The sequence below is a fragment of the Corvus cornix genome, chromosome 13 (genome assembly GCF_000738735.6).
Source record: "Corvus cornix cornix isolate S_Up_H32 chromosome 13, ASM73873v5, whole genome shotgun sequence".
Lineage (NCBI taxonomy): Eukaryota > Metazoa > Chordata > Aves > Passeriformes > Corvidae > Corvus > Corvus cornix.
Window position 1 is genome coordinate 2,943,810 of NC_046343.1, and position 63,150 is coordinate 3,006,959.

General features: G+C 43.3%; 1 protein-coding gene across 2 annotated transcripts; it reads left to right on the forward strand.

Annotated features, from left to right (window-relative positions):
- Positions 1-22,352: 22,352 nt before the first annotated feature.
- CPEB4 (cytoplasmic polyadenylation element binding protein 4) lies at positions 22,353-60,729 on the forward strand. 2 transcript variants are annotated; one of them, XM_010399643.3, is made up of 9 exons: positions 22,353-25,111; positions 33,825-33,906; positions 48,642-48,665; positions 50,503-50,676; positions 51,748-51,837; positions 52,276-52,394; positions 53,203-53,317; positions 53,502-53,683; positions 56,358-60,729. In XM_010399643.3, the coding sequence occupies exons 1-9, from the start codon at positions 23,990-23,992 to the stop codon at positions 56,583-56,585; spliced, it is 2,136 nt and encodes a 711-aa protein (XP_010397945.1). In that variant the 5' UTR covers positions 22,353-23,989; the 3' UTR covers positions 56,586-60,729. The 2 variants fall into 2 exon arrangements, with proteins under 2 accessions (XP_010397945.1, XP_010397946.1); XM_010399644.3 differs by lacking the exon at positions 48,642-48,665 and having other exon boundaries at positions 22,354-25,111.
- The last annotated feature ends 2,421 nt before the right edge of the window (positions 60,730-63,150 follow it).

Below are 63,150 nucleotides of genomic sequence, written 5' to 3' on the forward strand. Positions count from 1 at the left end.
AATCCACAGGCAAACCTTCAAGTCCAGGTGGGATGGGGCTTGGAGCAACCTGGGATAGTGGGAGGTGTCCCTGCCCATGGCAGGGGGTGGCACTGGAGCTTTAAGGTCCCTCCCAACCCAAACCATTCCACGATCCTGATTTATTGCACCATTTCCCCTCCTCCACCTGCAGCAAATGATTCTGTGATACCAAGGGAGGAATTTAAAGCTCTCATCCCCACTCTGCTCAGCTGTTGGTCTCCAGCCTCCTCCATCCCCAGCTTCCTGGGGGGAAGCAGCTCCAAACCCTGTTTCCTGGATGGCACCTGAGCCAGCGCTTCTGCTCCTTCCCCAAACTTCCCAGGCCATTATCACAGTTCAGTATCACTTCTCCCACTTGGCCCCAGGAAGCTGCAGGGAGCAGCTGAACTCCTGCACAACCAAAGGCCCCCCCAGCCTGGCCAGAGCCCCGGGCTGAGGCAGCCCCCGTGGCAGGGATGCTGCTGTGACAAACGAGGTCTGTGCAGGCAGCTCCTCATTTCTATGGTAACGCTGTTCCTCCTCCTGTTTGTGTTTGTCCCTGTGCACGCACGAGTCTGGGCTGTTTATCCCCATCCACACTGATTACACCATTCCCGGCGCTTCACCAGTTGGGCCAAGGATTTAGAAATGTCCCTTCTCTTAAAGTCCTGCAACGAAGAGGAAACAGGAACGCTCAGGGTGTGGGATTTCTCTGAATTATTAATTAACAAAGGTTTTCTTGCCAGGAGTAGGGCAAGCAGAGCATGGCTTCTCCTTGGGACTTAGCAGGAGGAAAGAAGGTGATGGCTCTGCTACAAATGGACTGGTTTAGCCAGCTTTTGATTGTTTTGGATACACTCAGGGATGCTGCAATGACTCAGACAAAATTGCTGCTTTGTCTGAGAGACACGTTTACTTCTCAGGGTAATGAGTCGATCTCCTCTCTGATTAGATTTCTCTGCAGTGCTCCTTACCAGTGGGTGTTGGCAGGCATGGGAGTGGTGGAAGGTTTAACTCAAAGGAGAGAACAGAGAGGAACCTGCTCTGCAAAGGGATATTAAAAAAAAAAATAAATTAAAAAAAAAAGGCATTAATTGCAGCGTAAGCCGATCACACATAACAGGCACCTCTTCCCACCTTGGCTCAGCTTCTTCAGCTGGAAGCAGCCTGATCTCTGTCAGCTCTGGAGATCAGCAGGAAGCAAAGGTGATTCACAGCCCAACCAACACTTTCTTCAGCTGGCAGACTCATGGATCCCAGCAGGGCAGCGGAATTCCCAGCGCAGAGGGTGCAGAGAGGCTCATTCCTGTGGAGGCGGTGTGGGGGCTGCCTCTGAGCAGGGAAGGAGCTCAGGAATGGGTCAAACTGAAGCACATCCAGCCCTGTGGAGCTCAGCCCAAGCTCCAGCTGCTGGGGAATGTCACTGCTGCGAATTCATCTTAAATATTATGATTCATTACAGTGCATGGGAGAACTTTGTCTCAGGCAAAGACGACATAAGAGTACAGCTGGGTGAATAATAGTGGTGACATTTTCTACAGCAATTAATTAGAACTGAAATTCCAGTCAGATCTGCCCCTCTTCAAAGGCCTTCTCCAGGCATTCCCACACAGCTACGTAGTCCTTGCACGGGTGGAAACACTGAGCTCACGTAGGCAAGGGCTTGCAGAGGAACAAACTTTATATGGGGAGTTTTTCACAGAGGGAAAGCTCCCCAGCAGTTTTATTTCTCATGTTACAGAGCAGGAACGAATTCCGGCCCATACCTGAATATCAAATAATAATAATTAGAGGGTGAAAAGTAAACAGTTTGTGAAATGATTTTGAATAATAGACAAAAGCACTGCTCATGCAGGGATTATTTCAAATGGAGGGAGAAAAGGGCTTCTCTTGCCCAGGTCTCTCACAGCCCATGTGTGACAGGCCAGCGACGTGGCTGGTCCCTTCAAGGCTTCTCTCTCCCTTTCCACATTCTTCCTCAAAATCCTCCTCGGCCCAGCTGTGCACTGAGAACCTCAGCAGTGCTTTGGCAGCTGCCATGTCATCTAGATACCAAGGCTTGTTTCCCTGTGATCTTTGCAGGGAGTGGGATAAGATGCTTTGCCTCCAGCCCAGTTGTTCCTTCTTGCAAGAAAATAAAATTTGGAAGGACGAGATTTTCCAAAACACCATTTTGGTTTAATTTTGACAAAGGCACAGAAATGTCCAGACCATTTCATTTGACATTTCAAACAAAACTTTTTTATTTTTTTCCCTAAATCCTTGTTTTGATTCAGGCTGACTCTTCATTTCAAAATGTTCTGGAGTTTGGTTATTACAAAGTCCAGTGGGAAACATTTTTTTGCCCAGTGACAAGCTGCCTCTTTATAACTTCTAAAATATCAAACAAAATTACTCATTCATGTTTACAGAATTGTCAGCCATCTGAAAACTCTCATGCTCCCCTGCCTGATCTGTCTGTACCCACTTGCTCCTCTCATCCATCCTTGCCACATTTTGGTTGGGAAGTGCTGATGCACCACAGCTCAACGGAGCCTCCTTCATTCCCAAGGCCCATTGGGCACTGTTTATTACAATAATAATATTCAGTGGTTTGATCCACTTCCCTGGAAAGCCAGGAGATGCCCAGCATTGCGTCTTTTTCCATTTCAAGCCACACCATTAAAGATCTGATGAATTCTCACTTTTCCCCACCTGTGCTGCCCAGTGCTCATCAGCTGCTACCTCAGAGCTGAGTCCTGGCTGGGCAGGGGCTGAGTGCCAGCCTGTCAGATGGAAATGGTTTCCAGTGACTCTCCAGAGGGTGTTTTCTGGGAGCAGGCAGTGGTGGTATACTCGTTTCAGTCTCTATCTGGTACATTACAATCCCAAATCCTATTACTGACTCCTCTGCACCAGCAGGAATTGCCTCTTCAGCATTTCAGAATACACCTAGCGAGTTCCAGCTCTGAAAAAAGAAAACAAGAAGTTCTATCAGGGTTTTGGTTTTATTTTATTTATCAGAGCTGATCCCTTTTTCTCACAAAATGCATCTGAGCCAGGGTGTTCCCCCAGGCTCATCCTGCTGGGGCTGGCTGTGTGAGCCCAGGGTGGGAGAACTGTGCCATGCCTTCAGCTGAGGGAAAGCTCCTTGTGGTAGGAAAAGTGTTTTCCTCCCTCTCCCCTTCTCCCTGCACGTTCTCCCTCTTCACTGACAAACCCAACGCCAGCAAGCTGTGTGTGAGCACAGGGGATGTGTTTGTTCTCCTGCAGGGGAACAAATCAGAGATTAATCAGGCTTCTGCTCCTTTCATTGCCCAAGGAAACCTGCAAACCTTAAGTAGCATTTGTGGTCTTGTTCTTTACATTCTAGAGGGGATTTTTACAAATTGCTGAGCTCTTTGCTTTGGTGGGCAGGTTGGTTCATGTTGCAGCATTACTGGCTGGTGCTGTTAGGGCAAAGGATCAATAGCATTTTCCACTGGGAATGTGCCTCCCCTCCTTCTTCTCCAGTCCCCTCCAGCCTTTTTGACTTTGTGGATTCTGGCTTCAAGGCAAGCAGTTCCCTTTGCTTTGGGAAGCAGCATCTTCTCCCACATAAAAAATCAGTTTAGCTTGGGATTTTCAGCGCAGCCTAAGATGTGTAGGTGCCCAAACCCCCAAATTAGATTAATCTAAATCCCAAAGCAGCTCTGAAACATCTCTGCCGAGGTTCCTTTTATCGCCACGGGACTTAAAACCAAAATAAGTTGATGATGACTTCAAGTGCCTGATTTAAGGTCTAGAATACATTAGTTGCTTGTTTTTTATGTGTTTTGGTGGAATGGATGGATGCCTCAGTAGCAAGTGGGTTCACCATTTAGTCTGCCAAGACAGCAGGGCTCAGACCTCCTCTGGTGTTTGGGCAACACCATTCTGGGGGCACTGAAGTTGACGTGAAAAAGAAACCAAGCTGGTGGAGAGCAGGCCAAGTGGATCACCTGCTTCTCTTTGGCACTGCCATGTCCACAGATGACACAGAGGTGTCAGAAGTGGACACAGACCTGCGTGGGTCAGACCTTGCCAGGATGGGGCAGAGCAGGGTGGGCTGCAGGGGTGCAAAGCAGCAGGAGAGGTTCCAAGCAAGGACTAAGGGATGAAAGCTCCGTGGGCAGGACCACAGGCAGGTGGGGGAGAGCACTGCTTTCCCTGGCAGAAGTGTTTTAACAGCTGTGGGAGCTGGGAACTGGCAGAGCAGGCAGAGCTCAGGGCTGTGGAGGAGCTTGGGGCAGGAGCAGTGGTACCTTGGCAGGGCTGAGCCAGCCCCTGCTGCCAGCAGATCTGTGTTTCACTGCCCGGAGCTTCCTCTCCAACTCCCTCTCCTCACCCTGCATCTTCCACCTGCTTTTCCATCAGTACTGCATGCAAAATGCATGGATGTGAGGGCGTCAGCAGTGGGAGGCTGTGGAGCAACAGGAGGAACGGTCGGGGTGGCTTTGAACAGGTAATTCCGGTGGCAGAAAGGAGAAGTTTGCTACAGGCAAGTCACAAGGCAGTTCGTGTTTGGGTTACTCCTCGCAGTGTGGGAATAGAGGAAAGGCTGAAATTGAACATATGGCAGGAGAAATGACGTGGCTTCAATGTAATGGTGAATCAAAGACTGAGGCAAGGAGGAAGCTGAGGCTCAGACTGGTGGAGAAGGGACATTAGTGCCTTCTGCAAAACAAAAACACACAAGGAGAGGAGGTTTGGGGGAAAGATTGAGCACATCCTTGGATTCTTAGCCTCTGAGGACAGTTGTCCCACATGCTGTGACTGTTACCCAGTGAGTGAGCCTTGGCCTGTCTCAGGGTAGGAATTACCTGTATTGAGGTGGGTAAAACCCACCCATCCGAATAAAAGACAGAGACAAAACCAGAACCTCCCCACTGAGCCATCTCCTAACGCAGTCACTCACAAAACACTTTGTGAGTAGCTCAGAAAGTTATTCCCAGAGGCAATATTCCTCAGGGGACTGTCCCAACACAATCATGAATTCACTGCATGCAATAACAGGTGAGGAATGCACAGAAGAAAGCTTTTTCTAAAGACAGCTGAGAGAAGCTGAGTTGTTTCAACGTGGATCTGCAGCTTTTTCACTCAAATCAGCAAAGCCAGCAACAGGACCTGAATCAGGACCATCCTGTTTGGAAAGCTGGGCCCTGGGAATGGGAACAGGAACAGGTACATAACCAAAGTGGAAATCATTACACTACAGGCTTGCATGTGCATGGTTTAAAGAAGGCATTCAGGTCAGTCTCCACCCAGGAGGGATCCCAGCACACTCTGTACTGGGAAGGGAAAAGTCTGAGCCAACTATGTAATCATTCTCCACCTTATCATTGCCCCAACATGACTAATGAGCCAGGTACAGACTGCAGGGAATGAGGAACACAGAAGCAGCAGCAAAAACAAAGCAGGAGTTTGCAACACCTCTTGTTCTGAACAAGTGCACTGACATCATTGCCATGCAGCAATTTTTCCTGCCAAGCGGGAGAAATGGCTCTAAATCAGGTGTTTGGGTGATTTTTAACTTGTGCCCCAAATTAACAGTTGTTTTTTTTCCCATTGGGGGAGTGTGGGGCGAGAATGGAGGAGTTGTTATTTTATACTTCAACTTCTATCTGATCTTCTTCTCTCAAGCCTTCATTTCAAACCCTTGTAGCAGACCCCAAAAGTGGAAATGAGATCAGTTTGATAACAGGAGCTGCTGGTTCTGTGCATCAGGTGCTCCCCACATCCATGAGTGGCCCTGCTGCTCATTGCTTTGAAGCCAGGTCTGAGCCAGGCAGGGCTCAGTGAGACCCTGCAGGGCAGGGCTGTGCTGCGGCTGCCAGTGCTGCTCATCTTTCTTTTCAAGTGCTGGATCCCACAGGTCAGGGGGGAAGATCCTCATCTCCAGTCATTTATAAAGGGTCTTTTGACAGAGCTGTGAGTAAGGGAGGACTTGGCTGTACTGCCAGTGACCAGAGGTATAAAAAAAGCCCTGGCTTTCAGGAGCACTAAATTAACTGCGAAATAAATAAATAAAATGAAGAGCTCGCTCTCGTTATTGTGCTGCAGGCATCATTTATTAGATGCTGCTGTACTGTGCAGTCCTTATCTCTCCCTCCAGATAGTGTAAATCAGAACTCCTGTTGCTGACACCCCGAGAGCGTTCTCATCTGTCAGAGATTTAGCTTCCCTCTTCTTGTGTGTTTTCCTGGAGAGTGATTTTTTATTTTTACTTTAACCCTCGGCGCTCTCATCATTCATGGCTTACGCTCTCAGGAAATAAAGGGCCGGGGAGGGATGCTCCAAGGTCTTTTGTTGCTGTTGATGAACGTTTCTCTCTGTGTTCAGTGAGAGCATCTCTGTCACAGGCAGATGCTTCAGCCCCGTTAAAAATGTGCTGCTTTATGCAGGGTAACCCACTGGTTTCTCCCTCTCTTCCCAAACCAGTTGCAGCCATCGGGCTTTCTCACTCCCTGCACTGTGCCTTTCAATATTATTCCTTTAATGGGCTTAATGATTTTTCCACTTCTGAAACATGAACCAAAGATACAAATTACTCCTGAAGGTACTTGGAAAAAGCTGTGGTTTTATTGAACTCTCAGTGAGAATCAGCAGCACCTCAGCCAGAGGCAGAAGGAGCAGATCCCATGTGAGGGGTGATCCATCTCACCCAAGCAGCAGATTTGGTGATTCATCACTGTTTACCACGTTTAAACACATTTTCCATTCATCCTGATGATTTCCTGTGGCAGTGGGGCCAAAAAATCTACATTGAATTAGTGGCTCTCAGACTAGCTGGACTCTAGGAAAGATGTCATCTTCTCTTCACAGTGGTAAGGGAGTTTGTGCAAAGTTATAGAGCATGGACTTTATGTGATAACTCTGCTTTGGGTGATATCATTTAAATACTTGTGTGTGTACGTATTTTTATGGCCCTTCTCACATCTCTCTGGCCGTGGGTGTCTTGGCTTTATTAGTTTTATGTCTTTCTCCAAAGTCAATCCAATTTTCCCTCCTTCAGCCATCACGCTCGTAACTTTCATAACTTAGCTGTAAAAACTGTCTACAAGGAAACAGTTGAGTTTTAAGGAAAAGAAGGGCAGTGCCTTCTCTCCCATAAGACTGTATAGAAACTATCTAGGTAAAAGTCCCCAGATTTGGACTGCAGCAAAGTTTGTGCCTTCCTTTCAGCAAAGGTCCTGAACAAACCAATTTGTGGGATCTATTTTCACCCATTTTTAATCTGTCTGTGAAACAGAGATGTCCTCAGGTTCTACTGTCCAACCAGAAGGATAGAAAGGGACTTTCTGAGGAACTCAAATTCGAAATAAGAGTAACGTGTTGGCAAACAATCTCAGTTGTGATTGAGACATTCAAAAGTGTAAATTGATGGTTTGTTTTTGGTGACCAAGGACTATGAAAGATTAGGTTGTGCTTGGCTCTGTTGGGAGTGTTCTGACAGCTAAACCACACACCTGAATGCAAAGGGAGGTTTGTTTGTATACTCTGTAAATACATTTATATACACCCATGGCTTTAATGATGATAGAAGTGTATATTGTGTGTGTGTGCTCCATACATTCTTGACTGAGATCCTCAGCTCCAATCTTAGTGCAAATAAATAGTGGAAAACCCCCTGTTTTTCATTCTTGAATCTTTCAGAGACAGATTCAAACAGTTGTTTTGTGCCCAGAAAATCCTACTCTCAGGAAATGGAGGGTCACCAAATCCAACTCCCTTTTATAGTGATTTTAATCCAGCTGTATTTAGCTCCTAAAGTTACTTAAAAATCCAAACAAAGCAACCCATCATTGGAAGAGAACTTCAGAAAGCAGCTCTGAAGCCTCCCAGCAACAACTTCTCCATCCTCTGCAGGTTGGTGTTCCTGTTTCCAGCGCTGGTAGCACAATCCATCACCAATCCCAACACCCAGTGCTGCAATTCCCAGGCCAGTTGCTGGGGCTCGGGCAGGGATGACTCTTGCGACACATTTTGCACAAAGAGCAAGAGTTTGGCTCGAAGATCTACAGAGCCTTGGATGGATTTCAGCCCACAGCCTACAATAGTAGGACAAGCCGCAGGAAAGCTGCCAGAATTAAGTCAAGGTTGCACAAGAAGTGGGTTTTTACTGGCCCAGCAGGTCAAATGTAGCACCTTTACTGTCCTGAAGAACCATTTATTAGGATCCCAAACCCTCAGTTTATTTTGGGTGCCAGCAGTTGACCTGGGGACACTTGAATTACTTTGCTACAGATTTATTGGGTGAACTGTATCCAAGTCAATTGGGTCAAGGTAGTAAAAGATGTTTAAATGCTTGAATACAGCTGATACCAAGTCAGATTAAATTCCCAGTTCCTGTTTTGGAGCTCACCTAATCTCCCTCCACTCCAGCTTGTCAGATGTGTCCTGCTTCATTTCCTTGCTCGTTTTTCATAGGGTGCCAGGGATAAAAGACTGAGAGGCACCTGCTGCAGGGGTAAACAGCCATTTAGGAGATGTGTGCACAAAAGCAGGTCTGATAGGTCTAAACTGATACAGCAGGAGATGATAAAACCACAGGTCAAATTGGGCTGGCCTGTAGCAGATTGGGATGTAGCCACTTTTCCTTACTAGCACTGCACTGTAGAATACGTTGGGTTCTTTCTTTCTTTCTTTTCTTTTTTTTTTTTTCTTTTAAACTGATACTTTTAATGCTGTGATTAAAAGATTATCATCAGGACGAAAATTAATTACATGCAGTGCACTTGGCCCAGGTATGGTGAGAACTTGGAAAACATCTCAGAAACATGCCCATGGAATAGAGAGTGTACAGGCAAAAAGCACCAGGACACCAACCCCAAGGATGATGCAAGTGCCCTTCAAGAGAGGACCTGCCTCCAATATATAAAATTGTGTTGACACTGAAGCTTAGCAAAGGTTTTTGCAAGCCTGTCAGCATGGTCTGGCTTGTAGGATTAACTACCATTCAGGGTGTCCTGCTGTCACCTCGTTACATTTACTGATAATTGTTGATTTCCATATGTTGTGGAATTCATTGTATTCTGAAATCGTGGGTAAAAGTGGAGGAATGAATCCGATGCAAAAAGTCAGCAGAGTCAGCTGTTGGAAACATAACCTGGAAACACAACATGGCTCAGAAATGGCCCCAAGGATATAGATAGCAGCTTTTATCTCCCTCAGATATAGGCCAGAGCAGCAAAGTTCAGATCTAGTTTTGGATCGCTGAACTAGTTCAATAACATCCAGCAGGAACCTGACCCCAGCAGATTCCGTGTCTGTTTTGGGAGCTTTTTGGATCTGCTTCCCTTGCACCTCCATCAGACCACACTTCACCCACAGAAAGTGTAAAAGTGGGTCCAGATCTCCCATCCACAGAACAGGAGAACCACAGAGAACATATTTGGTCTTTTTAGGAGGTGGAGTTTAGTCTGCAGCAATGGGAGACTCGGTTCTGCTGCTGGAAGATTTAATTATTGCATTTCTGCTTATTGCTAGAGGCTTTTAGGACATCAATACATTGTGGATTATGCACAAACACAGGGGAAGGAACAGTCTGGAGACAGCAGAGGGGAGAGAAGGGTTAGGATGAACTGAAAGGTCCTCCAAGCTAGAGAAGCCACCATGGTATGTAAGACGATTTGTGTAAGGCAGCAATACGTGAAACTGTGGCAGAAGACACTCGAAATCCCAAACTAAGACTGCAGATATTGGACATTTCATGTTCCTGATGGTTGTTTTTTGCTCCTCTGCCCTTGCATGGCACAACTTCCATTTATTTTGCGGAATTTCAATTGTAAGCTTCTAATTCTCCCCCTCACTCTGCCTTTCTCTTATTTACATCCCAGAGATTCTGTGCTTCTCTGAGGGCTGACATGCCCTGGCTTAAACTGGAGCTGCCCTGAGGATGATTTTATATTTAGCAGCTCCTTATGAACTGCTCTCATTTGAAGCAGCCCAGACTGCCTGATACAATATTTACTGCAGAAATCTCTCTTGCCTCTCCTGGTTGCAGTCTAATGATAAGTCTGATCTTGAGAAGGGGCCAGGGCCTTACTCAAAGCGTGCCAGGGTAGAAGAGCCTTGCAGGGCACAGTTCTTACCCCCTTTATGCCTTTAGAGTAACCCACAAGATCCATGGTAAGGGTTGAAATTCTGCCCCACAAAAAATACACAGCTATCAGCTTCTATCATTCAGATTGCACATGTAGGAGAGGCCTAACCAAGTGCAACCTCTGATATTTTCCTCTCATATGCTGATATTTTTCTGCATTTATCACAGGCTGGCCCTTTTCTAGAGTGGTGTGTATTGATTTAAAGGGTTTAAGAGAAAGATGTCTTCTGCAGCAGTGGTACAAACACAGAGTCACCTGGCTTCTCCCATCCTTTGGGTGCCAGCTTTTAACAGGGAGCTTTCAGGAATCCACATCTCAGTTTTTACACAAAGCTCCTGGTTTAAGTATCCAGGTGCTCTGATCTGACTCTCACTAAGTCCTGGTGATAGTGATGGGGTGAAGCTCTGACCTGCAGCTTTCCTCTTTCCAATGGAAAACTCGGCACTGCAGGTTCACTGTGTGGACTGTGGAAGTCCACTCAGGACTGTGAAAGACCCTCAGTTCTCCCTCCACAGATCCCCCTGGCCTCCAGGCTGCTGCAGACAGGCCAGTCCCTTCTAAAATAGTCCCTATTTTGAGCCTGTGATGCTTTTAAGCCTGAGAACGTGTGGGTGGAAGGCGATGCATCACATGGAGCACTGCCTCAGCTCCGACATCCCGAGCCTCTGGAATAAAGGAGCAGCACAACATTGCCTCTGTGGAGAGCAGCCCTTCCTGGAACAGCTGACTGGAGCAGCGAGGTGCTAGCACAGCCTGGTCTCTCCTGATTGTGTTCCTGGAAAAGCTGTTCCATTATCGATAAAGGTTGCACCGACAGCACCAAAAGCCTGTGAGGCTCTTGCTGGCCTTTAATAATTTCTTACTCAGCAGATCTTTCACTTCCAGCTCAGCAGAGTGGGCACAGCAGGCACATCAGCTGAAATACAATCTCCATGCTGGAGAGACAGGCTGCCAGGCTGTTTCATTTGCAGACTCGGAAGGAATACAGAGCTGGCACCCCGAGCACTCTGCTCCGCACAGCGCGAGCTGCCATCGTGCCCTTGGCACTGCCAGCTTCTCCTTCCTTGCTGATAATGTTTGGTCCTTGCTCATTGTTCACAACTGCTCTTGGGTTCCTCCTCCCCCACTTATCACATCTGCTGGAAAGGAGGATTTTCCCAATAAAGGTGAAGAGAAGGGACTGGTACTCATGCTCCAGATCTAACTCAATTTAACCAGCACTACTCCAGCTAGTAAATCTGCTGCTGTTGTGTGATGGTATAGTGCTGACAGACAATGCAGAGAGGAGCATTAACCTGCTCTATCCCTTGCAGGAGGTTTACTATTCCAAAAGAACTTTTCTCATTAAAGAGAAAGCTTTAAGCCTAAAAGTCTCTTTGAGACCTCAGACTGGCTTGGGTTTGTCCCTGTGAATGTGCCCTCCAGAATTAGCACCAAGTGGGAAGCAGAGTGAAGTTCTGGAGACCCTTGAGTTTGGGCCAGAGGTTGAACTGTCACCTGAAATAAATGCACATGAAGAGTTCCTTTTTTAACCTGTATTTTTCATAGACATTTCTGAGTGTCCTGGTGGCTGCCATTCACCCAGTTAATGGGATCACTGGCTGCCTGGGACATGAGGCAGCTAATGATTGAGGCTCATTAGAAAATGGGAGACTCTCGTATCAGCAGATCTGAATGTCAGGCAGGGCTTCCCATCACTTTCAAAACGTGAGACCTGAAACTTGCCTGAAATTCCAGGTGGTGCTGCAAAATCCAAACAGCACACCAGGATCATGCCTGGGGAAAGATCCCCCTGGCTGTGGGGTTTCACTTCAGCATTTTGATTTTGTCTGAGGTCTCTGCAGCCTCAGGAGCTGCAGACACTCAAACCACTGAGTGGTAGCTGGTTTCCCACTTCCCCTCAGGTCTGACAGCCAGGACTCCCTGGGTGTTTAAGGAACCTGTTTGGGGTGCACAGGTGAAGTGTCAGGTTCCAGTTCCACAGTTGCTGCTGTGTTGGAGGTAGATGCAAACACTGGGTTGCCAGCGCTGCTGCGTCACTGATGCAAACAATTTTCAGCAGGGCTAAAGCCCGGATGAAACCACCATGGCAACCAATTTTAAATAGAAACAATAGCCCAGCTCCTCTGCTGAAATAAAGGCACAGGACTCAGGGATCTGGTTCCATATTCCTACAGCAGACAACATCATTTTTGGAGCATTCATATTTTCTGGGTTTTTATTGCATCTTTACTCAGAGCATCTCAACGTGCTGTTTGCAATTTATGTGCAGCAAATACTGATGGAATGGAGCCATGCCTGTAGGGCCAGCAGCAGTCAGAGAGCAGCATGGTGGATAAAGCCAGTTCTTGCCAACTCCTTTATCTTTCCAGTTACATGATCTTTAAGTCCCCTGCAGAGAAGTCAGTCCAGTTTTGCCCTTGAAGATTTACAAAAAATAAACAACAAATCATTAATGCTGAAAAGATGAAATGCTGAATCATGCCTTCCACTCTTTAGCACCTGTGTTTCACTGAGTCTAATTACTTCACGCTTGCTACCTAAATCTTTGAGCAGTCTCTCCCAAGGATATTCACGATGAGGGTGGGAAAAGAAAAAGTTCTGATGAACAGTCTAACACGGGGACAATAGTTCTGGTCAAACTCCCTGGAAATTAATGTTGGCTTATCTCATAGGAATGGGATGTTATTTGGCCCAAACAACCTCAAGCAAACTTGAAATTGCAGTGAGGGCAGTACAGTCAATGTGCAGCTGAATGAGCAAAGAGAAACCGCCTGGAAATGTTGAATATATTTTTAATCATTTTAACCAGTGTGTTTTGAGTATCTGAAATGAAGTGAAAATACATTAAAATCCAACCAGATCTCCCTCTCTCCCTTGTTGCAGACAACACACCCTTAACAGAGTCAGTGGGTGTAGAAATAGGAAACTACATTTTGCTTTTGCCTAGGTAGTGGGGTTTTACTATTTAAAAAATCAAAATAAAAAAATGACTGACCTACAGCACATTCTGGAAGGGCACATATCGAGTATCGTCAGCTCTTAATCTAAGAAGGAACTTCAGTGCTCTGGCATTGTTCTCCCCTGTGCCATTCTTATCTGACACGTAGTATCAGCTGCCAGAAACGCTGTGGCTTTATTCTGTACTTTGTATTCTAATATAAATGGAGCTGAATAGTTGTCATAGTCCTCTGGGCAGGGCTCCTCGCTGCTGCAGAGTTTAATATTGAGGTTGGCAACACGAGGGTGGCTGATGTAATCCATTCCATTACCGATATTTACGGCACACCATGTAACAATACAAAGGTTTGGAGACCGGGAAGATGTGACAAGCCAAGAAAGCCAACCTGTTCAAAACCCAGGCTGGCTCTGCAGGGGTCGATTCCCCTCACTGGACGTTCACAGAAATGGATTTTTAATGCCTTCAGGAGCATTTGTGATGCAAAATTCAGGCATAAAGCACTGGTGGCAAAGTCCCCGTTGCACACCCCACATCTGACTGCAGGTCTGACTTCAGCATGAGCCAGTGACTCAGGATCACCAGCAAGTGTTGTCCAAAGTCACTCCTGGGTTTCACCATTCTTTGGCCAAACATCACAAGCCTTGGGGTATTGTAACACAGGGGAAGGGGCAGCACAGAGGAGGCTTTGTTCCTCTTTCCAGCAGCCTCCTTCACTCCTGCAGCAGCTCAGGAGCTGATACAGTGATCTGTGAGTTATCACGAGTCAGAAAACCACGTGCTGCTTATTTGTGCCTTCAAAGTCCAGGATATCTCCTTCTTCAATTTCTTATTTACCTCCGAGTTTCATCAAACCTGCAACTTCCTCCCAAGAGGCAGCTCCGATCTCCGCTGTGATAGTGACAGCACCCAGGGAAGGGCTGGAGCTGTGCCAAGGAGGTTTAGGTTGGATATCAGGAAAGGTTCTTCCCCCAGAGGGTGCTGGGCACTGCCCAGGCTCCCCAGGGAATGGGCACGGCCCCGAGGCTGCCAGAGCTCCAGGAGCGTTTGGACAGCGCTGCCAGGGATGCCCAGGCTGGGGTTGTTGGGGGGTCTGGGCAGGGCCAGGGGCTGCACTGGATCATCCCTGTGGGTCTCTTCCAGCTCAGGATATTCTATGACTCCACAAAACCTCCTCAAGCAGCTCTTTCAGGTTTGAAGGTGGGAGCTGAGTGACTCTCTGGAGTTTAAGAGCCCATTTCTGTCCTATAGCTCTCCTGGAGGATCTGCAGCATCTCTTTTGCAGAATCAGCACTTTTGTTGGTCTTAATGGAGCTGCTTCTTGTGGAAGACACTGGAAAGGCTTCACGTGTAACTGAGTAATTTCTATTCCAGACCACGGAGGAGAGAATACAGCCCACCCTGCCTGGTGCTTGTGATCTGATGTGAAAATAACTCTGCTGCTGTGTGTGGTATGAATGCAGTGTGGTGTTTCCCACACAGATAGACCCAACCCAAGGGCGTTTTCCCCCAAACTTCTTAAAGTTCAAAGGAGATTGGAACCAAAGTGCTTCCCTGAACAGTCCAATTTTGTGTTTTACTTGCCACGGAAGTGGCAAAATTGACTTTATCAAACAAATGCTCTTTGCCATACCATTCAGTCAGTTTCTTGCCTTTTGCAATGGCTTCCTTGTGCTGTTGGTAAAAATAATGTTGCTTTTCCAGTATGACATGTAAAGTGATTTCAGCTGTGTTTTTTCCACTCGTGACCTTGCATTTCAGACAGTTTTATACACTTATTGATTACATGAGGTACTGTTCTAATTTCTAGGAAGTAAGAACATAGCCCTTAAATCATCCAGACTCTGAAATGTTTTAATTTCCTCAAGTAAATACAGCATATTTTGCCAGGAATCTTAAATGTATGATACATGGATCTGATTCCACTTTCACACAGGTCTTGTGTAACTCCCTTCACTTCAGTGAAATTACTCCTGATTAGCATTGAGAAACACGTCCAGAATATGGGGAAGGGAGTGGGTTAATGCCATTTTTTCTGACACTGAGTGCTCTAAAAGCACTCTGAGACTGTAAACCATTACCATTTCTCAGTAAGTGCCCTCTGAGAGGACTGGGGAGGATTGAAGAGTTTTTAACCAGTAAGTCACCTCAGTTCTTTCACAAAAGAGCAGAGATTTAGCCATTTCTACTCATGGCTGTCTGGTGATTATGTAGAGTCAGAAAACTGGTAGTCTCAGTGTCATCTGCTGAGACCACAACTGCTGCCGTTGGGTTAATTCCCTTCCTGGCCCAGGTCTGGTCCTCTTCCCAGGCTTTGCAAGTTTTCCTGTCAAGCAGGAAGGGAAGACTTTTACAAAACTGCTCTACAGAGGTGTATTATTTGCCTCCTGCAGGCTCATCATGCCTCAGCGCCTCAACACGAAGGCTGTTATTCTCCAACAACGCCGTCAAACTCCCACACCTCGATGACTGCTCAAAGTTATGAGCACTCCCAAAATAGGGCTGGATTTTCACAGTGATAATTGAGAGCCATAACTTTCCGTCAGAGAGGCTCTGTAGGTGGGAGCAGCAGCACAGACAGCAGTATCAACAGAGTTGAGGCTTTTTACCAGGATGTTATCTAATTTTATTGCAGTATTTATCCCATAATCCTATCAAGGCATAGCCTTTCTTTTAGGGATGTGTCCTGTGAACAGTTTTGGACCCATCTTTTGTCATTGTGAGAAGAATCTCCTCTGGGAGCCAAAAAAAAAAAAAAAAAAAAGACTTTATGATTGTCCTAAACCCTGGTTCAGGAAACTGTTCATACTCAGGATGGGGTTTAAGCTTTATGGACATTGTTGAATAGTGCTGGCTTCAGAGAACTGATGACTAGAAAAAATCGTTCATGCAGCGTTTTGTTTTCCTTCAAAAGAACTTCCACTGCTCAGGAAACCCACTCATTAGCTCACTTCTGATGCAAATATCAGAATATTTAAATGCAAGTTAAATAACAGAGCGATATTCTCAGTCACTGGAAGCAATAATTGTTCTTCTTTTGGGGCTATGTGGCCAAAAAGGCTGAATCAAAGAACATTTATGGGTCACATTCTTAGCTGGTGCTCTGCCACCTCCATCAAATAACGCCAGTGGCACTGCAGCAGTTGCTGTTGAGATCACAATCTGCATATAGATATTGTGCCTCTCAAGTTCTAGAAGTACTGTTATATTTGAAGTCAAAGAGAAAAGAGAGAACAAATAACACAATTTACTGCCACAGATTATTTTTATGCCTGTGTGCTCCACTTAAGAGAATACTCTGTAAATGACTTATTATCAAGAAAAGTTATTTGTTTGCACTAATCAAGCCTTAAACTTGGAGGCATAATACGGAACTAATTATTTTTAACTAACTAATCAACATGTTTCATTCATAAGTTGGGATTTATCAATATAGCACATGAAAGGAGAGAACATATTATTATTTCAATTTAGATAATATGCAAAAAGCAGTGTGTTTGTAATGACCTGCTTTCACTGAATATAATCAAGCTCCAAAGCTCTATTACAGGCTGGAAATAGCAGCAGCTTACTTTAATGAGATTTCTGGCTCTGGGCCCCAGCTGTTCTACGCAAGGCTCTCCCTTTGCTCTATGACCTACCAATATGTGCTGTCACCAGTAATGAGACAGGACCTATTTCCTAACATGGGGAAAAATTGGAAAGCACGAGTTCATTCTATTCTGAGGAAACACACCCTGTTCCCCCTGCAAGGCACGAGGAGGGGAGCACTGAATATGCAACGTCCCCCCCTTCCCTTGCCAGCAGAAATATGACATGAAACCCATCAGGTAGGGAACTCAAAGGGAAAACTGAAGTCTCTCCTGAACTGGTTCCCTCAGCGCACAGAAACCCAATATTCATTAAACTCATCCAGAATGTCTTTTTCCCCTGCAAGGACCCCAGCAAAGGACTTCCCATTACCTGCAAGGCACAGGAAGGGGGAACAGTGGCAGTCATGGGCTCTGAGTCTTATGGATTTTGTGGAATTATGCTCATCTCAGGACCGCGTTGGGAATGTGCCAGGAGCCAAAGAGCTGCACTTAATTTTCCTAAAATGGAGCAGATTACCACTGCTCTCCTGTTTAATAATGGAGATGCAGCCTGGAGACTACAGATTCCAGCAAGCAATGCTCCAAAAAGAGCCAGGAGGTCCAGGTGCTGGGGTACTGGGGCTCCCAGGTGGAAAACATGACCAACCTCATTTTGGTGTCTCTGAACTGGACTCCTGATATTGTCCTTTTTGCCCTTTTTTTTTTTTTTTTTTAAATTATTATATCCCAGACTTGTCAAAAATTCTGTTCTAGAAAATGTTTGATTAGCTACCATTTGAGGGGGAAGGGAGGGTTATGCTATTTTTATGCTTAAGCTGTCACTTGGGTTCGTTAACACTTTGCACGTGAATCTGGGTTTTTTAGGACAAGAAGCCTGTGTTTTTTCCCCTGAATAACATTGTTAAGTATTTCAGGAATCTAAAATCCACAAACTATTTCTCTGCCCTGAATATAAACCTCTTTGGAAAAAGCCAATGAACATTTTAGTCAGAAAATTGGAAGGCGTGCACTTAATGCACTTTGAAATTAAATGATTTGATGCTTTTCAATTTGTCTTTTTGCCCTTCCCAAATACCCAAAGGCACTAGCCCACTTTGTAAATGAGCAGGCTATGAAATCTTACTCTGAGAAATGAAGGTGTCACCGACTTGCAGTGAAAATTATACTCGGCACCAGCATACTTTGCAAGCCCTGACTAATTGGCCCCTGACACAGACCTGCACTCCTCCATTATTAAGAGGAATTAAATAAGCAGTTATTTATTTGAGAAGTGGGGAAAGAAGTTTCTAAACCCCAAGAGACTGAGAAGCTAAGTCTCCATGGGATGAACGGCTTCCTTCCCATGGAATTCACTGGATGACCATCGCTTTCCAGGTGCCTCCGGTGGTGTCCCTGGACACACTGTCCTGGCTCATCCCCTGGGTGCTTCTCTCCTTCTACAATTTCAGAAATAAGATTACAAAGTGAGTTTTCAAATTTAAAACTCTGTGCCTGTGTGGATTTTTTTTTTGTCCAGCTCGAGGAAGCGTTATCCTTAAATGAAAATAGAAAAGCGCATTTGCAAAGGTCACATCGACGGATTTTGAAGTGCAGTGGTAAGAACACCACAGCCTTTGCAACACTACCTATTTCCTCTTCTAAATTATTTATGTATTTATTGTATTTTACATGAGCCATGGAAGCTAGAGGCATTTTTGCAGTGTCAGGTCATTCTAAAGTACATGCCATACAAAGAATAGGGCTAGAAAACAGTTGTATGTAATACTGTTCATTAATATTACATAATTACTGCACACAAAATAGTTCTCTGGGCAGTGATAAGGATTTTTTTCATAAAGACTAAAGACTCCATGGCAATGTATTCCATTAAAGGGCTGCTTAACATATGAGGGTATATCAATATACAGTACCTTCACCCAGCTGCAGCAAAATGACGAAGCCAGCTTAGTCAAATGAAGCCATTAGCATGTATAATGTGCTTTACACAAGAGTTAAAAGGTTTCTAAAATCATACTTTGATATTGCAATGACCAAGCTGAGATAGGATCTAGCAAACAGCAGTTGCAGCTGCATCAGCACAAAAATGAACTGTTGGGTTTTCTCTGCAGCCCAGAGAACCTTTTCTGCAGTCTTTGGAAATTGCTCTGGAATTAAAAAATTTTCTGTACGTGTAGGCTAATATTAGCTACTGACAGCTTGCCTGGGGTTTTTAGCTCAGCCTTCCTGGAGCAATTGTTTAGGATAAAATGTTGATGCAGCTTTTCAGGTCTGTTAGCTGCTTTTATTACCATTGAATGTGAGCAAGTCTTGTGTCTTCTGTGATACACTAGACCTAAAGGAATGTGGAGGAACACTTGAGTGACTAATAACCCCATAAATGATCCCTTTGAATTTTAATATATCCCACTGCACCCTTCCTAAAATCCCTGTTCTGTAAGTATAGGGTTAATTTTGACTTTAAATTTGATTTACTAAACTGTGTTAATATGCTGTCATGTGGACAAGATCCAGCAACAATGTTTAGTATAAAACTGGAGATGTGAACATCCTAACAGGCCTTCTGACATTCAAGAAAACATCAGTTACAGTTTTTGAGACATAAGAAATAGCTGATAATTCTGCCCTTAGAAAAGAGATTCTTATCCTCTTTCTGCTCCTTTTCTTCTAAGGCAGAAGATGACTTAAATGACACTTGAATTCTCTGTTTCCCCACCAACAGTGTGAAATAGATGCAGCAATCTGATGTTTCTGCAGCGTGAGCAGTGTCAGTGTTTGACGTTCGGGTGTTGAGTCACTGAGGGCTCACCTTTCCCTCCGGATGACACCGTGACAGCTGCAACCAGCAGATGCCTGAGAGCTGGCAGTCCTTTGATTTAAAAAAGAGAGGGTTGCTGGCAAGGCATTTTCACAAGGAGTTCCTTCTCAGCTCTGCAAGTCCTTTCACTTCTTTGCTCAATGGGACCTTGATTTGATAACACTCGGAGCATATCACAAACGGCACATCTGCTCTGCCAGGATGAGCCATGTGACTGAGCTGGAGAGGCTGCTTCCTGGGGATCCCACTTGCTTTCAGGTTCAGTCTATCTGTGAGCTTATCCTACTAAATTATCATTAGCAATTCCACCACGCAGGCACACGACCTTTTGAGTACACCTGACAAAACTGAAGATGTTCCCCTTTGCGGTGTTTCACTGGGTGTGGGGCACTGAAAGGCCGAGCAAACCACAGACCTCAGGATTGTTTCTGACTGAGCAAAAGTGAGCACACGGATTTCTCTACACCCGTTCAGCCACTCTGAGTTTTTCCTATGACCTGAGTCACGGTCAAGCACTTATTATGTGACGTTCACAGTGAGACTGTCGGAATAAAAGCAGGCTAAGAAATCTAATCCTCAGAGGAGAGCAGTATGTTCCCACTTGTGGTTTAGTCCCGCGGTGAAGAGGTTGTTAAGGGGTTTGTGATCCTGGAGATTGATGCTGGGGGGAGCCTGGGTAGAGCACAGAGCCATTGGCAGTCGTCAGCTAAAGCTGCCTAATGATGGCAGCTGGAATGGCCAGAGAAATCCTCTCCTCTAAGGAACCCAGAAGAGTTAAAGTGATTCCAGAAATTAATCCATTAGATGCTGATGGTGATTAGCGGAAGGTACCATGATGACTTAAAGTACTTCAAGTGTCATTCAGACTGAAACCTCTTTCAGGTGAAAAGTGTTGGATACATCAGGAATGAGCTGCAGGGACCAATTTGGTGGATGTGGCAGCAAATCTGGGCATGAATCTCACCCCTGTGTGTGAGCAAATCCTACTCAAAGAACTCTCCCCTTTCCTTCCCGTTTAAAAAGTCTTGAGTATTTGCTGTTGTGGTGAAGGTTTTCTAATTATTTGAATCTTATGTTTCAAATTTCATCCAGAAGTTCGATCATGGCATAAGTTATGGCAAAATCAGTGTGATAAAGGGGTTAATTTGACTCTACAGGGATTTGAGTTTATGGCTTGATTTAAAAGACTGGAGCAACCTGGTCTAGTGGAAAGTGTCCCTGCCAATGTAGGGGTTGGAATTGGATGATCTTTAAGGCTCTTACAACACAAATCATCCGTGATTCTATGGCACTGTCGAGCTTCGTATTCTTTGAGACTCTCTTTACATCATCCAGCCACCAAAGTGAGACCTTCCTCACAGGTGGTTAAATCCCCTTATTTATAGACTATACTGACTTTCTTCAGTGATTTATTCTTCTCGGTAACTAATGCCTGCAATCCCTGCATGTTGGTCAGGCGTTTTTTCTCAAAGAGGTTGAATAAACAGCCACAAATCCTGCTGGGCAGCTGAACCATCCCAGCACTGGCTGTTGAGGAACCTCCCATGGTTTCAGCAAACGATGTTTTTCAAGCAAAGTGATTAAAGTCAGATTTTAGAAATTCTGCTGGTATCACTGCATCTACCCTAATGCATTGCAAGGGTGTGCCTCAAATTAAATTAAGGCCGTCTACTCAGTCTTTCCTAAACTATTCATGGAACAGCAATCTGCTGCTGGAGCCAGATCCGTGGCGTCCGGACAGAAGTGCCTGTTAACCCTGAACCGTATGATGATGATGATGATAACAGCAGTATGACTAGAAAAATACAGAGGAAAATAATGCTCAGTATCAGATGGGCTCACTGAGGTTGCAAACAGCAAACAAAAGGGGAAACTCTAACCCCAGTAATTACATTTTCACAATGTTGTTTTCACAGTATGTAAACAAGGCCGTTTTCACACACCGAAACACAGTGTCTATGATTGCGAAGAAAAAGTTTATTTCATAAAATCCTTGGGAAATACTGGGTTTAGTAAAAGTACCATCCAAATTACAGTCATGTGTCTGAGTAGGCTGGAAAGAGTCTTGGAGCAAGTAGCGGACAGCCCTCTCCTAAGTGAAAACTTTTGAGAAAATGTTTCTGCACGTTTCCTTTTACACTTGATTTTTCTAATGGTGTATCTACATATAGCTATTTTAATTTCACTATATTTTGATATTCGTTTTTGAACTATTTTTTTTGTGCGTGGTAATCTGTACGTGTGCAAAACCAGCGTCCATCCCCAAAATGAACTATTGCATGAACCAGATCTGTACTAGACAGACTTTTTGATGCTTGCCCTTGGACTACTTAAGTTGTTGCATATACGGAAGAAATTCTTCCCTGCGAGGGTGGGGAGGGCCGGGCAGAGATTGCCCAGAGAAGCTGTGGCTGCCCCTGGATCCCTGGCGGTGTCCAAGGCCAGGATGGACGGGGCTTGGAACAACCTGGGATAGTGGCAGGTGTCCCTGCCCATGGCAGGGGTGGGATGAGAAGCTCTTTAATGCCGCTGCCAAGCGCGGCCGCTCTCCGTGACACCGGGCACTGACGGTGACAGGTGCCGCCCTGCCCTGCACAAACATGGCGGGCGCCGCGCTCCTCACTCCAAGATGGCGGCGCCGCCGGCATCCGCCTGACCTCCCGCCCACACCTAAGATGGCGGCGGCGCCGCGGGCGGTGCGCGCCCAGCCCCGGGGTGGCCGCCCCAGCCGGGGAGTCCCTGCCCGCACCAAAGATGGCGGCGCGGCGCCGGGCGGAGCCGAAGCCGGGGCCGGGGGCGGGCCGGGGGCGCGGCCGCCACCGCCCCGGAAGCGCCGCGCGGCCCCCGCCAGCTGGTTGTCATTTGGTGCGGCCGCTCGGTCCGGGCGGCACGGGCTGGGCAGCGGCCGCGCGGGGACCAGCGAGGCACCGGCTGCGGCGGCCGCCGGGGGGGTGGGGGGCGGGGAAGGCGGCAGAAAAAACACACGGAAAAAGACGCGAAACAAGGCGGCGGCAGCGAGGGCTGCGCGCCGGGGACACGTCGCCGGCTACCGAAAGCTGTCGATCGCCTCGTCCTTCCAGCTCCCCCGCAGCATCGAGCCCGCGGAGCCCCCCCCCCGGTGCGGCCGGTACATGAGGGGCACGGCCCGGCCGCAGCCCAGCCGAGCCGCCGCAGGGCAGGGAGCGCCCCGAGCCGCCGCCGCCGGACCCCCGAGCGCTGCGCCCCGAGACAGAGCCTGCCCCGACCCCGCCGGGCGACCCGGGAGAGCCGCTTAAACACCTTCCATGGGGGAGAGAGGAGCCCGGCCGGCCGCGCCTTCCCCTCCCTGCCGGAGGCTGCTGCGCTGCTGAGGTAAAACCCCTCCTGCCTTGCCCGGCTCGAGCGAGGGCGGGGGACGCGCGGGGCACCCACAGCCCGGCCCCGCTGGATGCCGAGTGCCTGAGGAGGGAGCGCGTTCGGGGGCTCGCTGGGCTGCGGGAGCCGCGATTCCCGGGGAAGGAGGCGAGCCCCGCACCACAAAACACCCTCCCGGCAGCAGAGAGCGAGAGAAAACCTCCTTCCCCTTCCTCCTGCACAACTCGCTGTCCCCTCCCTTCCCTTTCCCGAACGGTGAACGCTGATTTCTGAGATGAAAACCTTCCTCCTCGGACAGCCAGGACTCATATGAAGGACACGCAAATACTGGATGATAAATAAGAAGCGAGTCTGGCGAGCTCAGAAACCCAGCCCAGAAGGAGCAGCATCAAGAATCCACCCTTCTCCTGCACAACTCACTCCCCACCCAACACACAGAGAATACTGATTTCCTGAGATAAGATCTAACCCCTTTAAACAACCGCACACACACACGGTGTATATTATTGCTAAATATAATAGGTTAAACCCAGCAGCACGGGATAAAGCCTCTTCTGCAACTCACTCCCCCATTTCACCCTTCTGAATGCTGAGGTCCTGAGGTAAATTTTTCCCTTGTCCACAGCAAAGACTCTTTTTGAACAGGACACAAATATATATTAGATTATAGAGATGTATTAAATTATTCCAGATTTAAATCTATTTTTTGCTGCCAAGGGGTTGAGGGACCAGACGTCATTGTATTTTTTTTTTCTTCCCTCTTAACTCATTTATGGGCGAGTCAAGGCTGCTGAGGAGGAAAAAAACAGGATAGTTAGAATCTCTTTATCCTTATTGCCCAGAAGCTTATTCTCTCATTGCTGTGCATTTCCTTTAGAAAAAGGAAACCTCTTATTTTGTGAACCAAAGATTTATTTTTCCCTTCCTCCTGGCCAAAGGAAGGAAACGGACACAAATTGACACATTGAAATAGTTGGAGAGATCTGTCTTTTGCAAACAAAAAGCAAACATCTTTACCCAAATCTGAAATCGATAGCGTGGAGGGAGAAACTGGAATATCTAGCGAAAAACAGGATACTTGCTAATCTTGCCTCACAAGAGGACAAGCTAAACACTAAACATCAACTTGTTCTTACAGGGAGGATTCAAACCCTAAATATAATAAATGGGGGATTACGGGTTTGGAGTGTTAGTGCAAAACAACACTGGAAATAAGTCAGCTTTTCCAGTCAGATTTCATCCACATCTGCAGCCTCCACACCATCATCAAAATGCAACCCCCAGCCCTGCTGCTTTTATAAATAATAACACAGCTGCCAATGGCAGTAGTGCTGGGTCAGCTTGGCTCTTTCCTGCTCCAGCTGCCCATAATATTCAGGATGAGATTCTGGGGTCAGAAAAATCTAAAACTCAGCAACAGGAAAAGCAAGAGTCCCTAGAAAAACAGCAGCTTTCCCCTGGTCAAAGTCAGGAAGCAGGCATGCTCTCTGAACCTGAGAAAGCTAAAACTGAAGAAAACCAGGGCGATAATTCTTCAGAGAATGGCAATGGGAAGGAGAAAATAAGAATAGAATCGCCGGTTTTAACAGGATTTGATTACCAAGAGGCTTCGGGGCTTGGTACTTCGACACAGCCCTTGACATCCACTGCATCTTCTCTGACTGGTTTTAGTAACTGGTCTGCAGCTATTGCTCCTTCTTCTTCTACAATAATCAATGAAGATGCAAGTTTTTTCCACCAGGGAGGGGTCCCTACTGCCTCAGCTAATAATGGTGCTCTGCTGTTTCAGAATTTTCCACATCACGTCAGCCCTGGCTTTGGTGGTAGCTTTTCCCCCCAGATCGGACCCCTCTCTCAGCACCACCCTCATCACCCCCATTTCCAGCATCATCACAATCAGCATCAGCAACAGAGGAGGTCTCCTGCAAGTCCTCACCCACCTCCATTCACACATAGAAATGCTGCTTTTAATCAGTTGCCTCATTTGGCCAATAATCTTAACAAGCCACCTTCTCCGTGGAGCAGCTACCAAAGCCCATCGCCCACCCCGTCCTCCTGGAGCCCCGGCGGCGGCGGATACGGCGGGTGGGGAGGGTCCCAGGGCCGAGACCACCGCCGGGGACTGAACGGAGGGATAACCCCCTTGAACTCCATCTCGCCCTTAAAGAAGAATTTTGCAAGTAATCATATCCAGCTGCAGAAGTATGCACGACCCAGCTCAGCCTTCGCTCCCAAATCCTGGATGGACGACAGCTTGAACAGAGCTGACAACATTTTTCCTTTTCAGGTGAGCACACACTGTTGTATCCATAAGAAAAAAAAAAAACCCTCTCCCCAAAGAGCATTAAAATGCCCTGGTTGTGGGATTTCTGTGCTTGCTACTGGAAAAAAAACATATGGCTGACTTGAAATGTCATAGTAGGAATGATCCTCCAAGCTGTGATTCATGGTTTTTTTTAACAGTGATGGTCTTAAATATCTATTGCCCACCAGCCATCTGTATTGGCCACTTTGCTTCAGCTTAATACTTACACACAGACAGAAATAGCCTATGAAGAAATGCACTTACAAGTATTTCTACAAAGAGGAAAAAGGAGAAAAAAGTGCCTGGTGGAGTATGAAAAATTTGAGGCCTTTTAAAATATTCAGCATTGTACCACATCTGAGAAAAAGTATGGAGTGATTGTATTTGGTTTTACAGTATCACATGGGCTTGCAGTGCAACATAATTTTTGTAGCATTTTGGGGGGAACTTTGCTCTTTACAAATAACGGTAATCAGTGCAGTTTGCTCTCCTCAGGAATGGCAGCAAATTTTGGTTACAGGCCATTAAATCAGCACTAAAAATAGATGTGGATGAGATCAGTTGGTGGTCTCCTATATTTTCCTGTGGCCTTCTCTTGGCAGGAGGCAGGTTGTCTGGCAGCTCAGCCTCTCCTTCTGGGCTGACTTGTTATGAATTTGAAAAGAACTGTATAATGTTGACCCTAATTTACAGCAGAAATTAAACCAGAGGTCCCCTTCTTTTCATCTGACCACCAGTTAAACCCAGCTTTTATGTGTGTGTGCGCCTTTTGTAAACTCCTTTAGGGTGAATTGAAAGACCCAAGAGTTCTTTTACATTTCCAGGGTTGTTTTTCAAGCCCTTCAAATGAGGGCAAAAGTAAAATTCTCAACGTGATTGCAGTGTTTCTTGCCACACTGCAAGAACTGGGGTGACCTACTTTAATACAATTTCCAGGATACAAACTGTGCAATGTGTCTCATGATGTAAAGAAACAAATACATTTAACAGTGACTTCGTGGATTTGTGCATAGTTGGGTTCTTTGCAAACTGCAGGTTTTTGGTGGTGTGCAGGGCCTGCTGACAGCACAGCAGCTGCTGGCAATAACTTTCCTTTAGAGCCCTTTTTTTTCTGCTGCAGTGCTACTGACTGGTTCACTATCAGGTAGAGCCCTTCTAAATTTAGAATGCAGAGTAATAATTGATTTTAATGTCAGGATTTGTAATGAATATAATGAAGCTGTGTCCAGCATACCCAATTTATCCAGTGAAACCATTAGAAAAAGGGACCCAGCTGGAGCTGGTCTTTTTTCAGCCTCACTGCAGCGAGCTTTGGCTCACGGTTTGATTCACTCTGTACCCTGACACGTAGCTGATGTTGAGAGTGACAGAATGAGATCAAGTGTGTCCTTGCTGCTGTGTGTAAGCCCCAAATATATACACAGGCATAGCAATGCACTTGGATTGGCATCAAGGAAATTTCAGGAAACTGGCAAAGTCAACCTTGACTTCTGGATGGTGTTCCAGACACAGAATAGCAGACACACGTAGTTTGATCATAGTAAAGAAATCATTTTGGTGTGGCATGTTGATGTCTGTTTACATAAACACTCTGATGAAGCTGTACATGTCAAGACCAAGTCTGACACTCCTTCATGCCAAGAGAAGGAAAGTGTGAAGTGCTTTCCAGTGTGTTACTATCACTTCTGTGAGGAAAAGGGCAGGGCAGCAGGACAGGACTTCAGCACTGCAGCCCTAGAAAGATGCTGATTAATTTTGAAGCCATCTTGGACAACTGCTTATTACAACTTTTTTTCTTTTGTGTAAAGTCTTTAGCTGCTTTGGTCACTCTAGCCGAGTGTTGAAAGCACAGTGAATTTTTGCATCACTGAAAACAAATGATATAAAATTTGACCTTTGATGTCTTTTTTTCTTCTTCTTGGCTATCATGGTTCTATGCCTGACTCAAAGCAGAATTTTGCTTATTACATATTTGTGTTCATGCATCTCTCTCTCTTTCTCTTTCTCTCTCTCTCTCTCTCTCTGCCCCCAAAGTATCCTTGCTGATGCAATCATGTACTGGACAAGGCTATTTTGTTACTGGAATCTTCTTAGATTCCTGTTTAGGAAATAATTGAAAGCTGTCTTCGCTGCAGCAACATAATGGAGTAATTTGATACAACAATCCCTTTCATTTAATATTTATGTTTTGCTGCTTAAATCATTAACAAGTGGTGCTGCAATCTAGTGAAAATGAGTTTCTTTAGAAGGCAAAATGTAAACCAGCAGTTGCAAATATTTGGGGATTACTTTCTTTTTTTTCTTTTTCTCAAAGGTTGTCTCTATTCCAGAGCTTGGTGACACACAGGGTTCTGTCTGTGTTTGGATGGAAATCTTAGGATAACCAGGAGTAAGAGCTCTTTTCCTCTTTGGAGAGGATGGCGTTGCATAATTTCCCTATAAGCCACTGCTGTGAACTCCTGCTCCCTTCAAACATCCCTGCCCATGGGATGAAATGGGTGTTCTCAATGGTGCAGATGAAAGGAAAATACTGTGGTGATCAGTTTGATAACCTTGCAATTTGATGATGCCTTGCCTTGGCACTGAGAGCTGCATGCAAACCCTGTGCTCTCTGCTCTAAGTGTTTTCCATTTGGAATCCTGTCTCCTACAATTCCCAAACGAGAATGTCTGTAGGAACCTCTTGCAGGGATGGAACTGGCAGCAAGGTCGGAGAAGACTTAACCAGATCTGTTAATGAAATTAAGTTTTGATGTTGTGCTTTAGCCACTGGGCAGGCTCCCCCCTTCAAAGATCTTTTGAAAAGAGAAAAGCCATTGTTCTTTGTGTGTTCGTTTGAAAAGGAAATGGTCTCCAAATGAAAAAATGGTTCCTGAATTAAAATGAAAAAGCAAAAAACGGAGTCTTTTGGCTCTCACAGCCTTCCCTGAAAATTAATATATGAAAATGCTTTGACTGTGGCACCTTACCAAGTTAGTGATTTTTAAGAGTAATTCCTTGTACTTCTCTCCCAGCCGCACTGACAAACTCAGTGCTCAGTAACTGCGTTTCACGGCAGTGCTGCCTTCAAGATTGTTTTGGCTTTTCTTTGGCTGTGTACTTGCACTTCCTCATGAGTGGAACATCCTGCCTGTTATGCAATGCATAAATCTTGCTTTGATAGGCATTTCCAGCTTTCCAGATCTCATCTTCAGTGCATGACGATGTTTTTTAAATGGCTCTCTGAAGGCAGAAGCAAGTGAAGCAATAGTGCTCAGCTTTCTGTAAAAATGCTTAAAAAGAATTTGTGTTTCTTCCCGGAATCAGGCTCGAAAATAACTGCCCATTTCAAAGAATTTTGTACATGAGAGCAGTTCATTGTATCCACTTGTTCAAAATATTTTTTCCTTTCTTCCCCAGTGGCTGGTTTCCAGGTATATAACCCCTTCCAAATCCAGCCAGGGCCTGTGCCAGGGAGACTTGCTCTTCCCCCGGGCAGATATGGAATGTTTGAGAAAACACATTCATGATTACAAAACGTGTTTGAATTCCGAGCTCTACGTCAGCATTTGTTTGCCCATAGAAATGGCCTGATTTAATAAGTGCATTAAACAAATTCACAGGGAACTGGAATTAAAAAAATAGTCTCTTGGATGCATTTGCCAAACTTTCCTCTTGAAGGGATCTTGCAAATCAATTTCTTTACCATGCCTCTTAGTTTTAATGTTTGGGTTTGAGGAACCTTTTCATAACTCACAATGGCTGGCTGCATAAAAAGAGGTTATTTGTTTTGCAGAATTTAATTTTTATTCTAGCAACAGCAATTATTCCCAGAAATGTCAAGGTATCGTCTGAAAACAGAACAAATACTTGAAGTTGGGTTTTGAAACCTGTTTCCCCATTTTTCTGTAACTCCATCAGCTGTGTAGTAATTAGTGTTTTGTGTGCTGTTCCCCACAGCTGCTGATCTGTGGGATTAGCAGCACTCTAATGTGGTATGACATGCACAAGTTAAGTGCTGTGGAAGTTAACACTGTTCTTGTTTTATAAACTTACTACTGACGTTAATACTTGGGCTTTGGCCCTCCCGTGTGTTTTTGACCTCGGGGTTTCTGTTTAAAGAGAGCTTTTGTTAGAAGCTATTTGAATTATGTTTGTCTTTTTCCTAAGATTAAAAGGAGTACTCTTATTAAGCATTTTGCTTTGAAAGTTGCATACTTAGAAGCCCAGCAAACAGTGAGAGCACAAGGTATTGTGGAAAATAATTTCTGGAAGATACATGATAAACTTAATATGCAGCTAAAATAGAATCACATGTGTTATAAACATTTCCAGTAAAGGTTTGTCATTTCTAACACTTAAAAAGTTCAAGTTGGACTAAACTTTGTGTTTTGTGCCACTTCACTTTTCCAGCTCTTTCTTATTGTTCCCTGGTGAAGCTATAAAAGATGATCCAGGCAGAATACAGCAACATCCTTTCAGGAAAAACCTGTTTATTCAAAGCCTTTAATTCACTGGATACTGGACTGGGAGCTGGAATACTGCACTTGCAGGGTGCTGGGAAGGAGGAGAAGCTTACCCAGAAGCATAATCCAGTCCAAATTTGTGTTGCAATTAAAAGAGAAATGTGGAACTTGTATTTAGGATGATAAATATGGTGATATTGCCTCTCCTGTGCCTGAGACACGTGACTTTGGAATTGTGGGAATTGGGAACAAGGTTTCAGAAAGTTTCAGGCTTGTCATGCTATAATTAAGGTACAAATGTAGCTGTGAGGTTTTTGATTTGCACAATTACTCTGGTTTGACAAAGATTTAAATGGATAAAACAAGCCCCACTTTTACAACTACACCTAATCCATAAGTGCTGATCAATAAATTGGTTAATGCAGTGGCATCTTTTGCATTATTACTGATGGCTTGGACTTCAGATCAAGCTTATTTTAAGAGATTAGGCCCAGTCTTAGTTACCAGCAAGTGTTCATCCCTTGATTTTTTTTGTATAATTTGGGATTTAACACTGGAAGGCCCATCCTGGGAAGTGTTCTCACGTTCTGGCCTCTAAATTATTCATTTCATGGTAATGCTGTGGGTGCAGATCAAATATCATGAACTTTCCCTTTAATAGTTAAATGCACATTTTTCTGATGTGCAAGAACATTAAGGTATGGGATTTTTAAATTCAAAGTATGATCTTCCTGTGCAGGAAAAATTGATGGGGAATTTCTTTTGCGTGGGAGGATGACCCAGTGTATATCATACGTGTTATGCACCAAGTGACTTTCTCTTTGGGATGAAATGTCTTTGGACTTTGAAAAATAAAGTTGGAATAGGGGTTAGAATTTAATTTTTCTGTAGGCAGAGATGGCCAGTGCAGAGTCCCGAAGTGGTTTGTTGGATATTGTAGGACATTTACAGACTCAATAATTCATTCTTCACCAGATCTGCAGGCTGTCACCTCTTGTACACTGTGCAAACAGCACTGCTTATTCCAAATTATGTTTAATTAATGTCTTTTGAAATGTTTTTTTGGCTGAAACTTTAAACATAGTCATGTGTTAAGACTGCAGGTTGATTTCTTTCTTTTTGGTTGTTTTGTGGCTTTTGTTTGTTTAATTTGGTTTGTATTTTGTTTGTTTGGGTTTTCTTTTTAAATTTTTTTATTGTGGCCTTGTGTTTACCTGATATCTTTCTGCTTCAGTTCTGTTTCCCAAGGATAAAAGTGTGTAGCCTTTGATAAAGCAACATTTTAGATGCACTAAACAAACTTGTGTAAAGCCAAGTTCTTTTGGAACCCAGGTAAATAATATCAGGCTGTGGTTGCCACATTTTGTTACTGAATTGTACATACTCTGCTTTAGTCCAGGGTAGTCATTACCCCAATGTATTTTCTTTATAAATAAATAAGTGTACAGTAGCAATCCAGCTCCAAAGCACTGCAACTTTGAGAATTGATTCATTAAAACCATCACCATGTTGTTATTCTCTCTACATGAAGTCTTGAAGAAAACATCATTTTTTCCTAAGTTCAGTGTGGTTTATGTGCTTTATAATTCATGAGTAACATGTATATGAGAAAAGTTCGCATTTAGTTACCAGTTCATGATCAATATCTTTATTATTAGAGCTATTTTTGACTTTATAGAATGAAATGCAGAGTTATGCATTTCTTCAGGGATTTGGCCACTCCCGCTAACCTTCACCAGCCTTTATTTCTTCTTTTGTATATAATAAATGGATATATTTCAGATGTGTTTCTGCTAAAATGTCTTGGAAGTTAAGACTGATGAAATCTGAGCTACTGTTTTCAAGGCAGTTTCACTATAAAAAGGACTTTAATTTGTCTAAAAATTCTCAAAACTACCAGTGGTGACTTTCTCCAGTAGTGTGCAACCTTTCAGTGTCAGGGCAAATCAACTAAACAAATGGATTTTTTTTTTTTTTTTTTTTTAATAATAAGCATTGTGCAAACCTCTGACCCAGCTGTGCGTGGCATTTTGGCTGGCCTTTATTTAGGACTGACATCTTTTCATTGGATAGATGTACACAGGCTTCCTGACATACCAAGTTTTAGCCATTCCTCCTATTTCTGGGATTGCTGATAGGTGCAGGTGGGAATATAACCAGTTAATCTTTTGTACAAGTGTGCAGGGTCGTGTTTTAAAGTGTTTGCAGTGTGATTCACCCTAAAAAAGGGACAGCTTGTGGTTCTCTTGAAAAAGAAAATAAATTCCTCAGCACCAACAGCTTCCATTGGAGGACATGCTTCCCTGAGAGCCAACCAGTTCAATTCTATTTTTTCCCTTCAAATGTTTAAATTCTCTCAATATTAAAAAGTTAGCATTGCAGCAAGCCCTTTGTTACTACAGGTCAAGCCAACATGGCACAGATATTTTAGAGAGAAGAGGCTTCCTTCAGGCTCAGGTGCTCAGCACAATAAACTGGGAATTACCTGACCCGGGTCACTTCCTTGGTGTCTCTCAGACAACTGAAATGTGAAGTGCCACAACTCCACCAAGATTTAGAATTACTGAGGATCTGCACTTCATGAAATTAGAGTTTTGTAGCTGTTCATGGGGTGGGCTTGAGGTTAACACAGGAATTCAGGAAGGAGAAGCTGCTGAGGGACATCAGGTTTTCAGAAAATGCTCCCAGCTGTGTTTTAGGCTATTTTTGTCATTTTGGGAGGACTGCTGGAAATACAGAGATTGCCTTTTAATATCCATTCCTGAGTTACTCAACTGTTGGATCCTAATGGATCCAAAACCTGAGGGCTTGTACTCACTCCTGCTAAGGGACTTTAGTGTAACTAGAGTTTGAAATAGGCAAGAGCTAGCAATGCATAAACCAAACCAATAAATTAATTCTGCTAGGAAAAGCAGAAAACTGTAGGAAATACGTGAGAGAAAAGCACATTTAGAATTTTAGAATTTAAATGCTCCTGATAGTTTCTCTAAGGTGCCTCAATTATCTTGTAATAGAAATGACCACGGAAATAAATCCTGTGGGAACACAGGGCAGTGCTGTGCTTTTTGTAGCAAATTTGATATTTGCTAGACTTAATAAAGGAGCTGGTTCCAAACTCTGGCCTTTCTAATGCTATTTGAGACACAGCACATCCGGGTTGGAATACGTGGCCTGTTCTGTCTCAGTAATAAACTGTTCTGAAGAGAGGAGAAATACCAGGAAATTTGATTGAAAAATGGTATTTTTTAGTGATCAGAATGTAATTTACAACTTGGAAATGCATCAGGAGCTTGTGAGTTCCTGCTCTTGGAATAGTCTGAGGTATTCAAAGTCGAGAACGAGGGATCAGTGAAATCAAGAACGGCCCTTGCAACATGAAATTGCTGCTGCTTCAGCACTGAAATAAAGTACTTTATAACTCACCACTGCCTTTAAAAATATTCCAAGCTGGATCTGTGTGCTTTGGAGAAATTTCAGCTTCACAGCCAGTGTTAGGGACAAAAAACATACTCAATGCTGGAATAACAAGAGTCCTGGAGAAGGAGTTGAGAGCAAAAATGTCCTGAATTGCTCACGTTTCTCTTTCTTGTTTGAACAGAGAGTTCCCAATGCTTGGGTTCAATTCAGAGGGGATTCCTTAGAGCAGGAATGAAATAAAATCTTTAGAGCCAATGTTAGAGAGCTTCTTGGACAGAAAAAAATTAAAATCAGGGTGGATTAATGTAATTGTATAAAATTCTTTCCAAGTCCAAATGTATAAATACACAGAAAGCATGGATATGTGAATAGTATTGGGAATTAGAGTGATTTTTGCCTCCCTTTGGGACCTTTTATGACCTTTTATGATACTGTAAAGATTTCAGAGATTACAAGAAATTTCAGTAATTCTGAATTTTCCAATTAAAATAGAGAAGTGCCAGGATATTTGATGTTGTCTTTTGCTTCTATAACATCAGATTTGTATGATGTGGGATTTATTTGGTTGAGAAAGTCTGACCTGTGCATGTGTTAAATGATGGCTTTGGTTAATAGGAAGGAGAAATATTTGGTGTTAGACTTCATTGGTTATGATAAGATTATTATAGATCAGGTTAATATTTAAGAATATTATAAATTTTAATATTCCTTTATCAGACTCCCTATGGTATATGGTTTTTGCTTAATTCTGCTGTGGTTATGTAGAAGAAAAGTGTAGTTTTTGTGTTTCAGGTGCTCTTGTTTAACACTGGCTCTGTTTGTGTTTGCTTGCAGGATCGCACGAGGACTTTTGACATGCACTCACTGGAGAACTCCCTAATTGACATAATGAGGGCTGAAAATGATTCACTGAAAGGTAAATTTAGACAGAGACTGTTTCCTGCAGTAAATAACTGGGGAGAGTGGCTTACTTAGAGTAAGAGACTTCAGTTTTGGTTAGGAAAAGCGAATTGACCTTGTGCACCTGATGCCTTTTTTCAGCTGCCCGAATGAAGCTGTTACAACACAGGAGCACTTGAGGGTGTCTGTCCTTGTCCAGAGCAATGCAGAACACAACCACAGGCTGACCTGTTGTGTTGTTTGCCAGGGGTTTTGATCAACTTCAGGAATCTTGTGCAGCTCAGCAAGAATTAACTTTTTGCTTAATAGGGTTTTCTTGATGAAGTCATAGCTTCTTCTGTCTTGGGAAGGAATAAGGTTTATCCATGTCCTTTTGAGAAAAACACAGAGTTTTTCATCTTTTTTTACCTTTTTGGAACAATTAGGAAAGGAAAAGAGAGGTTGAAGTGACTTGCATTTGGGATTTATCTCTTTTTTTTTCTTTTGTTTTTTTGCCAAAGGTGATCTTGCTTTGGAAATATCTCCGCTTACAAAGTATTCAAAGTATTGTCTGCACATAAAAAATGAATAGAAACTGCTTATGGTCTACAAGTCAGAGCTGTAGTTTCATGTCCTGTAGGATGAGTAATCCATTTCAGTTCAGTGGTTACTTGTATGAGTGCAGTAGTCAAATTCTCACACACACTTCTTATCTAACCACCCACTTTTGTTACCAGTCATGAGACCACTAAAAAAAAAACAAACCTGCTCTTGTGGTTTCTGCAAGTAAATTCCTTTTGATATCAAGGCTTGTGGTGGTAATGAAATCTGACTTGTTTTAATAGTGATTCTTGCTCAGAAGACCAACCTTTGATAAACTGGCAAGAACTTGTGTTTGTTGCCTTCTCTGTGGTCTGGAAATGCAGCTTGAGTTTCCCATCCCCAGTGCTGTGCAGAAATTCAGTGTGGTGAGAAACACCATGAAATACTTCCCTATTGAAATGACAGGGAGAGCCTGATGTGGATAAAAGTGATGCCAAATGAATTAAAACCCCAAAATACCTTCCCTCCTTATGCACTGGGGAGCAGGCTTTTATTATTTCATTTGGTTTATGTTCTGTGTGGCAACATCCTATGCCCCCAGCATTGTATACAGAACCAAGAATGAGGTGCCTTTCCTTGACTGAGCACCTGGGATTTGCCCCAAAACTTTCTATCCAACCTTCAGGCAGTCCCAAACCAGGTTACAGCTCTGAAATCTGGCCCAAGGTGACATGGCCATAGAACAAATAAAATCTCCCTTTAAATCTGAATTTAACAAAGTCTGCTTCATATGTATTTATGGTCAGCTACTAAGCAAGGGTACTTCTGAAAGTGGCTTCATGTTTAGTTTAAATGCTTTGAAAAGGCTCTTTGCAGTTGAACTATTTCTTTTTGAGTGCTTAGCATGTTTTAAGAGTGATGGAATAAGCATGTCAGCAAAGAATACAAAGTTCTGACACGCATTAATTCCTGCTTTAGCCTGGGTGTTAATCCCCTCTGCAGAGTCATCTGTGGCTTCTCAAAAGTTCTGTGTGCCTTGTCTCACACTGATTGAAGCACAGGGATATCAGTGAGGTCCTGTCTGGGAATTATTGCTTAGATTCCTTGTGAATTATTCTGTTTCACAGTTGACAGTTACATAACTGTAGAGAAAAAAGCCTCAAAGCCGAGATGAGACACTTAAGTGACTCTACGTGAAATACTTTGTTGTGAAGCCTCATTTTTCAAGGATCTCCTCATCAAGAACATGAACTTTGCTTACAGTGAAGTGTGCAGTGCCTGAATTTGGCTGTGCTGCTCTGGCACAGCACTCAGTGACCAAGTTCCTGTCGTGTATTTAAGGAATGGATCTTTATTCAACCCAGCATCCGCTGTGCCGTGGTAACGCTGCAGAGATCATCCCTGAGTAGGGTGGGGTCTGGAAGGAGAGGAAATACCTTTAGTTAAACCAAGTGATACAGCTGGAAAAAAACTGTAAACTGCTGGGACAAAACATTCCACATCAGGTCTGGAGTGGGGCTCGTGATCACGAGCCCTTTGTGTTTATTTTCCGTCTGCTGTATCATTATGTCTTAACACAGATCCTGTCTCATGTTTTCTCTTTTCTTGCCCCATCTTTATTTAAACCTCAGATATAGAAATTTTTAAATAGGACAAATTATGGCTGTCAGCTCAAATCTTGTTTGCTGTTTCAAACACCTGCATTTAAATCAGCAGATCCATAAGAAGTTTTTCAGTTTGCATTTTAAATGGGTTAATCAGTGCATGCAGTGCTTTGAACTAAAGTTGGATACTCTCAGAAAGGAAAAGCTTCTGGGTTTGAGACTTTAAAAATAGCCTGGGCAAGACAGTAATAAAACATACTGTGGAGAGCAAGCTCAGAATGGCATGGAAATAATTCAGATGATCTAATAGGTCTCACTGCTATCTTGCGAGAGGTTTAATCCTGCCTCAGCATGAGTTTAGTGTGTAACACTAACAGCACCCCCTTCATATTGTCATGGACTGCCAGAGAAAGAGGTACTATGTAAAATACCCCTTCAAAGCAACTTAGAGTATGGGCATGATAATAGACATCAGTCACAGTTTGGAACCTGCTGTCTCTGGGAAATCATTTCCATCTTCAAATGATATGCTCAGAGCAGCAGGCTGGGAATTCTCTGATAAAATCATGAGTAGGAATTCTTCCAAATGTAACAAAATCCATTCACAGTGTGTTCTTCATGTCTGAGGTGATTAAGCTGTGCTAGGCTTGGATCTGTTTAGGTCAGTAATAATTACATTCTTAGGTTGTGTTGCTATATGAAATAAATAATATTTTCTGCATGAGGTTAAAAGGTGAATCTTACAGTGATTCAGTACACTCAGTATTACCTTTTAATGCTTTGAGGGGGCATTTTACCATTTTCTCCCCTTCTTTTAAGGTATATTTTTATCCCTGCTCAAATCCTCTTCCTTTGCTGAGCAGCTGCCATTTCAATATGTTATTTTTATCCAGCCCAGTGAGTGTGCTGCGTGCTGCACAGCCAATGTCAGCCTGCAGAAGCCTTTCCCTGGAGACTTAATTGCATCTTCTTTACAATGTACTTGGCCTCCCTGAGCTGAGCCTGGGATCCAGAGCCTGATTTTTGAATCTGGGTCTTCCAGATGGCAATTTGAGCATTACTGTAATAGTAGTAGATTGACTAAATATTTCCTTGTTAAGTGACACTGAAATGTCTTTAAATGCTTTATGACTGGTTTGCTACTGAAATATCCAATATTTCAGTTGAGAAGATCAGGTTATTGCCTGGAAATGATGCAAGGTGGGATGGATGAAAGCAGCAGGCCAGGACATCTGCTTCCAGCACTGCCAAGCACTCCCGTAAAATCTGGGTGTGAACAGCTCAGTGTCTGCAGGAATCCTGTGACTGTGACATAGTCTGAAAAACAAAACTTCTGAAAAAAAATGAAGGGTTTAGAAGTAGAGTAAGGTCAGACACTGAGAGGGTTGAACAGCAACCGTAAATTTTAGTTTTGAAAAGCCAGAATGCTGAGAAGTTGCACCATTCAGATTTCTCCAAGCAAACAGAGAGACTGAGCTGTATTTTAAAGCAATCACCAATCCCTTAATATTCACCTCAAAAACCATGGCAGAATTGAAGAAAATATCCTTATAAAATGTTCTTTGATGAAAGGGATCCAAATAGTTTTGAGAGCTTTTTTTGAATATTGGATAAGAATCTGAACTGGTTGTTTCTTCTCGAGCCGTATGGATTATGCAGCATGTTCTTATTAATGAAGTAGAATGGGACATTTGGGTTTCTGTGTGATCCCGAAAATTAATGAGAATCTGCTGAGAATCAGTCCCAATTCCCTTTAGGGAGGTTTAGGGTCCTTTTTATATGCACAGGACAAAATCTGACCTACTTTAAAATGTAAAGTAATAGGTTCTGAGGTTTTTCACAGCTGCTGTGGTGGTTGTACCTCAGACTTCTGGAGTGATCTCCTTGGCCAGAACCTAAGGGTTGCTCATTTGCAAGTTTTTAATGTATCCAGCTTCAAATGAAATGAACAACCCCTTCCTTTCAGGCTGCAGACAGTTCAGGTTTGCTTTCATTTTCTTTGGAAACTGTTGATGACTTACCGTGTGAATGTTTCATCCTCAGGATCTTCCTGAATTTTGCCTCCTGTGCCAGGAAAGGCTAATGGGATTTGCAGGCTTGAGTGTATATTAATTAAGAGGAAAACCAATTCTTTTACTATGTCACAATGTTGCAGAACTGGGTCTAATAGCACCAAACTACAGCCCATGCTGAGGGAGCTGGGATGGGGGAAATTCTGTGGGAATTTTATTTGAAATCAGCAGTTCCCATGCCTGTTGCAATCCACTGTTTTCAGGTGGGTTGAAGCAGGAGTAATTTTACTATTCTATATTCTAAAATATTAACAAGTAAATTGTTCAAATTTCAAGCAAATTTCTTTCCAATTCTGGCTAATATTCAAAAGTTTGGGGCAATACTCCATATTTTAATTTTTCAATTGAAGTGTTTGATGAATTATCCCTGCTTTTCCAAGATTTGGGATTCATCACAGCTGTTGTTTAGAAACAGCCAACAATCCTGTAAGAGAATGAAATCACCTGGGCAACAGGAAGGGGCTAAAATCTTCTGTTAATAAACACTAAAATCAGATTCACAGATCGGATTCTAATCTGCCATAGAAGTAATGGATACAAACCATAAATAATGTATGATTTTACACTCATTAGCTGTTACCTCATAAACTTCCAGCCATTTAAATGGACATTTGGGTTTGTGGCTTCAACGAAATTGTTTGGAAGAGATGCTGGATTTGGTGAGGATTAGAAAGGCTAAACTGGATTGGGAAGAAAAAAATCCTGTCTGAACCTTGCAAAAAAAAAAAAAAAGGAAAAAAGGGGAATTCCCTTAGGTAGTACACAGGGAAGAATGATCTCTGATGAGGAAGGACTCCAGGAGCTGAGCTTGGTCAGTCTGAAGAAGGGAAGACCGAGAGGGGATCCCATCAATCCATATAAATATCTCCAAGCAGTGTCAGAGGATGGGGCCAGACAAGAACTACTGAGCAGTTTAAACTTTCTGATAATACCTGTCTATTATAGAAATGCTGGTCTTGATAATGAACATATCAAATAATAATCAAATAACTCTGGTTTTACTTCACCCCTGCAGGGTTTTGAGGTGGGGAAACTTTGATTTATGCTCTGTCCAAAACGGAGCCATTTAGCACTGAACCAGAGGGTATTGATGTAACCACCCTTTGAGACCAGGAAATTCCTTCCCCTGCCACCTCAGAGCAGTACAAAAATCCCAGGGTTTTCTGATCTTAATCCAATTTGGGAATCAGTGTCAGGGTTCCTGTGAAATTCACTGGAGTAGACCTGGTTTTTTGTCCCGTCATTTCTCCCAGGCCCCTTGCCATGCTGTCCCATCTCCAGAGCCCGCGTGGAAAATTAAATGCCTCTCATACTTCTCAGACAAGATATTTCCTAGGAATGTATGTGCTGTAAATGATGTGGCAGTTAGAGCTCTTTAAAGCACAGCAAAACATGGAAGCACTGCTGAATATTTGCATGTCTAACTCGGTGATTTGATCTTCAGAAGTGGTACAGCCAACAAAATCGTTCTGAATGCCGTGACAGCAGCCTTGCTAATCTGATTAAAACCTTTCTAAGGTTTTCTTGCTTTCTTTTTTATATTTGTGGCTTTGTGAAATTAATTCCATCCCTTTTTTTTTTTAGAAGTGTGTTTAATCTTCTGCTTTGTTTAATATCACTGTCCACCAAGTGGGGTTTGGTTTGGTTTGGTTTGTTGTTTTTTTTTTCTTTTCTGAATTCTTGCTTTGATAATCTCTGACCATTCTGGATCATCTTCAAAGCAGCCTTTAATTTGGAGCTGTATTTCATGAGTGGTGTCTGTTCCTTGTTTTAGAAGACACTGAACTCTCCTGCTTCCCTTCCCAAACTGCTCAAAGTACCTGTCTTTTTGCTTTTTGCTCACTTTGTTCACTTTTTGCCTTGATGTTGAATCGTTTGAGTCTTTTGTTAGCCACATTTTCATGATCTCTGTCGTTGTGTTTGTGAGCCTTGAAATGGCATGAAAGAAGCAGAAAGAAAAGCCTGAAGTGCTTTTCTTAAGACTGGAGTTAAAGAAGAAATGGGTGCAATGAGAAAGGGGATGAGTTTTGAGAAAAAATAAGGAAGTGAATGCTGAGGTGTGAGTGTAAAAGGGAAAAATTTGGTCCTAAGAAAATCATAACTTCTTTAGTTGTGGGCAGTCATTGCCTATACCCAAGAGTGACTAAAATCTGAATTTTTCATCAATTATTTAAGCTATTTCAAGAAAGAATCACGATGCACATAGAATTTGTGTATTGAGTATCCACTTACTTTAATCCAGCATTAGCTGGAATGGTAACAACTATTGCTGAGGCGAGTTTGAAAATACATTTTAGAGTAGATTTATCCATCCTTGGCTTAATGCTTTGTTGGTTGGAATGCAGATTGGTCAGCTGTAAGGGCAGGTTTTTTCCACTCCAGTGTTGATGCTTGGGCTGTCAGGTGAGTGGAGCAGTGACCTGCTGCCTCCAGAGAGGCACATGTCAAATGAGGTGCAGGTATTTCAGCTTTACTGAGAAATCCCATTAGCAGGAATCCCAGCTCAGCACTCAGATTGGGTATGAGAAAAGGATGAATGTTGTGCATGGAATGTGGGGATACTGATATAAATATGTACTGATATAAATGCTGCTGGTGCCTGGTCCTGTGCAGCACCTTTTGAATCCAGGCAGTGGAAATGGTGATTCTTTTAAAGCAGTGTTTTCATTTTCTCTTCCCATTTGGATTGGGTGTGGGGAAGTGTGTAGTACAGTTTTATCACATTGCTGGGAAATTGAGTGTCCTACCTGTGCCCTTTACTGGAAAAATGAAGAATGGGGAAATGTCCCAGTACAGAGAGGTGAGTGTCCTTCATCGTAGAACCATGGAAGAGTTTGGGTTGGAAGGGACCTTGAAGCTCATCCGGTGCCACCCCCTGCCATGGGCAGGGACACCTTCCACTATCCCAGGCTGCTCCAAGCCCCGTCCAGCCTGGCCTTGGACACTGCCAGGGATCCAGGGGCAGCCCCAGCTGCTCTGGGCACCCTGTGCCAGGGCCTGCCCACCCTCACAGGGAAGGATTTCTTCCCAGTATCCCATCTGGCCCTGCCCTCGGGCAGTGTGAAGCCATTCCCCCTTGTCCTGTCACTCCATCCCTTGTAAATAGCTCCTCTCCATGTTTCTTGTTGGCTCCTTCAGGCACTGGAAGCCACAATTAGGCCACCCCAAATCCTTCTCTTTTCCAGGCTGAACAATCCCACTTTTCTCAACCTTTCCTCATGGGTTGCTGTTGACTTGCTTGTGTTCCTGTTCCCTTCTTGTTTGGGAGTGAATTAAGAGGATGGTTAAAAAAGGAACCAAGGCCTCGTGTTGCATTCCAGGCTGTCTTGTGATCATTCCTTCCACAGACAAAAATAAGTTGCTTTGAACCTATTATTGTACTTAAGGAACTCCAGGTTTAGATCTCACAGTGCAAATCCAGCTCTTGCAAGTCACATGCAGGTGATCCAGGAAAAAGCCTGGACAGAATTCCTGGTGCAGGAATTGGTGATGGGGTGGACAGATAGCAGAGCTCTTGGGGTGAAATGCTGCATATAAAGAGCCCAGGAACACAGTGATACAAACCATGACAGCAAAAAGGAGATTTGGGAAGGTTTTACACCTTTTCATAAGTTGTTCAATAAATTCTATACTGGGTTCAATAAATTATTCTTGTCACTTACAAAATAAATTTTATCTAGCAATTTTTAGCATATGACATCCTATTCCTCCCTTCCCTCCTGTCAGAAAATCTGTCATTAATGAAGTTGAAAGTCTGTCATTAATGAAGTTGCCACGTTTGAAGTAGTTTTGTGGCTGAGAAGCTGACTCCTGTAATGCTTTTCCTTCTCCCAGCTGCAAACTCTGCCTTTCATTTCTTATTTTTCAAGTGAATATAGTAACACTTGAAGTGTTCAAAAGATAAATGCTGCCAATTATTCCATATCATAAACTGGAAGATGTATTGAGGCAAAAGATACGATGTTTTTCTAACTTGGTGTCTATTCTCCAGCAGTCATACATGAATTTAAAATAAGCTCAGTGCCATGAGCAGTAGGGTGCCTGCTTTTCTGAAATACAGTATAATTCCAACTAACATCCAGTCTCCAGCTGAGGGTTGTGCTCCATGATTTGCTCTTCTGCTTTTGGTTTCTTACCTCACACCCTGTGGGGGATCCTGGAGAAGAGTTATAATCAAATACATACAATATTTAAGGCTCCCACTTAAATTGATTTGCAGTATCCCACTGGAATATAATTGGAATTAGGGAACAAATATTGATCCCTGGTAGACAAAGCTGTGGCTGTGTCTAGGATTTGTTCAGGATTTATAGCAGGTTGGCTTGGGAGACTTCTCTGTGTTCTGCTGTTTGATAGCAAAGAAAACTTCAAAGTTACCTTTGAAGCTTCTGTATGTTTTGAGATGAAGGAGGCTGAATTGGTTTTGTCACCTTTCAGGAGTAGTTAAGTGATTGTTGGAATGTAGGAAAATCCTGTCTGGAGGTTCCTTCAGTCCAGAGGCCCCGGTGGTCTGACAGAGCATCAGCAGCAAAGCAGTGACCTGGTGGTAGGTCTTAAAGCCCTCCCACAAACTGAACTCGGGGTTTTCAGAGTTAACCTTTTTCATCCCATTTCCCCATCAGACTTAGGCTTGAACTTTGGAGTGCCCATCCCTGGAGGTGTCTAAGGAAGGCCTGGATGTGACCCAGTGCTCTGGGCTGGGTGACAAAATTGGGATCAGTCACAGGTTGGACTCGATGACCTTGGAGGGTTTTTCCAAACTCAGTGATTCTGGGATTCAGTAATTGCTGGAAGCATGTCCAGAGCTTTTTGGCTCAGTTGCCCAATGCAGTAGTTACCTTGAGCTCCTGACAGAGGTGGATTTGAAGCTGTGCTGGGCTGGAGTGGCAGAGTTGGAACCAGGATGTTCCTTCCTGTCCCTGCCTGCCGCTGCAGCCTGGGAATCAGGGAATCCCAGAATGGTTGGGGTTGTTGGAAGGGAACTCTGGAGACCATCCAGTCCAACCCCTCTTCCAAGGCAGGGTCACCTGGAGCAGGTGAGTTTGGAATTCTCCAGAGAGGGAGAATCCACGGCCTCCCTGGGCAGCCTGTAGGGAATGAGGGCCATCAGTGTGGGGGGTTTCTTCCCAAGGATGATTCTTTCCTGGCTGTAACTGCCCCATCTCTCCAGTGAGGCAGCTTTGCTTTAGGCAGATTAAAGCCCTGAAAACTTGCAGCTCATTCCACACGCCTTGGAAACAGTTGCTTTCATTTTCAGTGTTCCCAGCCTCTCCTCCAGCCCTGCTTATTTGATGTCGAAAGTTGTCAATGCTCCCTGTTCGCAGTTATTATGCTGAGAATCTGCTTTGTGCATTCACTCAGGTTCTACCTTTCTACCATGTGAACTCAATTAATTCAACATAATCACAGGTAAAACAGTGTTATTTACCAAAGGATTTTGTAGGGAGATTCTCCACAGGGTTTTTGAAGGAAAGAAACCTGTTTGCTTTTTGTCTGTCAGTTTTTTTGTGACGGTGACCTGGAATTGAAAATTAAAGCTTCTAGTCAGACTTGCACTTTGAGTGCTATGGAATAACAGAAACTTCATTTTGTTCCTGTTCTTGACAGAAGGAATGGTAAATACTTGTCTTCAGGCATCTGGCTTTACTTGAAATAAAGCATAATATTTGCATCTACAAGAGTACTCCTGTGTTTCAGCATTTGTTTGGACGTTTTGGACATAAGGTAGAGCTGTATTTCTTAACAACGTGTTTTTTTAAATCTCTTTTTACATTGTGTTTCTTGAAAAGTAAATTAGGAGGAAAAATACAAGTTTTGGCAACTCTGCTGCTTAATTTTGCAGAATCAGTAATTCCAGAGGTGCTAATCCTTGGTTTTACTGTGCAGCCAAATTTAGGCTCCTTTGCTGGTTTCATGCTGACTTTGACATTGCTGAAAGTGTGTCAAATATACATTCTTCAGATGTATAAATAGAGCTGCTTAATTTTTGTAAGACTGTTTTAAGATTAATAAAATATTATTGGGATATTTTTCATTCTTTGAAGTTTGGTAGTGTTTGAAATCCACAAAAAAGGGAACCTCTCAAATTCCCTTTTCATGGCTTGGTTTGGAAAACAATTTTTAGGACAGGGACCTCATTTGACAGTGTCAGAGGTGGCTGGGACTGTAAGATGCAAAGCTCTGACATGGAATACATTCACTGTCAGTATAGTTTTGTTAATATTTTGTTCAGTTTATTCTGTATTGACAAAATTTCTCCTGGATCAGGTGTCCTGGGCTGGTGCCCTCTGCCATGTATGGGCTGTTGTTCCACAGTCAGCACATCATGTGCTTGGAATAATTTGCCTGGAATGAGATTAAGTGCCTGAGCTGGGCAATGTTTCTGCACACATGCAAATGTCTCACGTTAACACTCATGGAACTGGTGACTGATCCTTTTGTATTTTAGAACTGAAACCAAGGAATGCATAAAAAAGAGCACCTTTTTGCCTGCCTTAGAACCACAGAATCACAGAATGGTTTGGGTTGGAAGGGACTTTTAAGATAATTTAGTTTCATCTGCCTGCTGTGGGCAGGGACACCTTCCACTGTCCCAGGCTGCTCCAAGCCCCATCCAGCCTGGCCTTGGACACCTCCAGGGATCCAGGGGCAGCCACAGCTGCTCTGGGCACCCTGTGCCAGGGCCTCTCCACCCTCACAGGGAAGAATTTCTTCCCAAAATCTAATCTAAAACTTCTCTCTGTCAGTTTGAAGCCATTCCCCCTTGCCCCATCACTCCCAGTTGAAGACACACACAACTTTTTATGACATTATCTGCTTTTATGCTGAAAATGTGATCTAAGGCTTAAGTTAATCTCTATTAAATAGAAAGAAATACTTTGGTGTATAATACATGCAGGTTGGTAAGATTTCTATGTTCATTTAACAAAGTATATATATAGCTCTCTGCAAAATCCCTGCTTGGCTCTCTAATAGAAATAATTTAACCAAATGTGCATTAACCAGAGATGTTCTTTAGAATTCTCCCTTTTCTTCCCTTGGTTTGGTTAAGGAGATGTTTAGATGAGGCCAGTTTCACCAGGGAACAGAGGTGACCCTACAGAACCTCTTGTGGAATGCCCTCTTACCTGTGGCAGAAACATGTGATCCATTCCTGACATGTGGAACAAGTTGTGAAACACAAAGTGATGATAAAATCTCACTCTGGAGTTACAACCAGCCCTGCCTGGTCTCAAGGAGTAGTGGGGAGAAAGGTAGTAAAATATCAGAGTTCATGTTTTTAATGGCCTTGTGCACAGCGTTGTCAAGCTCGATATAATTGCAAAGTGAGTGTAAAAAAATGCAGGAATAAGGTTCTGCTGCTGTAATGGCTAAAGCAGATAGTGCTTCAGGTATTCTTCTATAATTTTAAACTAAAATTCAGGAAAGTCTAAATGTTTTCTCTGGTAGATTCAAGGATATACAGCTCACTTTTAGAAATAATCCTGTGGAACTTTGATACTTCTGTTGCTGTACAAGTTAAGTTATAAGTGAAACAAAAGACAGCCCAGCCCAAGACTACCTTCCCAGTTTCAGTGAAAGCCTGAAACCCTCTGATATTGGTCATATTTACTTTCCAACATAAACAACATTGGTCACCAATGTTAATAACAGAGGTTTCAATATAGAGAAAACCTTATTATACCCCTTTAAAAGGCCAGGAAATCTGGCCTCTGACACTTTTCTCCATTTATATAATATTTAACAAACAGCTGCTGAAGATATAAATACAAAATACACCTGGAATCAGCAAGAACCAGGTGCTCAACCTGGGCACACTTTGTGCAGCACAAAATTGGAGCAGGTTTGGGGTTTGAGTGATTTAGGATCCCTGCAGCATTTTTTCAGGGTTTTTCAGCAGAATGTGTTTGTGGGGTTATACCCAAGATGCTGACAGGTTTTGTGGTGCTTCCTCTAGAGGGAAGAGAGCTCAGCACATTTAACTGTAGGTATAGACACAAAATATGTGAATTTTGAAACAGAAAGGAGAAAGGAAAGGGACCAGGAGCCCATTAAGTGTCTCAAATGAGGAGAAGACACAAACATTTGAGTGGGTTGCTTGTTCCTGATGTTCCTTAAAATGAAAGACAGTAAAAGCAGCAGATTTTTGCAAACGATCATTGACTTTCTCTATGGCTTTATTTCAGACACAGAAATAAAGGGAGGGCTGAGGGGACAAAACAATTGTAGCAGCTGCTAATAGCATTTTAAATTTCAGGCTGATTTTATTGGTGAAAACATCTCTGCAGTGGTTATTAATAAGCAGTTGAACCAGTTGCACGCACACTTCGTATTTTTTAGGTTTTGTAGCAAAACTCTTGCTCAGATACCTCATGAGATAAATAAATCTTAGGCCCTTTATGCAATTATCTGAACTGAAGAAATGGGGAAGGGGAAAACAGCTTTGAGGAATCCAAACCAAGGTTGCATTTGTCTCATTTCTCAGCAAAGGATGGGCAAATGTTGTGATCTACAAATTAAACCTTTTCCTCTGGTTGGTGGCAGTTTAAGGCTTCATTTGTGCAGCAGCTTAAGCTGAGTACTCCTGTAGCAAAGCCTTCTCTTAATCTGAAATTCGGAGAGCCAGAGCTAAAGGGGGGACTCCGCTGCCTTCCTGGCCTGCCAAGAGAGCATTCCTTGCCTCAATGCTGTTTGTATTTCACAAAGTTTCACATTGTGTGGAATTAATGGCGTGTGATGAACTCTGCATTGAGGGAGCAGAGAAAGTTTGTATCTGTGCTGTGCTGGGGGAGTTTATAAACTGCGGCTCCTGAGAAATGTTTTGAAATGTCAGATGTTGGTATTTTGCGGCTTAAATGTGAAGCAAACGCAGAAAACAAGAGGCAAATTAAGAAGAGGAAGAGAAAAAATCATAGTATTTGGTTCTCCAAACCTAGTATTTGGCACTGGAAATAATTCCTAGCTGGTGGCTGAGTCTTTTTGGGGTTTTTTTGTCCTGGTAAAGGAGAAAAGTCCTCTTGTCTTGAGTGCCTCAGGTGGGGAAGCTGTGAGGAGTCCCTTGGTCTGAACTGTGGTCACACATCCACAGTGGAATCGTGTCTGTGTTTTGTTGCCAGGAGTGAGTGCACAGAGAGAAGGAGGCTGTGTGGTTTTGTCAGTAATTCAGAAACCACAAGCAGGATTTTTATGGCTTTATAGGCAGAGCTGGCTTTGAAAGTGCTTGATGTGCTCCAAAACATGCAAAGGCTGCTGGGCTCAGTCAGAGACACAGCAGGACTGCTGATGCTTTGTGATTTCCTTAAATTTCTCCTTTGAGGACTGTATCAGCATCCTGCATTTCTAAATTCAAAATCGATATGGAAAAACCATACTTGTAAGGGTCCTCAGCCCTTAAGATTCTCCCATAAAACCTTTGCCTCAAGAATATGCTCCAGTCCAAAGACCAGGGCTTTGTTATTTTGTGTTCTCGGTGTTAATTGTGAGTCTCTACCAGAGGAGTGAAATGATCTTATGGATGTTAAATAATCATGAAGTAAATTGGATTGATACAGTTTTTATTTGGAAAGAGGAAACGACTCCTGTATTGTTGTGGTTTACAAATATTTAAATGCTTAAACTAATTGTCGGCCTCAATTTTGAATGGGGAAGCAAAATCAAACACATTATGTGCTCAGAGTTTCTCACAGCACTTGCCAGGAAGAATCCAAGTTTTGAAAACACTTGGCCTGCTTTCAGAAAGAGATTTTAATGAGATTAAAAGAGAAAGAATGTGCGAGTTTGATTAGAAAGTTTGGCCGTGCTCTGACAATGGGTTCCTGCAAGCCAGCTCAGAAAATGCTGTTGTTTTTAGAGGTAGGATTGATTTGTTCTGAAACATGAAAAGTAGGAACCAGTGGGTAACTTGAATTATTCCAGCGCAGTGTCCTGGGTTAGTGTGAGAGAATCCATCCTGTTGGACACAGACTGCAGGAGTCTGGAAGGCAACTTCAGTGGCCCAGTTTTCCTCCTTGACTTTTCAGTTTTTCAGCTGGTTATTTGCCAGTCAGAATTGAACCAAGGATTTTGTGGGTTGTGCAAAGCAACCTGATTTCAAACAGAAAGTATGGCACCAATCTTTCACTTTCCTTGTGTCAGGGCTTCTCCTCCAGCTCGGGTGGAGAGCAGTGGTGGAATATTCTGGAGCTTGGCAAGGCAGAGAGAGCCTGGTGCATGAGGAAAGATCCATTTGCTTATAGGCACACCCCCAGGAATAGCTCAAATAAATAAATAAATAAATGTGCAAATTGAGGGCTAAAATTGCTTCCAAAAGTCTCTTTGATTATCCATATCCACTTGGTCAGCCTCCTGTCAACGTGTTTTATCAGTAAGTAACAGAGCTGGGCTGAGGAAGCCATGGGAGGGTGGGGTGGGGCAGCTTGTGAACACTTACTTTAAATGACCTGGATCTGCAAAGGCTTGAGAATCACTGAGTCAGTATAAAGGCAATAAAACGAGGTCTCTTGGTCCTTATAACAATGATTGAAAGGCTGTTTTCTTTCTCATTTAACATGCAGCAAGGACATATGGGAGAAGGCGAGGTAACAATATTCCTCTTTAATTTTCTAATGTTGACAATGTCTCATGGGAGAAATAACATTAAGTTTTTACTAGAGGGCAAAGTCCAAAATTTAAGCTTATAAGGGAGCAGTTTCACGTACGTTTACATAGTCTGCATGCCATAAATCAGCATTTTAACTGGATTAGGGAGTACCTGAGGCTGAAATGATCACAGTGGACATCACCTGTATGGTTTGTGACCCTGGGGGGCTGTGTTGCTGTGTTTGTGTGTGTGTGTGTTATGAATCCCAATGCTGGAGAAGTTTATTTTGGGAATTTTGGGTGCTGATGGAACATAAATACAGTGAGTGTCTGACCTGCTGGGTTCAGTGTGTGTGTGGAGTTCTCCAACAGCAGCTGAGGAGCCTGGAAAGGGGGTTTAAATTTGGGAATTGCTCCCTCCCAACAATACCTGCAGGACTGGGGTCTTAAGAGATGAAACAAATCACATGTGCAGCAGTTCCTTAGGGAAAAACAAGGTTTAAGTCAATATTACAATATTTTTATCATAGTAGGAATGAGGTTTGCCCAGCTACAGAAAGAGGCCTGATTATACTTGACTTTATTTTAATTAAAGGTGTATAAAAGATTCTTGAAATTTCAAATAAAGCAACCTGACCGAGCCTTCCATTTTTTATTCATATAAATTCTATGGGCTGTGGATTTTATTAATTTTTTTTTTCTTTCAGCTTCTTAGCTGTTTGATTTTTTTCATGGAAAATGTCTTGTGTCTTGGTCAGATTTTCTGGTTTTGAGATGTCTTCTTTTTTAAAATCAATTTCTTTCAAGGGAAGGAAGAAAGCAAGAACAGGATAAATTAACCTCACCAGTACATTTCTGTGGTAGATTGGGAGGAATCCTGAAAAAGCAGACACAGCGTATCACATCATAGGGAAAAGGAAATGTGTCCTAAAACTTGTAGCACGCCTCATTGCTCACTTTCCCTATACACATTTATTCCTAAAATGCTCCTTAAATGAGTAGAAGTCTCAATTTGTTGCGTAGCTGTCGAATAATGGAACTGAGGAGGGAATTCCTGGCAGGGAACAGCTCCTGTGCTCTATTTATGATATTATACAGTGGCATTTATCAGCAAAGAACCTTATTTAAAAGTAATGAATATTATTAAGGATTATCATAGAAGGATGCTGGACTGTGAGGGGAACATTTCTCACTTTACAACATTTTCTCTTAGAGTGAGGCCATTAACAAAACTCTGCTGGAACACTGAAGTAAAGTTGTAGGGGGGACAAAGTTTTCAGTCTTTGCAGTAAATGGGTTTTGCTGTTTTCATCAGGTTATTTTTGTTATTTACTAGTGGGTGGTTTATGACATGTTTTGATGTCAGGTAATTTAAATGTGTAATTTATTTAACTGGTAGAATTCTTGTTTTCCCATTTTCACCTTGAAATTGTATCTATTTCCTGTTCACTGGGAAATGGGATATATGGCTTCATATTGTGGGAGCCCCGGAAACAAAATTGGCCGTTCCCTTTTTATACTTCTTGAAAGAAACCTAACTGGAAACACAAAATATGATGGAAAACAGTCAGCTCGAGCACCCGTTAGAAATCCTGGTTTGTTATGAGGAGGAACCTTTCCTCTGAAATAATACATTTGAGCTGCTGGATGATACTGAAAACTAAAAGGGTGCAATGAAATCGAGAACATAACTGCTCATTCAGAGGGCAGATCACTCCCGGTTCTGCTGATGCAGCAACTGGTGCATTTTCCCCAATTATTCCAACAGTGTGTGCTTTGTTCTGTTAGTATGGTTTTTTTTCCCTGTTTCTCTTTTTTTCCAACCCCCCCCTTCAGGTCAGTCCTCGCTGTTCCCGATGGAAGACGGCTTCCTGGATGACGGCCGTGGGGATCAGACCCTGCACAGCGGGTTGGGATCTCCTCACTGCTTCTCCCACCAGAACGGGGAGCGCGTGGAACGCTATTCCCGCAAGGTCTTTGTGGGAGGGCTGCCACCGGACATCGATGAAGGTAAAAACCTCACCCAGGGGAGTTCTGCTGCCTCAGGGACAGAACTGGGCTGTGACACCTTTTGTCTGCGAGCTCAGGGATGGGTGTTTTCCAAGCTTTGATATGGAAATGAATCTTTCACGTGTCAGACGTGAGATAATTCAGATGAGTTTAGGTTGTAGTGTTGTTCTGCCACCGAAGAACAAAATCTCCTTGCCACACGTTAAACTGACTTCAGCAGGATAAAACGTACAAAAGTGTAAAATTAAACAAGCCAAGATCACCTGTGGAAACTCATGAATCCATTGCCATCATTTCACAGGCCCCAGAAGTCAGTAGTAGGAAAAGCTGCTCATAGTTTTATAAGGTCTGTGTGGGGTAGTAAGTCCTAACTCTGTGTTTGGTTGCTCCTGTGTAGTTGAGGTTGTTTCCAGCAATGATTTTTGTCCTGTGGTAGCTTCTGACATGTGCATGGTGAGAACCAGACAGGAATGAATCTGTGCAGGGCATCCTGTGGCACCAGGGAGTTGTGGTGGGCCCAGAGCACTGCAGCTGTTATTGAAATAAATCTAAAAAGTCATGTACAGGTCTTGTGAAGCTTCGTTTCACCTGAGCTCTGTGTTCTGTGTGTATGATGCTGCTGGCATAGTGGTTAGAAGAAATGCAACAATAAAGCTGAAAAGTTTCCTTTTCTTAATCACAGAATTGTTTTAATCCCCAGGTTTTTTGTGTCACTGCTGTGACACGGCAGCCTGAATGTCATGTCAGCCATGAGAGTAGTTGAAGCTGGATTATTGTAACTGTACAGATGCAGTGGCTCAGTTCTTGTGAATTAATGGGTTATGAACCTTTGTGATTATCAGTAGAAAGAAAAGCTTGAGCTTTGGCCTGTCTTGTTTTATAAGGAGTGTTCTGCCTTGTCATAAAGATTCCCCGTCAGCTACTGAGCACTGCTGTGAGCTGCTGGACATGGAGGGTCACAGAATGTTTGTTTATAGGGTGAAGCTACCTGAAGTCAGTGTCTTTCAAATGCCTTAAATTCAATTTATTTGAATTTTAAGTTCATGCCTTTTCCCTTTTCTGCTGTTCCAGATGAGATCACTGCAAGTTTTCGGCGCTTTGGACCTTTGATTGTAGACTGGCCACACAAGGCAGAGAGCAAATCTTATTTTCCTCCTAAAGGTAAACATCTAAAACCAAATCAGATTAGCATTTTAGAATATTTTTTTGTGATAAGATACAAGATTGGTCTGACAGTGACACAGTGGGGATTGTTCTAAACTGGTGAAGTCTCGAATGTGGCTTTGCAGTTATTACTCACTGAAAGAATTCTTCCTTAACTTCCTGTTTTTCCTTTTTTTCATTTTCCCTTTTCCCCCTGTTGTTGTACATGTAGTAACAGCTCTTTAAAGGCACTAAATGCCTTCCACAGCAGCTGGGAAGGATTTGTCCCTTACATGAACAACCAGAGCACTTGCGGGTTAGAAATGTGTGATGAGAGCACCTTAAATCTTTTCCCCTCCTGTGTGGCAGCGTGATGTCAAACATAATTCTGAGTTCAATTATGATCCTGTAGACAAACAGCCAGCAGCAGTGATGTTTGTGTTTTCCCTCTGCCAGGATATGCATTTTTGCTGTTCCAAGATGAAAGCTCCGTGCAGGCACTGATTGATGCATGCATTGAAGAAGATGGAAAGCTCTATCTCTGTGTTTCCAGCCCCACTATCAAAGACAAGCCGGTAGGTGGAATTGTCAGGGCCTGCACAATTCCTGGGTGATAAACACAAATTGGGTTCTTCACATGCAGTTTTTGTCTTCAGAATGTTAATGTTAAAATTTCTTTAAGGTGTCAAGTTCTTGGAAGAGAAAAGACCAAGTTACTACTTTTGAACGAGACATAGGAAGGTGTTTTAGTCTTGTTACAATGCCTATTTTTGTTAGAAAAAGATGTGTTTCCAGACAGGTATTTTATGCTTGCTAATGACAAACATGTAGAATTCATATTGTCTGAGTGTTGTATGTAACAGAGATAAATCCTAAAAACATACCACTGAACTATAAATTATTAATATACAAATAGTTTGGGGGCTGATGCAAGTCTGTCAATAGTTGGGGAGAATTCTGCTCTAGTCCTGTGCTTCAAATTTTGGCCAGCTGTAACCAAATATAAAGCAAGACAGTAAATAAACAGGCAACTCTGGAGCCTGCTGCACTGAGATAAGGCTGGGACGACAGGAGCAGTGCACATCTGTGTGACCAGGGGGGTTGGACAGCACAGCTCAGTCATGATTAAGTAAACGTGTCAGTAGAGGGTGAGGGTTTTTTCCCAGAAATTTGGGTAACAAGGAAGTGATGAAATTTAGCACCCTCAAATGGTCTGTCTTAAGAGAGCTCGTTACCATTTCGAGAAATGATTGCTGAACAAGTAGAGTTTAGAAAGTAGAGCTGTTTAAGAAGTTTGCTTCTCTGTAGGACACTGTTGTAATTTATATTACTGAGACACTTTGAATTGTGAATGGTTAAAAAAAACAGGCTTTTTGTCCATAGGTTCAGATCCGGCCTTGGAACCTTAGTGATAGTGATTTTGTTATGGATGGTTCCCAGCCTCTTGACCCAAGAAAAACCATTTTTGTTGGTGGTGTTCCTCGGCCTTTACGAGCAGGTACACACTGCAGCACTGGGCATGTTGGATGTGCAGCCTGGTTTGGGGAGCACTGGGGGAAGCGAGCCTGGCAGCGAGGGAATATCGAGTGTGGTGACAGTGGGGGACACGAGCTGGCCTGATGTGGTGCTTTTAGAGACACAACGGAGCCTAGAGCGCTGTTTGGTTTTGCTTTGTGCTCTAGTGGAGCTGGCGATGATCATGGACCGGCTCTACGGAGGGGTTTGCTACGCCGGCATCGACACCGACCCCGAGCTCAAGTACCCCAAAGGAGCAGGGCGGGTGGCATTTTCCAACCAACAGAGTTACATTGCTGCTATCAGCGCTCGCTTTGTCCAGCTGCAGCACGGAGAGATTGATAAACGGGTAAGGCCTGCGCCCCTGGGCTCCTGGGCTCCTCTGGAAACGCCCTCTCCCACCTCATGGGGTGTCCTTGGAAATGTTACACCAGATTAATCCCGTTTTTAGTGCCTCTCAGGTGCAGCACGCAATAAAATGGAGTGGTAGGGAGCTGGTGGTTCTGGCACGTGGGAGGTGACTGTGAAACAGACTTTGTCGACTTGCTGAGTGTAGTGGGAAGTGTGGCAGCTGCCTTGGCCTTTTCTAAGAATATTGCACTCCTCAGATGCTCCCCCTGCAAGGATTTGTGGTGTTCGTGTGATGCAGGGAGGGAGGTGCATGCCAAGGATGGGGCAGCTCTTAATCCTGCTCGGCATCTTTGGGGGGGCCAGGCAGAACCACCCCATGCCTTGTAAACTTGTTACTGTGCACTGCAGCCTCACATTCACCCTCCCACAGCCTGTGCAAAGGCTGTGTTTGGTTTTTTCATTCCTTTATTATTGTATTCCTCATTATTTTAAATTAGAGGAATATGGACCAGCACTTGCTTCTGCCCTCTTCATCTCTCTAAAATAGAACTGCCAGTTATGGTGATCTTCAGACCACAATTTTGGGAAACTCAGATGCTCAGATCTCCTCTTGTAATTCATCCTTTGTCTCTGGATGATGGAGACATCATGACAGTCTCTGGACTGTCACTACTGATCTGAATTTTATAGTTAATACAGCGGAAAACCTCCAAACTTGGCTGATTAGCCCATTATCATTTCACTTCTGCTTTGGCTATAAAGCTTGGGCAGAAGAATTGTAACAACAATTTGACTGTGGGCCTGTGAATTGGAATGTCTTTGTTCTAATCTTGGCTCTGAAATGAGTTCTGTACAGCTTTGAACAAATAATTTGGGCTGTCCTTGTGCAACTTGTGCTTGCATAAGCAGACACTTGGGTGAATAGGTCCATTGAAGCTGGTGGGACTACAAATTTAAGTAAGTACTTGTAAACTCTGAACAAAATTTTGCAATCTATTTCCCCTTCCTCCTCTCCTCCCACTCCTTATTTCCTCATTTTTTGTGTAGTTTTTGTGTGGGGAGATAAACGTTCAGAGAGGATTCATCATAGGAGAGTTTGGGTGCATGAGGGAGGTAAAAATACACCAACACCACTACTTTTTGTTAAGGTTCTATTTATTAATAGTTTTCTAAGACTGCTTTTCTGTTAAAAGAAAAATAAAATTAGTGAAAAACAAAGTAACAAGAAGGGATTTCCTGTAAAATTGGGCAAGAAGGTGCTGCTAAAGGGTGTGCCCTGAGATAATGCAAAGGAAGGGTTCAGTGGCTGGGGCTCCCACCCTGAGTGGGCCTGATGGAGCTGCTGTAACTCTCTGGAGCTGGGAAGTTGGCTGTGCCCAGCTCAGGGAGCAGTTGCAGCCCCTGCCACACTCCCGAGTAAATGTGGCCAGGACACCTGAGCTGCAGTTTGGCCTCTGAACATGGCTGAGCAGAGCGAAGGGAACAGAATCACCACATGAAGGAAGCCTGTGTGGCATCTTTGTCCTTTTAGCACTTGGAGAAGGCAGCACTCCTCAAAAAATCCCCAACCTCACACTACACAGCAGATGAGGGGATGGGGAATGTAGTGTTAGGAATATTTGCCTGCGTCTGCTCTTCTACAAATTGACTGAGTTGGCAGGGAGGGGTTTTGGGAAATGCAGCTTGATGGGAAGAGAGAACCAGGTCATTAAAAAGGTTGCTGTGCTGTCTCTGAGCAGTTTATGTGTCCTGTAAGCAAAAATGACATCAAACTACTGCAGTGCTGTCTGGACTGTGATAAAATTAGGTGGGTTTAAAAACCCAGGAACTTGTGAATGTCCTTATTTGCCTGAGGTGTGTCCGAGACCTGTGAGGTGCAGAGAGGAGCAGCCCCAGGCCAGATGCAGAGATAACAGCAGAGATACCAGTCACAGCCTGGGTGTTTGAAAATGTTGGTGAAAACATCACATTAAATGAGCTTCAGAGACGCTTCACAAACCCTTCTAGAACAGGAACTCGTAACCTGTATTTATTTCTGCTGTTCTGAATTCCTGCCCATCACCTGGCCCTTAATGCCAGCAGCGTAGGAGGGCATCAGTCCCATGTTAAGCCTCTCATTTGATCCCAACAAGATCAGGTGGATTTCCTTTAGCTGAGAGGACTAAGCCTTAGAAAAAGAATACAGAAATTGAGTATTTATTTAGAGAATAAATTAATTATTTTTAATGTTGGGACTTTGGACATTGAAAGTTGCAGGCCATGTGCATATTTAATCCACAGTTATGGTGCTGTATAAACAGTTTCCATTCCTGCCTGAAAGAGAAGGAACTTAATTGGTCATCAAAAATAACTCCCATAATTATCCAGGGTTTTGGTGTCAGTCTGTGTATCAACAATAGGTTGTTTGGGCCTTTCTGTAAATCAGAGACAGCAGGTGTGATCAGTGGTCAGCACTGATTTCTGGGGGTGTTTTTTAAGGATCAAGGAGAGGGGAGGAGTGTTGACGTGCCTGGAGTTTTGGGTGTTCAACAGCCACGATCAGGCGTCACGAGGGGGAAATCTTGAGTGTAGCATTCCCTACTGCATTAACTGCTGGCTGCCTGCTAGAACACGGGTGTGCAATTAAGAATTTGCAACGAAGAATGATAAATTGTCTTGTTTTGTGGCTGCAGGTGGAAGTTAAGCCATATGTCCTGGACGATCAGCTGTGTGACGAGTGTCAGGGCGCCCGCTGCGGCGGGAAGTTCGCCCCGTTCTTCTGTGCTAACGTGACGTGTCTGCAGTATTACTGTGAATATTGCTGGGCTGCTATCCATTCCCGGGCCGGCAGGGAATTCCACAAGCCCCTGGTGAAGGAGGGAGGGGACCGCCCGAGACATATTTCATTCCGCTGGAACTAAAGGATCGCTCATTTGCAGGCCTCCAATTAAGTGCACTCTTCTGTTCTCCCGACTGCCCTCCCCACCCCGTCCCTCACTCACAGCATGTCCTTTTGTAGTAGTCTGTAATTTAACAATAGTCTAACGAAAGAATGACCTATAATGGGTATTTTATAGAATCTTGTCATTGAAAACTGTATTGGGAACTCCTTTTCGTATCGATAACATGTTGCAAGCGAGTTGCATTCTCTTGTCTTTACTACCGAGAGAACACTTAATTTCCTGCAACGTTTTCTTAGAGGAGAGAAAAATATTAAGAGAAGAGAATTGAAACAATAGAGTATTTTGGTTTTTTAATTAAATTATTGTTAATAAAGAACATAATAATACTTTTATTAAATAACCGTGTAACAATAACACTATCAGTCTGTTCTGACACTTTTCCCCCAGGGAAGCCTGGTTTTGCCTCTTTTTTTTTTTTGTTTGTTTGGACTTTGGATTTTTCCAGCAACAGATGAAGTTAGCATTTACCTACCAACAGGAAAGAGCATGTTTAAAGCAACAAAAATGCATGAGCAAAGTTGAAGCAGCACTATAATAATGATTTGTTTTGTTTTGGGTTTTTTTAAATATTTTAAGGGTTTCGAGGCTGAAATTTTAGCTCGGTGTGTATCTGACCGTGCCTCTGGCTACCACCCACATCCAAATTTCTAATGAGATAGGCAGAGCTTACTATATTTTCATCAAAATGATTACATTTTAAGAATTCCTGAATGTAAAAGTTGAGTAAAGTTACTACTGAGGGGGGAGTGCACTTTTTTTTCTTTAAGAGAACTCAATTGTCTGGTTACAGCCCTAGATATCCTACCAAAGCTAGAGTAATGACAACTAGTGAACTGGCATTTCCTCTCCTGAAGGATAAATATATAGATTTTATTTTTGATGGCTATATATAACTCTATATCCTAATATACTAACATTCATCAGGGGCCAGCCTTTGCTCTCCATTTTGACGTGAAAAAGTAGAAAACCTAAAGATACCTCAAGGATATCACTGATTTTTACTGGAGTTTTGATATTCCATTGTGGCACACAAACTCAAATTGGCTGCTTATTGGTTTCCCATCTCGGCTGTAAAGTCACTTTTCAATCCCCTCAGATTTAGCTATAACAGAAGGCATGAACCCAGGAGTTTCCAAATGTTGCTTTGCACTGTGGGCTGAATTTGTGCATGGAATGGTGCAAGTGTGCAGATGCCTTTCTTATTCTTGCTGTAGAAAGAATCCCAGCTCTTCAGAACTAATTGTGGGGAGATAAAGACACGCAGGTGTTTGAAGTGCCAACATCGCTAATTAACGCCGGCTTTATTGGAACTCAGTCCTACCTTGAGAAGCATCAGCCCAGGACACGTGAACCCAACGCTGACGAGCGGGTGCAGAGGGTTTAGTTTGAAACAGATGAATGAAGGAGTAGTTCTGAAAATTTATTTTTAGTACTTTTGAACTAAATGCCCTGGCCAACTTCTCCACCAAGGATGTAGCAGTGTGCAAACAAAGTGATTCTGTGGCAATCTCTGCCCGGCCCCAGGGGCCTGGGACCACCCGAGAGTCTCCCAAACCAAAGATTTGCCCTGGCACTGCTTGGAAAACATCTGCTCCCTTCAAAGCCCCCCTCATCCCCTTCCCCCAGCCCCCATTATCTTTATGAGAAGCAGTTTTTGTGTTCAATACAGGCTTTAATGAACTGATACCTTACCAAGTTCCAAAGGTCAAAATGGAGACATTTGCTGTCTATTAGTCAAGTATAGCAAGGGAGCTGCTTTTACTGAAATCCCTGAAAATATTGACAACAGTAATGCAAATGCAGAGTGCTCTTGTGTAGATTGTCAGGGACTTTTTTTTCTCTGAAGTACATAATTATAGTTGGAATGTTCCTTTCATTTTTTTAATGCTTGTAGGTGGCTTGGGGTGTGCTATTGTGCCGATCCTACCCAGCAAACAGGTGAGGTGGGTTTCCATTACAAGAAATAACACTGTTTGAGAACTAGCTTTGAATAATAATTTTTTCCCTTTGTACATGACCTGCTGAATTTCGGTACAGTGTTTTTGTAGCTAACTTATTTTGTCATGCACATAATGTATATTTGTTATGCACTACTTTTGTATATCTTGTTTTTCCAACAGTGAGCATTTTTAGGCACACTTTTCACTGACGGGATATCTCTTTATGCAATACCTCAATTTTTCATATTGCAAAGAGTAGCTTTTTGTACTTTTATTACTGAGAGATCTTCATATACTTCATTTTTTAATATAAATAATTTTAATAAATTTTATTTTCTTATATTCTGCTTTTTATACATTTCAGTGCTCTGCATACATTTTGAATTATGGATGTTGTGCACTGGCAATGCTATTTTAGAATCTGCAGAGAAAAGAAAGCATGTTGCTTAAACATCTTAGCCCAGCACCAGGTATTTGGTGTACATATAATTTAAGAAATAGTATATGTAAAGTTGAGAATTAAAGAAGAAAAAGCATGAAAGTGACAAATGACACTTGTCTTTAGACCCATGAAATTTAAATGCATAAATATAGTGTAGAAATTTAAAAGTCAAGAACCATCAAAATTGTCTACCGCTTCTTACTGAGTTTTTAAAAATTATACACAAATGCAGACGTTTTTGGTGAATGTTTAGCCATTTTTATTATTACTAAAGAATCGATGTTAGGTGTTTGATGCAGAACTGTGTCTGCTCTTTTAAATTATATTTAAAGAATAAAAGAGAGCCTGCTAGGTGGCAGGCACGTAATGTTAGTATGCATGACTAATGTAAGAAATCGTTATTCTACTAATACTCACTTGTGATTGTGTGACAAGCGTGTTTACAGATCCTTTGGTTACACTTCGATTTACAGGGCATAAACAATTCTCTCCATTACTCTGTGCTTCAACAGTGCTGGCAAAGCCTTCTGATTCCACGGGGCTCTCTGGGGTTACCGTGTAGCCCCAGGCTCATTAACGTGTAATTAGGTACCGGTGGGGGGGTGTCATTAACGAGCAGCGGCGTTCCCGGGGGAGTTACAGAGTAATTCCATGGTTATTTTTGCAATGTAAAATAAAGTGTTTCTGATTATTTTATATGTAAAGGAACCCCACTGCCCCGTGCTTTTTTGGTATAGTCTCTACTTCTCCATACACAGACCTCTGCAGAATGCAAATTTCAACCTTGCAGTGACTGAATCTAGCGTTTTATAAGGATGCTGTTGGAAAGACTTGATAATTCACCCCTTGTGTTTTTGAAGAGTTAAAACCTTCTGTTCAAAGGTGATTTAAAACTTGAATGTGATGAATTGTGGCAAGTTAACTTCAAGTTATGTGCAATACCTATTTCAGACTTCTGGAAGATCTTTGCAGTGTAATTCTTTGTTTTTAATTGCAGACATTTAAAAATGTCATTTTCTACTGTTCTAGTAAATCCTCTTTCTTGCTGGTGTTTCTAAAGAAAAGAATCAGAAATCAATCTTTCTACTAATGTAAATTTGAGATTATTTTTAAAAAAAAATGGAATAAAAGGTTTTGGTCATTTGCTTTATTTTATTATCTTATTTTAAAGCTACTGTGATAGCATTGTAAGAATTGGGACAATATTGTATTCAACTGTTTTATTTTTTATATTTTTGAATTTTAAAGTATAATTAGTTTTTATAATTTTCATCAGATTTTTTTGTTATATTTTTTGGAAGTGAAACTTTTAGCAAGTGGGTGTCTAGTTTTTACTAATCCCTAATATGTTTTTCCCCCAATGTATTGCTCATATTATCAGAAGGAAAAGTTATTTAAGTATGTCAGTTAATTGTACTACTTGGCTGAATTTCCATATAGTTTTTACTGTGTATGGGGAGGTTGTAGTATTTATTATAGCATTTTAAATAAGGGTAATTCATTTTTTATTAAAGTCATTTTCACGTTTAAGTTCATATTTTTGTATGTTCTACTCTAAGTTATATAACACAAGTTACTTTTTTTAAAGAGTTCATTTGTTGAAGTGCTAGTGAAAATTAATGTTATTAAATAGTTTGCAAATGACTATTTATACCAGTATGCATATAATTTTTAAATATTTGTAATGTGAGATGTTGAATGAATAAAACTTTTAACTCAATGTTTCTCCTTAAACCTTTTTTTTTTTTTTTTTGAGCTTCCTGTAGGAACTTGTTCCTTTGTGGCCGAAGCTCGTGGGGCTTGGGGAGGGGGTTTTGTTGGGCTGTGTGGGGTGAAAAGGGCTTTAGGGGAAGTTCTGCTGCCCTGTTCTGGTCACAAATGCAGCAAAGGTTCCTTGGGGAGGTGAAGATCCAGCAGGAGAGGAGAGAACCACTGAGGCTCAGGTAACCCCACAATGGCTGGAAAGGGATCTTAAAATGGATCTCATTCCACCCTCTGCCATGGGCAGGGACACCTCCCACTGTGCCAGGCTGCTGCCAAGCCCCATCCAGCCTGGCCTTGGACACTGCCAGGGATCCAGGGGCAGCCACAGCTGCTCTGGGCACCCTGTGCCAGGGCCTGCCCACCCTCACAGGAGGAATTTCTTCCCAATATCCAATCTAAACCTTCTCTCTATCAATGTGAACCATTCCCCCTTGTCCTGTCACTCCATCCCTTGTAAATAGTCTCTCTCCATCTTTCCTTCAGCTACTGGAAGGCAGCAGTTGGGTCAACCAAATCTTCCTCTTTTCCAGGCTGAACAATCCCAACTCCTTTATCCTGTCAGAAACCACACTGGGACACAGAGAGAGCCAGAGTGGGGCCAGGGCAGAGCCCAGCAAGGCAGGAACAGTCAAGAATTCCTTTTTAATTGTCTCACGCTTGTGATCTGACAGTAACAGAAGGAAGACATCTGGCATTTTAGAGAACTTGCTCGTTTCAGCCTTAATTTAAAATATCTAAACTTGAAATATCTAGAAAGTCATGTGAAGCGTTGCTACCTTGTGTATCTGCTCTTCAAGGGCTGTCCAGCAGGTACTCAAGGAATTCCAGAGTTGTGCCGCTAATCTCGAGTGCCATCACCGAAGGAATTGTGGTGCAAATGTTCAGTGGATAGCGAGTCTCATTCCTTTGTATGAGTGCTCCGGGAAAAGCAGATCCTGGAGCTGTGATGGGATTAGTTCTGCCAGTGCTGATCACTCGCCATTGCCTCACCTGGTGCACGTGGAGCAGCTCCTGCCTTTGGAAATTGGTTTTTAACAGGAATGGGAAGTTGTGCTGGTGATTCCATGCAGATATTCCAGATCCCCTTACCGTGACTGAACAGAACGCTGGGATGCTTGGGATCAGGAGTGGCTGCGGTGCAGTGCCTGCCCAGTGAGCCAGGAATTCCTCGGTGCTCAGAGCCAGCCAAGCAGCACCAGGCGCTCTTGACCAGTTCCAGCGTGACTTGGCTGGGAAACTTTATCCCTCTGTTCTTTGCATCGGGATTGTTAGGAAATAGTCACAGTTCAGCCTCTTTGAGGGATTAACATGTTCTTGATATCGTTTTCGAGTGCCAATGGTCTTTTAGACAACATGTGCTTATTTATGTGTTCATGTTTTTTCACATGTGTGGCAGACTTGCAGTTCGGTCCTGGAATATTGGAGGGTTCGAGGCTTTGGATGCCGTGATGGTGGAATCAGTTTGTGAATTTGTCCTTCACAAACAGGGCACTCCCTGACTCATTCCAATTCAAAGTGCTGCAAATTTAGAGATGTTTATCAGGATCCAACAGGTCTGATTTACAGTTGGGGATTACTGTGTATATTCATTCTAAAATCCTATTCTGAAAATTGCAAAATACTTGGTGAATGTTTAATAAATGAAGTTTTCTTACCTAGGCAGAGTCTAAAACTTTTAAATCAATGAGGGGAAAGGTCTGGAGCATTCAAAACTCGAAATAACCACTGTGGGAAGTGATGGGCTGATTCTGAGTTGCTGGTAACTTTCTAGGGCAGATGACCCAACAAATCCCTTCTGGGTTTCACTTTGCACGGAAGCTGTAAGTAAATGCTACAGGCAGACTCGAGAAGACGGAGGTAGGCGCTGCTGGGTGGAATTCCAGAATTTCCACCGCGTGTGGATCCCAACTTTTTCCTTCCAGCAGGAGCTGCCCCCAGCACAATCCCCGGGAGCTCTCTCGGGTGCCACTTGCACTGAACGAGCTGCCACATTCCAGGGCGGTGCAGGAGGTGGATGGAACCCATCTCCCCCTGATTTAAAGGCTGAGCTGATCTCCAGGACAGGCTCTGAGCTGTGAAGTTGTCGGACACTTTCTGCTCAGTCCTGACTCTCCCAAAATGCTGAGTGCGGCTCCAGGGAATCTGGGACGAGTCATAGCCTCGGAAAGGGGAGATGAGGAGAAACACTGACATCCCTTCCTCTGTGTGAAATGAGCTGATTCAGTTTGTCAGAGTGAAAAACAGCCTGTGGGATAAGAATATCCTCGCAGCTGCCTGTGCACTCAGAGAAACTGAAGGGGGTGAATCAGTGCTCTGAATACATCGTGGAAAGTCTTCCTGCATCCCCATGCTCTGATTGATGCCATCAGATATCACC

Coding starts and splice junctions, on each gene's coding strand:
- CPEB4 (XM_010399643.3), top strand. CDS start 23,990: ATGGGGGATTACGGGTTTGGAGTGTTAGTGCAAAACAACACTGGAAAT. Junction 51,838..52,275: donor ATCTTATTTTCCTCCTAAAG/GTAAACATCTAA, acceptor TCCCTCTGCCAG/GATATGCATTTTTGCTGTTC. Junction 53,684..56,357: donor ACGGAGAGATTGATAAACGG/GTAAGGCCTGCG, acceptor TTGTGGCTGCAG/GTGGAAGTTAAGCCATATGT.